Source organism: Tachypleus tridentatus, chromosome 4 (assembly GCF_004210375.1).
Source record: "Tachypleus tridentatus isolate NWPU-2018 chromosome 4, ASM421037v1, whole genome shotgun sequence".
Taxonomy (NCBI): Eukaryota; Metazoa; Arthropoda; class Merostomata; order Xiphosura; family Limulidae; genus Tachypleus; species Tachypleus tridentatus.
Window position 1 is genome coordinate 4,199,523 of NC_134828.1, and position 62,179 is coordinate 4,261,701.

The 62,179-nt window shown below is 33.7% G+C and overlaps 1 protein-coding gene and 1 pseudogene across 3 annotated transcripts; both read left to right on the plus strand.

The window, feature by feature from the left end:
• The first annotated feature begins 3,004 nt into the window (after window positions 1–3,004).
• Window positions 3,005–25,073, plus strand: LOC143248468 (beta-scruin-like). 2 transcript variants are annotated; one of them, XM_076496869.1, is made up of 5 exons: window positions 3,005–3,123; window positions 10,329–10,451; window positions 11,777–11,980; window positions 23,147–23,376; window positions 24,560–25,072. In XM_076496869.1, the coding sequence occupies exons 1-5, from the start codon at window positions 3,107–3,109 to the stop codon at window positions 24,739–24,741; spliced, it is 756 nt and encodes a 251-aa protein (XP_076352984.1). In that variant the 5' UTR covers window positions 3,005–3,106; the 3' UTR covers window positions 24,742–25,072. The 2 variants fall into 2 exon arrangements, with proteins under 2 accessions (XP_076352984.1, XP_076352983.1); XM_076496868.1 differs by having other exon boundaries at window positions 3,011–3,123; window positions 10,268–10,451; window positions 24,560–25,073.
• A 12,895-nt stretch (window positions 25,074–37,968) lies between these two features.
• Window positions 37,969–52,323, plus strand: LOC143248471 (small ribosomal subunit protein bS21m-like; annotated as a pseudogene). The gene is made up of 3 exons (XR_013026996.1): window positions 37,969–38,093; window positions 40,765–40,890; window positions 52,044–52,323. The product of XR_013026996.1 is annotated as a small ribosomal subunit protein bS21m-like (transcript).
• The last annotated feature ends 9,856 nt before the right edge of the window (window positions 52,324–62,179 follow it).

Consider the following 62,179-nt stretch of genomic DNA (forward strand, 5'->3'; position numbering starts at 1 on the left):
TTTTTCATATTGGATTTAGTAACTGATTAAGCAAGGTTTCTCATCCAGAGTTCTGTTCACATTATGGATGCTTCACCAACAAGTTTCTGTTGGATCTGCTCTCATCTTTGAATGACTTAGATTGATGCTTTCACCATACACATTAGAATTCTCAGCTCCTGTCCTTCTAGTCTCCTGTACCTCATCCTCTGGCTTTGGGCATAGACGCTCTCAACCAGGATTGGATGGGTCATGTTCCCTCCAATTTGTCTGTTATCCAAAGTTCTTGCACTGATTTGCTCACCCATCCTCTTAAATCTAAATGGTGGCACCACATTGGTTGGTTCAGTTTTGGTTTCTACTCCTTCAGTATCTTTAGGAGTGGGAATCTCTCTTGCATTAACCTTGGTTGAGCATTTTTCTTTAGGTAATCACCATTCTCTGACTTCATGCCTGGCTTTTATGCAGTCTGTTACATGATTGACCTCTAAGATGTTATCTTTATTAATGCTGGCCATTTGATATTCTTCTTCAGATGTTTACCAATGGAAATTGTTTACTTATTGTTATTGGTCTCTCAGACATGGTTTCAGTTCTTCTCATCCTACTGTGCTGCATGTTTCTCAGTTTTGGACATATTTATTCAACAAAAGTTTAATACCTTCATCCATTTCTCTGTATAAGGATGCTTTGTCAGCTGCTTTCTGTTTTTTTCTTTGGGTTATCTGACCTCAACATTCTTTGCTGGTTCCAAATTGGGATCTCACAGTGGTTTTCCGTGCCTTATCTTGTCCACCCTTCGAACCTTTGGTGTCATGTTTCCTATATCACCATTCTCATAAGACTTTTTTTTTTTGTGTTTGGTTAGAGAGACATCAATGTTCATATGAGCTTGTGACTTGTGTTCACAGGACTACTGACCACCCACTTATGCTCTTTTGTATCCAGACAGGTTCTTTCTACCCCAAACTTTGATGACTAAAGAAGAGGAGATATTTTTTTCTTCTTTTATTCATCCTTAGTTTGCCATTTATGTGATTGCTTGGATGTGGATCATCTTTTATGCCCAGTTTGGACTCTCTGATGTTATGCTGTGAACACTGTAGAGTTTTGGGGTTCACATTATTGTTTGTTTCTCCATTTAGATTATTTGGTGTAGTATGACTTATCTCCTGTCACTTCAACAGGTTTGGTTCATAATGTATACTCCAGGCTTTCACTGGAAGAATGGAGACTTTTATGGGTTTCATCTCATCAAGTGAGACATATCTAAATGCCTCTTGTGGCTTGGTTGTGTTGCTCACTGGAGGAGATTGCACTGACTGGTTTGGGGACCATGCTTAATACACTTATATCTCATTATTTACATGATTTGGCAATTGCCTCCTTTGATGGTTTTTGGCTTTTTCCCACATTGGCTAGATTATGAAAAAGTTGAGTGACTTGATTTCTTTTGTGTTTATTTCTATTCTTTTTCAGGAACCCTCTCATCAGTTTCATTTGGATCTGACTCACTAACAAGTGTTGAGTGGTTAGGTATATTTCTTTTTAAATCCACATTAAGTGTTAGCAGACCAATCAAAAGCATTTTGGTAGCAATGAGCTTTGTTAAGATGGGGTATTCCATAAGATCATCTTGTGGATATCTGTGTGATAAGCAGTTATATATCCTATTGGGCTGCCACTCACAGACTATAATGGATATATTGGGGTCTGTTTACTTTTCAAAATGTGGAACATGTTTCACTATTTCTAAAGCATCACTCCTTGATGCCTCACTCCCATTTCCTCTATGGGTGTTCTTATCTCTCCCAGTTGCTGGAGTTGTGACCAGAGGTTTATTCCTCCTGAGTACTTCTTGAACCTACTCAAAGAGAAGAGGGCAAAACTGGGTGCCTTCCTACCCACAACTCTGGATAGTTTTCCCAAATGTATTTTGGGAGTATGGAACAGCCTATGTGGGAGCCTTCTTGTGAATCTCATTGAGAGATGACGCTTTACTATGCAATTGAATTGAACAAGGCCTTTCAAGTAATAACGAGGAGGTTATATATGGATCTGGAATAGAGGACACATTCACATAGGTGGAGAAAATCACAAGATTTTATATGCTGTGGACAATATACTAAGATATGAAGGTTGAAGCAAGCAATGTAAGATTCATACCAATGGTTAGATGAACAGAAAAGAATAAATTTTTTCAGTATAAAGTTATAGTGTAAGAGAGGTAAATATTATTGAAAATACATTTTTGATATGGGAAAGTGTTAACGTTCACTTTTGGGGTTTTCATGTAAAAATTAATGTTAAAAATGATCTTTCAGTAATTATTAACAGAAGAAAATGAAAGAGTCGTGACAAAACCTTCATGTTACACTATAAACAAAACTCTTTATTTTATTTATAAAAAGGAATAAAAGTACAAGTGATCATTAGAATAAAAGGTTATTACAAAATAAAGACAGGAAATGTAAATAAATGAGAATAGTTTACCTGCAGTACACAGTGAAACAATGACAGGACTCCTCTTGGCTTTCTCAAAGAAATAAAGTACTTTTCACAAAAGTTAGAGCAAACTCGGTCTCATATTGCCAAAAATACATTCATAATACACATACTCTCTGTAGCTGACTAGTTAGAAAATGTGATGCACATCTGATGAAACTTATAAGGTATTCTTGATTCGCAAAGTTAATTAAGAGACTATGTAACAATCCATGAAACAGTAGAGACCTCATTCAGTTTTTGAATGTTCCAAATCTGAATTTAAGAATATACTAATATATTAATATACTCAAAAGTATAGTTTTCAGCTGGATGTGATATTAAATTTTTTATACACTGTCAGCAAATGTTTTCTAAAATAATATTGAAATTTTAAAACTTTTTTTAATATATTGAAACAAACAGATTACATATTTATGTAATCCCGATGTTTTGTTTTATCAACTTTGCATACACTCCTATCAAAATTCAAATTTGCAATTTTATCTGAATGTGAGAGTTATTCATCTGTTGTTTTCCTAGGTGATAGCATGTTACGATATTTGCCAATAGAGGACAAGTGGGAGCACTGTGGTTACTTACCAGAACCTCGATACTATCATATGGCTGTTTTGCTCAATAGATGTGTGTATGTGATAGGTGAGTCATGTCTCCAAACTAAATACATAGAAATTTGTCTGTATCTTCAATGTGTATTTGATTCAAATCAAGCAGGCGTACCATTGATTAACTGAAAGCTTGTTCTAGTTGAGTTTAAGCAAAACATGTGACTTAAAATATTCACTTACCTAATTTTCACAAGTGTGAGATGATCTCACATAATCTTTATCTTGCCACAATTTAGATTTTCTTATTGACAGCCATATAGTTAGCTTGGCTTGTTTTTCTTCTTCTGCAACTATCTGGCATGATAGTAAGTTGAGAAAAATGTTTTATAATAAATTGATTTATATACAATGGAACCTACTACATCCTTTTACAGGTCATTAGTATGTTTTCTTCAGATATGGTCTCATATGTCCTGGAGGTTAGGCTGCTTGACTCACAGTTTAAGGACTGCTGATTTGAATTCTGTCACTGAATATTTTTTGCCAACTTAAGCACAGGTGGTATTACAATGTGATGGTCAATCTCATTTATTTGTTGATAAAAAAAGTAGTCCAAGAGTTGGTGGTTGGTAATGTGGAATATCTGTCTCTAATTTAAGTCTATCACTTCTAAGTTAGGAGCAGCTAGCTCAGGTATAAATGGCTATAACATGTCGCCCTTGAATAGCTTTGCAAAAAATTCACCATAAACCAAACAAACTTTCCACATTATAAGATGATTTTCAGTTCATTACCATCTCTTCTTTTTTGTTCTTAGAACCCAGTGTCTTCAAAAGTGTGGTCAAATCATTAGTTATTATTTTACACTTACATTCATTGCCTCACACTTAGTTAATCTTCCATAAGCTTCTCCTCTGGACTTGGTTGTTCACAAGTCCGAATTGTGCTTGCTGCTACTGACTATCTTGTTTATTTGAGTTTTGTATTAAAACTCTTCCAGGAACTCTGGCAATCTTTATTTTGAGTAGTTATGAGCTGTCAAACAAATCCTCTCTGTTTTAGGAACAATAGCTTCACTTTATACGGCAATTCCATTGGACAGTACTTACTTAAGACATCTTCAGTAGGATTTGTTTTCTTTATGGAGTTTATTCTCAGACCTGTTGTCAATTGGAATTTCTTTATTTCTTTTGCTTTCCTTTAGCTGTAGCTTATTCTTGAGTTTTCTATTATAAGTTCTCTCCTTTTCTTCCACTTCCTTCACATCTCAATCTTTTTGCCAATTCCTTTTTCCAAAATTGGGATGATATGTTGAGTGACTATCATCATTCAAGTCTGTTGTCTTCTCGGATATCCAACTTATGTCATTCTGTTTGAGCTTTGGGCTCTTCAATATGATATTAATAGTTCCTATCCTTGTTACAACACTACTGTATTGTATCACTTCTAAACAATTCAACTGTGGTTGTCAAGATCTTGTTGCTCCATGCTGGCCTGTCGTTCCATGGTTTTTACTACTGTCATCTCTTTAAGAGATCATTCCATCCAGTTGTCAGATCTTATTGCTCCATGCTGGCCTGCCCTTCCATGGTTTTTACTACTGTCATCTCTTTAAGAGATCATTCCATCCAGTTGTCAGATCTTATTGCTCCATGCTGGCCTGCCCTTCCATGGTTTTTACTACTGTCATCTCTTTAAGAGATCATTCCATCCAGTTGTCAGATCATTGCTCCTTGCTGGCCTGCCCTTCCATGGTTTTACTACTGTCATCTCTTTAAGAGATCATTCCATCCAGTTGTCAGATCTTATTGCTCCATGCTGGCCTGCCCTTCCATGGCTTTTACTTACTCTGTCATCTCTTTAAGAGATCATTCCATCCAGTTGTCAGATTTTATTGCTCCATGCTGGCCTGCCCTTCCATGGTTTTACTACTGTCATCTCTTTAGAGATCATTCCATCCACTTGTCAGATCTTATTGCTCCTTGCTGGCCTGCCCTTCCATGGTTTTTACTACTGTCATCTCTTTAAGAGATCATTCCATCCAGTTGTCAAGATCTTATTGCTCCATGCTGGCCTGCCCTTCCATGGTTTTTACTACTGTCATCTCTTTAAGAGATCATTCCATCCAGTTGTCAAGATCTTATTGCTCCACGCTGGCCTGCTCTTCCATGGTTTTTACTACTGTCGTCTCTTTAGGAGATCATTTCATCCAGTTGTCAAGATCTTATTGCTCCATGCTGGCCTGCCCTTCCATGGTTTTTACTACTCTCATCTCTTTAAGAGATCATTCCATCCAGTTGTCAAGATCTTATTGCTCCACGCTGGCCTGCCCTTCCATGGTTTTTACTACTGTCATCTCTTTAAGAGGGATCCTATTCCTTTAATTATTTATTTTACATATTCCATAACAACATTTGTCATCCGTAGCTTCATTGCCTTGAATGTTGTTAGCAGTATGTTAGAAATTTGTAAAATTCAGTTTCTTGTCTTTTTTTCCAACTCTTCAACAACTTCTTTTCAGGCATCTCTTTATTATCAGGACTTTTCTGCTTGTAATGGTAAAAGAGATCTACTCTCAGCCACGTTTATGTGCATCTGCAGGCTCCACTTTTTTAAGTCTGTTTACAAACATTTTGATAACATTTTCTATAAGTGCCTAAACACTGAAATTACTGGCTCTAAGCCTGATCTTAAATATCTTGGCTTATCCTTTCAAACAACTTGCAACTTGTTCACTCTACCACCTTTCCCTGAAGATGTATTTTATTTTGCCACTTACTTCTTTGATATGATTGGACATTATTTTCATTAATACACTCTGAGGGCTATCTTCTTATATTCAAATATAACCTTCCTTATCATTCACTTGGGCTGTCAGAGATTACCATCACTATTTTTCTCCTATTGTATAACTACTCTGACTAAACTACTCTGACTTAACTCTCTCAGATTAACTTTCATTCAGGAATAATTGTTCCTGTATTATAAGAATGGAAACATAAGGTAGTTGACACTGATATTTACTTCATGAATCTTCATTCATATTGTAATGTAGACACTGTGTGGGCTTGTTGTTTAGAGTTCAACTTTAAATCCAGTTATAAATAATTTTATTTTAGTTCTAGGTGTACAGTTATTGAGTGGAGTACACAATAATGAATTGACTCACAGACTGATGTCAGAGGTCACATCAAATCATTAATACATTTCAAAAGTATTTTGGTAAGCTTTCACATCAAAGAATCAAACATCTTGTTCTGAGCAATCAAAGTGTCATTATCTGAATGTTGTATAATATTCATCAGGTTACCATAATCAATTATGAAATGTGCTCAGGTGTACCTTATATTACCAATTCTCCTTAACACTGTACATTTGACATGAATTTTATTGTTATACTGTTCGACTGAGAAAGAAAAGTAACAATTGTATTATACAGTTTGTTTTGTATTTTACAATTCTCCAAATATCACTCACTCAGTTGGATGGATTTTATTGACTCATTGTAATTCTTGGAACTGAAACCAAAACTAATTCAATAATCGATTGTGATCAAAGATGGTAAATTGGTAGCCTATTTGCGTGTGTTTCTTCTCATCTTCCTTCCAAGTAAACTTCCATCCAGAGTTGCTGGTTTTCTTTCTAATTTTTTTATAGAATTAACATAAACTTTCTCCTATCTTTCTCTTTGAGTTGCATCTGTCAATGTTGATAAGATAAACAGTTGGTTTCCCCATAGTCTGGAATGCATCCTAGTTTATACTTAACATATATATATTACTTTCCTTGAGTTGCATCTGTCAATGTTGATAAAATAAACAGTTGGTTTCCCCATAGTCTGAATGCATCCTAGTTTATACTTAACATATATATATTACTTTCCTTGAGTTGTATCTGTCAATGTTGATAAGATAAACAGTTGGTTTCCCCATAGTCTGGAATGCATCCTAGTTTATACTTAACATATATTTATTACTTTCCTTGAGTTGCATCTGTCAATGTTGATAAGATAAACAGTTGGTTTCCCCATAGTCTGGAATGCATCCTAGTTTATACTTAACATATATTTATTACTTTCCTTGAGTTGCATCTGTCAATGTTGATAAGATAAACAGTTGGTTTCCCCATAGTCTGGAATGCATCCTAGTTTATACTTAACATATATTTATTACTTTCCTTGAGTTGCATCTGTCAATGTTGATAAGATAAACAATTGGTTTCCCCATAGTCTGGAATGCATCCTAGTTTATACTTAACATATATTTATTACTTTCCTTGAGTTGCATCTGTCAATGTTGATAAGATAAACAGTTGGTTTCCCCATAGTCTGGAATGCATCCTAGTTTATACTTAACATATATATATTACTTTCCTTGAGTTGCATCTGTCAATGTTGATAAGATAAACAGTTGGTTTCCCATAGTCTGGAATGCATCCTAGTTTATACTTAACATATATTTATTACTTTCCTTGAGTTGCATCTGTCAATGTTGATAAGATAAACAGTTGGTTTCCCCATAGTCTGGAATGCATCCTAGTTTATACTTAACATATATATATTGCTTTCCTTGAGTTGCATCTGTCAATGTTGATAAGATAAACAGTTGGTTTCCCCATAGTCTGGAATGCATCCTAGTTTATACTTAACATATATATATATATATATATATATTACTTTCTTGGTCAAACATTGTTATATAACTTCTCTTATGTATTCTCATTAAATGTGCACAGTATTTCTTAATATCACACATATGGAATCTTATAAAATTTGTATTTCTCGCTTCACCAAAGCATTTGAAAATATTGTCAAATGCCCCAAATGGTTTGTGATTTAAAGTTGACATGGGAGTGAATCTCAGTAAATATTTGCTATGTTCATTTCATATCTGTATCTTCAGTTTAAATTTTCCACTTGTTTCTCCAGTCTTGATGGAATCTGTATTTGTTTTATTCTTTGTCTCTTTTACACTACACTCATTCTTAATTATTTTTAGGGTTTCTAGATTTGTTTTGAAAACAAACAATACTTGGTTTTGGTTTGGTTTGGTTTTTGGAATTTCGCACAAAGCTACTCGAGGGCTATCTGTGCTAGCCGTCCCTAATTTAGCAGTGTAAGACTAGAGGGAAGGCAGCTAGTCATCACCACCCACTGCCAACTTTGGGCTACTCTTACCAACGAATAGTGGGATTGACCGTATTATAACGCCCCCATGGCTGGGAGGGGCGAGCATGTTTGGTGTGACGGGATTCGAACCCAGCAGATCCTCAGATTGCATCACTTAACGCCAGCTAGACCATGCCACAGGCCCAACAAACAATACAAAACAAGAAAGACGAGATGGTTAAATAGAAAATCTGTATTGTCATTATTTGTTTCAGTCATGGCTCATTCATGTTCTTTAACTTCTGCATTTGTTCTAATTAACCCAAGTAATTTTATATCCTCCAATGATCCTGTTTTCGGGGTGTCTCACATTGAGAAATTATTTGATTATGTATTACAAAAACATCATGTTCTCTCTTTATGTGACACTTCATGTATGGATCATTTCAGCTGAGACTGTCACTTGTATCTATCTAACTGTCCTAGACAAAATTCCACCCTCTATGCTGTAGTTTAATGAGAGGTTGCTGCCTTTTGGAAATGGACAGAGAGTGCCATCTGTTGGCTGATGATGATTTGATGCATCCCTTCTCACCTCCATGAGCACTTCCTTGCATGGCACTAAAGATACCAGAAATGAGACTAACAGTATCACTAATGTGAGCACGTTCTAAAAATCACTAAAGACACCAACTGCTGGACTAACTTTATCACAAAATATTTCATCTTCAGCCAGGATGAGAATCATCATTTCATTCTTATTTATTTGTATGATGTTCTCACTACACTCACCTACAGTTGTGCAGCCCATTTCTTGGGTCTTTCTTCCTGAGCACATTATTTTGGACAGTTTTGTGAGTCATTAACTATTTTTATATTGATGAAGAGCAGCTACTACCTCTGAGAAATGCTCATTCATAATATATGTCTTGGCTGTTCTCCTGAGAATATTCCATTGCAGTAACAGGATATAGTCATAACCCACCTACTGACCCTCTTGTCTGAATTAAAGAAACCTTCTGTACAAGTATTCTTTCAGTCCTCAGTCTGTTTTATAAAACTAGTCTTCCTAGAATTATTTTGTGGTTCTGGAGTCTACTTCAACTCTACATGGCTGTATATTTCTTGTGTTCTAGACTATTATATTCCTGGTTTTAGTATGTAGTTTATTTTTATGTTCATTATTCCTACCTCCATTATGTGTAGCTGTTCTGGCCTTCTGTTCGGTAAGACTACCTGATTTAATAGTTAGATTTTTGAATTAAAATATATTACAAAGAGGTATTTACCTTTGAAATACCTTCCCTCCCATGACTGGGATTTTCAACAAAATCTAAGTGACAGCAGGAACATAAAGCTAATGCTTGAACAATAAGTCATTACATGTGGATGATGCATGTTCTGCAGTGCTTCAAGGCCATTTGGAAATGTTTAATTACATTTATTATTGACAGCATGAGTTCTAACTCAACTAATAACAGCTTTCAGAGGTATTGTTTGAAATCCATCTTATTTTAAAAATGTAATATTTAAACTCATGTGACCTAAAGTTGTTTAGGGACAGTTAGTGGGTCATTGTTAGATAACAGGTTATTTCAATGATCATATCTAGTACAGAAGTCAAATTAAATATATTGTAGTGGGATCATGTATATAGTATTTCACTACACATATAGATCACCTCATGAAAATACATAATATTGTTAGATCACCTAGCCAGTATTTCACTACACATAAGGATAGATCACCTCATGAAAATATCTAAATATAATAGAACTGTATATAGTATTTCACTACACATAAGGATAGATCACCTCATGAAAATATCTAAATATAATAGAACTGTATATAGTATTTCACTACACATAAGGATAGATCACCTCATGAAAATATCTAAATATAATAGAACTGTATATAGTATTTTACTACACATAAGGATAGATCACCTCATGAAAATATCTAAATATAATAGAACTGTATATCTACTGTGTTGAGTGTAGGAATTTGTTGAAAAATTATTTATAGACTAACAGTTCTTAAGTAGGTTTAAAACTATTACATTGTGGTAAAGTCTCATGAAGTGTCAATTTTACTATAAAGCTAATAGTAGTGGATAAATTATTTTTAGGTGGCTATGATCCACGAATAACAAAAAATGGAAAACTAGTAGCAAGTAAATCCTGTTTCAGATACAACCTGGAAAGTCAGAAGTGGCAAAGGATTTCTGACATGAACTATGCTCGGGTTTATCATGGAGCTGCAGCATTAGCAGGATTTATTTATGTTGTTGGAGGAAAAGATGAAAATGGAAGGTAAAAATGATAGCTGTAAATATATTTTATAGTTCGAGAAAAGAAAAACCGTACTGACCTTTAAGATAGACGTTTCACTATTTAAAAAATAGACATTTAGATTCTGTGCAAGTGAAAGCATATTTAAAAACACCCCATCAAACCATTATTAAGGTCAGTGGTTTGAGGATCACCAGTTCTGTTGAAGGCTGTTTTTGTTTTACGTGTGCTAGCCAGAGTTATCTAAAGTATATTGGATACAAGCATTGTAGTCCATTATTCAGCTACTGATATGTAAAGTTTTTAATTTATATTGTTGTAACGATTAGTGTTCATCTTCCTTTGTCATAAGTGAACACACTGTTGACTCATGTTAATGAATTGTGAGAACACACAGTGAAAGAGTCCTGGAATTTTAATGTCTTTGTGTGTTGAGTTGTATTTGTTAGAAAACTTTGTAGAATGGACAGCAGTTGCCTGTTGTTATGGAGACACAAGTATAGAGGACAATGTTTCAAAGTATCATCCTCTACACTTGTGTCTCCACAACAGGCAGTTGCCGTCCATTCTACAAAGTTTCATCATGAATACTCTATGTTAATTATGTTCCTAATCATTAAACAGTATGTGCTAATAACTGTTAAACTACACAACCCTGGAAGGATAATACCTACTGAATAAATAAGTTAAACTTTATTAACTAAGAATACTAGATTAGTAGAAACATAGGTAAAATTTGAAGGAAATCCTTCAAAGGTTGTCATGGTTTGTTACAGTTTTCTTTTCAGTCAGGTGCTTTAAGATTGTGGTCGACTCCATCACTTGGATATTTGCTTCAGCAGTGCACAGTTTTAAAGTAAATGGAAATGGAAGCTCATTTGTCATTAAAATGTTGAAATATAGTATCAGATAGAAGAGTGGGTCATTGTATATAAGTACTCAGTGTTACAAGTTACTCACTCTAACAATTAGCTGGTTAAAAACGATATCATTCTATATAAATAATAGAATAATTTCTTTATCACTAATTACCTAGTTAAAAAAGCATTTCTGTAGTTGAATTAAATGTCATTTAAAACATGAAGAGGAATTCTGATAGTGTGGTATCTAAGCCTATGTTAATTGCAGCCTTCAGTTTCTAATTGTGTTCACGAGCAGATATTTCTTAATCCAGAGAAGATTAATTTTTGTCAGTTAATGATGGAAACAATAAATAAAGATGTATTGTATTTATATGTTTAATTTTTTGTAATTGTTAATATGTATTTATACACTAGCCAGGTAATCCACAACATCAGTTGGTGTTGTACTAATTTATCCATGGATATTGTTTTCACTTTTTTTAGGCTAACTTCTTCTGTGGAATTGTTCAACCCAGGTCTTAACACGTGGGAACAGTTAAATGTTTGTCTCTGTTGTCCACGAATGGCTATGGGTACAGCAGTACATAAGAATGAGCTGTGGATTTCTGGTGGAATTATTCAACCATTTGGAGACAGATGTAGTTTTGCAGTCTCAAATGTTGATCGATTTGTCCCCAAACTAAATGCGTAAGCTGAAAGTATTTGATCATATTTTATCATACTGTTAGTTGTTAATTTTTTTTAACACAGTACATCAAACACAGAGAGTAGGAAGTGCATTGTCCATTACATGAAACAGAGAAGTGATAAACATATCAGGTATCAATGATGGATGAGTGAAGACAGAATTACTTTACTAATAATGTAAAGAATCAGAAGTGGTTGTCAATATTTAGTCACTGTGACCAGAGAACATGAGATGCTCACTACCTTAACATTTTTATAAATGAGATGAATATCATATACCGAAAATAATGGCCTTCTAAAAAATACATTCAAACAATTTCATTATCTATTATAAAGTGAAAATATTTATAATATATTGTTCCAAATTGTGATTGATGATTTAAAGTGGTTATAAATAAAACCTTCCCGTGTCGATTGAAATATTGCCTTAAAAAACAAGTAAAGAAAAACTTTCCAGAAAACGAACTAAATGTGGGGATGGCTAACGTAAATCTTTTAAACACAATGTAAACATGGTAGTAGGGATGGCTAATATAAATCTTTTAAACACAATGCAAACATGGTAGTAGGGATGGCTAATATAAATCTTCTAAATACAATGTAAACATGGTAGTAGGGATGGCTAATATAAATCTTTTAAACACAATGTAAACATGGTAATAGGGATGGCTAATATAAATCTTTTAAATTCAATGTAAACATGGTAGTAGGGATGGTTAATATAAATCTTTTAAATACAATGTAAACATGGTAGTAGGGATGGCTAATATAAATCTTTTAAATACAATGTAAACATGATAGTAGGGATGGCTAATATAAATCTTTTAAATACAATGTAAACATGGTAGTAGGGATGGCTAATATAAATCTTTTAAACACAATGTAAACATGGTAGTAGGGATGGCTAATATAAATCTTTTAAACACAATGTAAACATGGTAGTAGGGATGGCTAATATAAATCTTTTAAATACAATGTAAACATGGTAGTAGGGATGGCTAATATAAATCTTTTAAACACAATGTAAACATGATAGTAGGGATGGTTAATATAAATCTTTTAAATACAATGTAAACATGGTAGTAGGGATGCCTAATATAAATCTTTTAAATACAATGTAAACATGGTAGTAGGGATGGCTAATATAAATCTTTTAAACACAATGTAAACATGGTAGTAGGGATGGCTAATATAAATCTTTTAAAGACAATGTAAACATGGTAGTAGGGATGGCGAATATAAATCTTTTAAACACAATGTAAACATGGTAGTAGGGATGGCTAATATAAATCTTTTAAACACAATGTAAACATGGTAGTAGGGATGGCTAATATAAATCTTTTAAATACAATGTAAACATGATTGTAGGGATGGCTAATATAAATCTTTTAAATACAATGTAAACATGATAGTAGGGATGGCTAATATAAATCTTTTAAATACAATGTAAACATGATGGTAGGGATGGCTAATATAAATCTTTTAAACACAATGTAAACATGATAGTAGGGATGGCTAATATAAATCTTTTAAATACAATGTAAACATGATACTAGGGATGGATAATATAAATCTTAAATACAATATAAACATGATAGTAGGGATGGCTAATATAAATCTTTTAAATACAATGTAAACATGATAGTAGGGATGGTTAATATAAATCTTTTAAACACAATGTAAACATGATAGTAGGGATGGCTAATATAAATCTTTTAAATACAATGTAAACATGGTAGTAGGGATGGTTAATACAAATCTTTTAAACACAATGTGAACATGATAGTAGGGATGGCTAATATAAATATTTTAGAAACAATGTAAACATGGTACTAGGAATGGCTAACATCAATCTTTCAAAAAAATCTTTCTAGGTAGCCTCAGTTTAGAATAATTCTGCTGGTTACACTTTTATTTATATTAATTGAGAAATGCAGCAGGGAAGTAGATCACACAAGCACTAACACAAGGTATTTAAAGTAAATAATCTGACTCTCATACTAAGATAAGGACTTTAGTATGCTTTTAAAATATCATATGTTTACAATTAATGTATGATTGAAGTAAGAAAACCCTCAACTCATTTAATATAATACTATTCATGACAGGAACTCATCTGTTTTTTACTGTGTTATCTGATGTTAGGAATAATAGCAGTAAGATGTTCATGGAGAGTTTAGGGGAGAAACGTTTGGTGAAATCACATAGTAGTGGTCATGAGGGTTCTTCAGAGATATAAACATTCTACAACACTGTGTGTTATTATGTAGAACATCTTAACCATCAACTATTACTGAATGTAAATTGCACTATATTTGTCTGTTAACATTCTACAACACTGTGTGTCTGTGTTATTATGTACAACATCTTCATTATCAACTATTACTGACTATAAATTATACTATTGTTGTGTGTTAACATTCTACAACACTGTGTGTCTGTGTTATTATGTAGAACATCTTCACTATCAACCACTACTGAATGTAAATTATACTATTGTTGTGTGTTAACATTCTACAACACTGTGTGTCTGTGTTATTATGTAGAACATCTTCACTATCAACTATTACTGAGTATGAATTATACTATTGTTGTGTGTTAACATTCTACAACACTGTGTGTCTGTGTTATTATGTAGAACATCTTCACTATCAACTATTACTGAGTATAAATTATACTATTGTTGTGTGTTAACATTCTACAACACTGTGTGTCTGTGTTATTATGTAGAACATCTTCACTATCAACTATTACTGAGTATGAATTATACTATTTTTGTCTGTTAACATTCTACAACACTGTGTGTCTGTGTTATTATGTAGAACATCTTCACTATCAACCACTACTGAATATAAATTACACTATTTTTGTCTGTTAACATTCTACAACACTGTGTGTCTGTGTTATTATGTAGAACATCTTCACTATCAACCACTACTGAATGTAAATTATACTATTGTTGTGTGTTAACATTCTACAACACTGTGTGTCTGTGTTATTATGTAGAACATCTTCACTATCAACCACTACTGAATATAAATTATACTATTGTTGTGTGTTAACATTCTACAACACTGTGTGTCTGTGTTATTATGTAGAACATCTTCACTATCAACCACTACTGAATATAAATTATACTATTTTTGTCTGTTAACATTCTACAACACTGTGTGTCTGTGTTATTATGTAGAACATCTTCACTATCAACCACTACTGAATATAAATTATACTATTGTTGTGTGTTAACATTCTACAACACTGTGTGTCTGTGTTATTATGTAGAACATCTTCACTATCAACCACTACTGAATATAAATTATACTATTGTTGTGTGTTAACATTCTACAACACTGTGTGTCTGTGTTATTATGTACAACATCTTCATTATCAACTATTACTGACTATAAATTATACTATTGTTGTGTGTTAACATTCTACAACACTGTGTGTCTGTGTTATTATGTAGAACATCTTCACTATCAACCACTACTGAATGTAAATTATACTATTGTTGTGTGTTAACATTCTACAACACTGTGTGTCTGTGTTATTATGTAGAACATCTTCACTATCAACCACTACTGAATGTAAATTATACTATTTTTGTCTGTTAACATTCTACAACACTGTGTGTCTGTGTTATTATGTAGAACATCTTCACTATCAACCACTACTGAATATAAATTATACTATTTTTGTGTGTTAACATTCTACAACACTGTGTGTCTGTGTTATTATGTAGAACATCTTCACTATCAACTATTACTGAGTATAAATTATACTATTGTTGTGTGTTAACATTCTACAACACTGTGTGTCTGTGTTATTATGTAGAACATCTTCACTATCAACTATTACTGAGTATAAATTATACTATTGTTGTGTGTTAACATTCTACAACACTGTGTGTCTGTGCTATTATGTAGAACATCTTCACTATCAACCACTACTGAATGTAAATTATACTATTTTTGTCTGTTAACATTCTACAACACTGTGTGTCTGTGTTATTATGTAGAACTTCTTCACTATCAACCACTACTGAATATAAATTATACTATTTTGTCTGTTAACATTGTACAACACTGTACTGTGTGTCTGTGTTATTATGTAGAACATCTTCACTATTAACCACTAATGAATGTAAATTATACTATTGCTGTGTGTTAACATTCTACAACACTGTGTATCTGTGTTATTACGTAGAACATCTTCACTATCAACTATTACTGAGTATAAATTATACTATTGTTGTGTGTTAACATTCTACAACACTGTGTGTCTGTGTTATTATGTAAAACATCTTCACTATCAACCACTACTGAATATAAATTATACTATTGTTGTGTGTTAACATTCTACAACACTGTGTGTCTGTGTTATTATGTAGAACATCTTCACTATCAACTATTACTGAGTATGAATTATACTATTGTTGTGTGTTAACATTCTACAACACTGTGTGTCTGTGTTATTATGTAGAACATCTTCACTATCAACTATTACTGAGTATAAATTATACTATTGTTGTGTGTTAACATTCTACAACACTGTGTGTCTTTGTTATTATGTAGAACATCTTCACCATCAACCACTACTGAATATAAATTATACTATTGCTGTGTGTTAACATTCTACAACACTGTGTATCTGTGTTATTATGTAGAACATCTTCACTATCAACTATTACTGAGTATAAATTATACTATTGTTGTGTGTTAACATTCTACAACACTGTGTGTCTGTGTTATTATGTAGAACATCTTCACTATCAACCACTACTGAATATAAATTATACTATTGTTGTGTGTTAACATTCTACAACACTGTGTGTCTGTGTTATTATGTAGAACATCTTCACTATCAACCACTACTGAATATAAATTATACTATTGTTGTGTGTTAACGTTCTACAACACTGTGTGTCTGTGTTATTATGTAGAACATCTTCACTATCAACCACTACTGAATATAAATTATACTATTTTTGTGTGTTAACATTCTACAACACTGTGTGTCTTTGTTATTATGTAGAACATCTTAACCATCAACTATTACTGAGTATAAATTATACTATTTTTGTGTGTTAACGTTCTACAACACTGTGTGTCTGTGTTATGATGTAAAACATCTTCACTATGAACCACTACTGAATATAAATTATACTATTTTTGTGTGTTAACATTCTACAACACTGTGTGTCTTTGTTATTATGTAGAACATCTTCACCATCAACCACTACTGAATATAAATTATACTATTGCTGTGTGTTAACATTCTACAACACTGTGTGTCTGTGTTATTATGTAGAACATCTACACCATCAACCACTACTGAATATAAATTATACTATTGTTGTGTGTTAACATTTTACAACACTGTGTGTCTGTGTTATTATGTAGAACATCTTCACTATCAACCACTACTGAATATAAATTATACTATTTTTGTGTGTTAACATTTTACAACACTGTGTGTCTGTGTTATTATGTAGAACATCTTCACTATCAACCACTACTGAATATAAATTATACTATTGTTGTGTGTTAACATTCTACAACACTGTGTGTCTTTGTTATTATGTAGAACATCTTAACCATCAACTATTACTGAATATAAATTATACTATTTTTGTGTGTTAACATTCTACAACACTGTGTGTCTGTGTTATTATGTAGAACATCTTCACCATCAACCACTACTGAATATAAATTATACTATTGTTGTGTGTTAACATTTTACAACACTGTGTGTCTGTGTTATTATGTAGAACATCTTCACTATCAACCACTACTGAATATAAATTATACTATTCTTGTGTGTTAACATTCTACAACACTGTGTGTCTGTGTTATTATGTAGAACATCTTCACCATCAACCACTACTGAATATAAATTATACTATTGTTGTGTGTTAACATTCTACAACACTGTGTGTCTGTGTTATTATGTAGAACATCTTCACTATCAACCACTACTGAATATAAATTATACTATTGTTGTGTGTTAACATTCTACAACACTGTGTGTCTGTGTTATTATGTAGAACATCTTCACTATCAACCATTACTGAATATAAATTATACTATTGTTGTGTGTTAACATTCTACAACACTGTGTGTCTGTGTTATTATGTAGAACATCTTCACTATCAACCACTACTGAGTATAAATTATACTATTTTTGTGTGTTAACGTTCTACAACACTGTGTGTCTGTGTTATGATGTAAAACATCTTCACTATGAACCACTACTGAATATAAATTATACTATTTTTTTGTGTGTTAACATTCTACAACACTGTGTGTCTTCGTTATTATGTAGAACATCTTCACTATCAACCACTACTGAATATAAATTATCTTATTGTTGTGTGTTAACATTCTACAACACTTTGTGTCTGTGTTATGATGTAAAACATCTTCACTATGAACCACTACTGAATATAAATTATACTATTTTTGTGTGTTAACATTCTACAACACTGTGTGTCTGTGTTATTATGTAGAACATCTTCACTATCAACCACTACTGAATATAAATTATACTATTGTTGTGTGTTAACATTCTACAACACTGTGTGTCTGTGTTATTATGTACAACATCTTCATTATCAACCATTACTGAATATAAATTATACTTATTGTTGTGTGTTAACATTCTACAACACTGTGTGTCTGTGTTATTATGTAGAACATCTTCACTATCAACCACTACTGAATGTAAATTATACTATTGTTGTGTGTTAACATTCTACAACACTGTGTGTCTGTGTTATTATAACATTAGAACATCTTCTCTATCAACTACTACTGAATATAAATTATACTATTGTTGTGTGTTAACATTCTACAACACTGTGTGTCTGTGTTATTATGTAGAACATCTTCACTATCAACCACTACTGAATGTAAATTATACTATTTTTGTGTGTTAACATTCTACAACACTGTGTGTCTGTGTTATTATAACATTAGAACATCTTCTCTATCAACTACTACTTAATATAAATTATACTATTGTTGTGTGTTAACATTCTACAACACTGTGTGTCTGTGTTATTATGTAGAACATCTTCACTATCAACCACTACTGAATATAAATTATACTATTGTTGTGTGTTAACATTCTACAACACTGTGTGTCTGTGTTATTATGTAGAACATCTTCACTATCAACCACTACTGAATATAAATTATACTATTTTTGTGTGTTAACATTCTACAACACTGTGTGTCTGTGTTATTATGTAGAACATCTTCACTATCAACCACTACTGAATATAAATTATACTATTGTTGTGTGTTAACATTCTACAACACTGTGTGTCTGTGTTATTATGTAGAACATCTTCACTATCAACCACTACTGAATATAAATTATACTATTGTTGTGTGTTAACATTCTACAACACTGTGTGTCTGTGTTATTATAACATTAGAACATCTTCTCTATCAACCACTACTTAATATAAATTATACTATTGTTGTGTGTTAACATTCTACAACACTGTGTGTCTGTGTTATTATGTAGAACATCTTCACTATCAACCACTACTGAATGTAAATTATACTATTGTTGTGTGTTAACATTCTACAACACTGTATGTCTGTGTTATTATGTAGAACATCTTCACTATCAACCACTACTGAATATAAATTATACTATTTTTGTGTGTTAACATTCTACAACACTGTGTGTCTGTGTTATTATGTAGAACATCTTCACTATCAACCACTACTGAATATAAATTATACTATTGTTGTGTGTTAACATTCTACAACACTGTGTGTCTGTGTTATTATATAGAACATCTTCACTATCAACCACTACTGAATATAAATTATACTATTTTTGTGTGTTAACATTCTACAACACTGTGTGTCTGTGTTATTATGTAGAACATCTTCACTATGAACCACTACTGAATATAAATTATACTATTTTTTGTCTGTTAACATTCTACAACACTGTGTGTCTGTGTTATTATGTAGAATATCTTCACTATGAACCACTACTGAATATAAATTATACTATTTTTGTGTGTTAACATTCTACAACACTGTGTGTCTGTGTTATTATGTAGAACATCTTCACTATCAACCACTACTGAATATAAATTATACTATTGTTGTGTGTTAACATTTTACAACACTGTGTGTCTGTGTTATTATGTAGAACATCTTCACTATCAACCACTACTGAATATAAATTATACTATTGTTGTGTGTTAACATTTTACAACACTGTGTGTCTGTGTTATTATGTAGAACATCTTCACTATCAACTATTACTGAGTATGAATTATACTATTGTTGTGTATTAACATTCTGCAACACTGTGTGTCTGTGTTATTATGTAGAACATCTTCACTATCAACCACTACTGAATGTAAATTATCCTATTGTTGTGTGTTAACATTCTACAACACTGTGTGTCTGTGTTATTATGTAGAACATCTTCACTATCAACTATTACTGAGTATGAATTATACTATTGTTGTGTGTTAACATTCTACAACACTGTGTGTCTGTGTTATTATGTAGAACATCTTCATTATCAACCACTACTGAATGTAAATTATACTATTTTTATGTGTTAACATTCTACAACACTTTGTGTCTGTGGTTATACATATGAATGAAATAGGTGTGATCCATATTATCTTGTTTACATTGTTTTTAAAATGGTTATATTAACCATCCCTATACTAACTTGTTTTTTAAAGTTTTTATTTATAGTTATTCTCAGAGTACCATGTAATAACAAACATTTATATGAATACAGTCATAGTTATTTTTGTACTTGTGTCATAGTAAGTTATATACACATTTGTATGAGTTAACATGGTTTCCTTTTTGTACCTTAAAATAAATAATGTACACACTTACATAAATAAACCATTAGCTGTTTTCTATAACATACAATATACAGGTCTGTATGGGTTAACATGGCTTCCTTCGTATACATGGTAATAAATAATGTATATTTGTAAACTGTAGTTATAGAGGAAGTATTTGTTTACCAATAGTTTATAAATTATTTGTTTTAGAAAAAGAAAGTTGAACAAGTATTATTATTTAATTTTTGTGGTTGAACATGATTATAACATGACTTTGTTTCACAAACACTTTGTAGTTTTATAAAAGTGTTAATTTCTGTCTCTGATTACTGACTTTAGAGATGTTGCTTCTATGATTGTTTGCAGAAGGTTAGATTTATTTATAAACATTTTCTTTACCAACAAAAATATATGTCATTGTGGTATCAAAAGAATTATATGTGTCTTACTTTAATAGGTAAGATGTGTCTTTATTACTTATGATCAGTGCACGTTCTAAGGAATAGAACAAATGAGACAAGTGTTTAAAATGGTACAAGTGAAACAAATGTTTGACATATCATATATTTTAAATATGCTTTGTGAATAGAACAATAAGTTGTGACTGTTCAAAATATTTTGAAATTATTATTGTTGTTTGTTTTCAGGCAAGAAGGGCTATCCGAGCTTTGTTCACCATTGGTATTAAAACCTGGTTTGTATCTGTAGACATACTGCTGCACCACTAGGGGACAACTGATATGGTTTGTAATTGAATACAAAGCTACACAAAGAGCTATCTGTTCTTCTGTTCACCATCGGTATCAAGACACATTTTCTGGTGTTGTAAGTTTGCAGACATCTACTGTGTCACTTTGAGGAAAGATTATCATAAGAATTTCTAAGCATCTTGCCAGACATGTGACATGATAGAATCCCTATCTCTCCAGCCTGACATGAACAGGTGGTTAGGGACTTGTAATCTGAGGGTTGTGGGTTTGAATTCCAGTCACATTATACATGTCCTTTCAACTCTGGGGGCATTATAATGTGATGGTCACTTGCACTATTCATTGGTAAAAGAGTGGTCCAAGAGTTAGTTATGGGTGGTGATGACCAGCTGCCTTCCTTTCAGTCTTATACTGCTTAATTAGGGAAGGCTAGTGCAGATAGCCCTCATGTAGCTTTATGCAAAATTTAAAAAACCAAACCAACCTTATCTTTCCAAACATGTTTTCTCTTTCAGTTTTGGCAGTGTTATAATATGATGGTCAATTCCACTATTCATTGTTAAAAGAATATTCCAAGATGACCAGTTGTTTTCCATCTAGTCCTTCCCTGCTAACTCAGAGACAGCTAGTACAGATAGCCTTTGTAGTTTTACACAAAATTCAAAACAAATCCAAACTCATCTGCTTTATCCAAGATCCTATTGTCTGATAGTTGCTACAACAGAATATTCTTGTAATACTGTAATATTTCTAAGCCATTCAGTGTTGTTGTTTCTTGTTACTAACCAAAATACTTAGGCTGACCTTTTCTTCAGCTCTGGCTACTGTAAGCAACAAGGATATACACTTTAAGTAAAAACTATCTTTATGTTTGTTTCTTTCAACCAACAAATTGTACTTCCAGGTTTTAGTTAGATTGTACATTTCTCAGATACTGTTTGTAAGTAATATATTCTAAGTTTTAGTGACTAGAACAGAATGTTTCTTTATTATTTTAATAAAGTTTAATAGTGACGTAACCTGAAGGAGTTAGGCACTCCTTTCTTCAGTGTTTCTATCTTTCCTTGTAGACTGGATTGCCACTAAATGAGACTGCTTGCTCTAACTATTCTGAAGAAACGGTAAAGTACACATATTTTTACACAAATAGACAACAGGAACTTTTGGCTGTTTTGTTTTCTTAAGAAAAGAAACTGTTTCTGTCTTTCACATGTGTATTTTCATTAAAATAGGAAATAAAAAGGTTTTTGTAAAGCAGATATGTTTCTAAGGAAGTAAATGTAACTTTTAGTTTCATAGTCCTAAAATAACCATTTCTGTGTAGCTGGTTGTTTCACAGTCCTAAAATAACCATTTCTGTAAAATAACCATTTCTGTAAAATAACCATTTCTGTAAAATAACCATTTCTGTGTAGCTGGTTGTTTCATAGTCCTAAAATAACCATTTCTGTAAAATAACCATTTCTGTAAAATAACCATTTCTGTAAAATAACCATTTCTGTGTAGCTGGTTGTTTCACAGTCCTAAAATAACCATTTCTGTAAAATAACCATTTCTGTAAAATAACCATTTCTGTAAAATAACCATTTCTGTAAAATAACCATTTCTGTGTAGCTGGTTATCCGATGTGGCTCATCTTCCTTCACCAAGATGTTTTACATCCATGCTTCAATCCAGAGGTCACCTACATGTTATTGGTGGTGGTATCCAGCACTCTCAAGATATTGGTAATCTTTATCTGTGTAGCACAGTCAGTGTCCTAATGTATGTAGATGAGACTGACCGGTGGATTAGCTGTGTGCCTCTACCATCTCCACGACATGGTGTTGGAGCTTCGACTATTGGTCAGTTGAAGTGACTCTAGTTATTCAATAGCTTAGCCTGGTAAAATAACTCTGTTTATTAATTACAATAGCTTTTCATCTTTTAAATTTTGTGATGACATATGAGGATACTGTTAAGAAATAGGAATTACATTTTCTACAGTTTTCATGTTCTTTAGTGTATTTTGTAACATAAGGATGTACTCAAATAATTTTACCAGGATCTACGAACAGAATAAATAACAGCATATTCTAATAATTTTGGTGATCAATTTTGTTTTACAAGTAAAAATTATTTAACATATTGAAAAAGTGAAAATTAAGGTTACACCATATAAAGAGCATTCAGTACATACTCTGATGTACTGAAATTCTAATATGACATCTTAGAACGTCCAGATATGAAGTATCTCAACCGACATGTTGTAACACTCATTGTTTTATTATAATTCTTTATACAGGAGAAGTTAACAATAACAGTGTTCCAGGTGGTTTAACGTTCATTGTTTTATTGTAACTGTTCCAACAGGAGGTGTTAACAATAACAGTGTTTCAGGTGGTTTAACGTTCATTGTTTTATTATAACTGTTCCAACAGGAGGTGTTAACAATAACAGTGTTCCAGGTGGTTTAACGTTCATTGTTTTATTGTAACTGTTCCAACAGGAGGTGTTAACAATAACAGTGTTCCAGGTGGTTTAACGTTCATTGTTTTATTGTAACTGTTCCAACAGGAGGTGTTAACAATAACAGTGTTCCAGGTGGTTTTCATTGTTTTATTGTAACTGTTCCAACAGGAGGTGTTAACAATAACAGTGTTCCAGGTGGTTTAACGTTCATTGTTTTATTGTAACTGTTCCAACAGGAGGTGTTAACAATAACAGTGTTACAGGTGGTTTAACGTTCATTGTTTTATTATAACTGTTCCAACAGGACGTGTTAACAATAACAGTGTTACAGTTGGAGTAACATTCAATGTTTTATTGTAACTCTTTATACAATAGCAATTAACAATAACAGTGTTCCAGGTGGTTCAACGTTCATTGTTTTATTGTTACTGTTCATATAAGAAGTGTTAACAATAACAGTGTTCCAGGTGGTTCAACGTTCATTGTTTTATTGTTACTGTTCATATAAGAAGTGTTAACAATAACAGTGTTCCAGGTGGTGTACCGTTCATTATTTTATTGTTGGTGTTCCAACAGGAGGTGTTATTTTTGTATGTGGAGGCTTAACTACCGATGGAATAGGTGGACTGTCTGAAGTGATGGTGAAAGGTTTTAACATGGACAAATGGGATGGATGTAAAGAATTACCATACCCACTATGTGGTCTTGCTGTGTTATCAATACCAAAACTACGGAGAAAATTGGCTCTCTATGATTAATAAAAATTGTTAAAAACTCATAAATGACTTACAGTCAAAATGATCTATTATACAAGCAAAATAATGCCTTTAATAAAATAAATTCAGTTAAAATAATGGTAAGAAGTTTTGAAAGTGTTTGTTTATAAAAGTGTAGACATTTTGTTTATTATTGAAACGTACCATCTTTTCTCTAAATTAAAAAATCAGTTGTGAGTTTATGTAGGATAATATTTAGAATATGGTTGTCACAACTGTGAAATCAGTTATGTTTTCAGTATGTTTGAAAAATAAAGAAAAACCTTTTTTTATGAAATTTATAAATAAAATTATTTATTTATGACAAGTCTGATTTATTCTTTGGATTATTATTATTTTTTGGAGTAATTTAAATATGCCACAATCAATGTCTTTAGAACTTAAAAGATTGTATCATGTATTACCTTTGTTGTGATTTATAAAATATTTGATTTCTTTACTTATTAAATCATTAAGTTGATGACATACATTATTGTTTTCTTGAACTGTTACTATATTGTAATTACATAAGTGAGAAATACAGTAAACTACACTACATATAAATCTGTCAGTTTCCTTGTTGGTCATCTTGTCTCGTGTATTTACAACTTCTCTGGTGTTTTTGTTGTTGATACTTTACCTCCTATTGTGACGTATTTTATATTTTTAAAATGAAAAGCTTTTACACATATGTTCATTTATGTGCCTTAAAATATCCAGTCCCTGTTGTCAATTTAGATTCATGAGAATAACAAACAATGACGTATTATGTTAAAACATTGTGCAGTCTCAAGTTTTTAAATAAAGACATAAACTGTCTGTAAGTACTTCCGAAAAAGGCTAGAATATGGAAGTTGCAAAGTCTACAGAAAAGTATTGCTAAACAAACATGGAATTTGAGAAAACAACCATGTTTTATTTGCTTCTAATCCATTATGTCAGTTCCTTACTGAAATGAATAGCTGTTTCATTATTTGTGTTTCATATATCTTGTAGTTTACAACAGGGTATGAAACGCTTATGTCAAAGGTGTTTTCAGTGTTTAGAAAGCAATAAGCATGTAAATGCAATGAAATACAATATTTCTCGTTTATTAATTTGTACAAGAAAAGGTTTTAAGGGTGAATTCTGTTTAGATATCGATTTATTAAAACACCTGGAATTATTTGACAAAAGCCATTAGAAATTATTTATTCTTACAAGTGGTAAATGTTTTATGATATGAAATATCACTTCGTGATGAACACAGATCTTTCATTATAAAATAAAGAGTTGCCAAACAAGATTAGAGAAAGATCAACCATAAAAATAAAAAATAGATTATTTTGTAGTCCACGTTGAAGCAAAACTATTGTCTGTGAACAGAAAAACTCACTTTTTTCTTGTGTTAAAAATGTGTAATTCACAAAGATAAAACGTGTTGTTCATAACAACTGACAGTTTTATGATGATATATGCAGTCTAAAAATATTCCTAAAATTTGATAGAAAATTTAAACACGTATAACTGCAGTTGGTGGTTCTTTTCTCACAATCAAAGGCAGTGCATGGCCTCTTATGCCAGTTAACTGCACCATTAACTGAACTGAAAGGGTTACACAGTTAATGTTCACTTGTGTGTGATTTTTCTTAGCAAATTTAACTTTCACATTCTGTTCTTTTCATAAATAAGGCTGTTAGTTAAACTTTATATTGAGACTAACTGATATTTAATATCCAATTATTTTATGCACCCAGAATTGAGCTAGGGTTACTCTGCTCACTGCCAAATTCGTCTAGCAATTACTAACAAGGCACTTTTATTTCCTTTAACAATTCAATTTGCTGTTTACTGATCTTTTGTTATATCAAAAGTAGAATAAGTTATAAAATTATTATATACTTTGTTATTAACTCAAAAGTGTGTTTAAATAATTAAGTCAAAGGATAATAAAACATTTATACTTACAGCACCACACTGCCCGAAACGTTTGTGGTTCGAAAACTAGGCTTAGCATAAGACCTTACCTCAAAAACAGGTGTAAAGAAAAGTTATCTCATTTAATGGTTAGGTATTTAAATAACCCTTTATAATATCCATAAAACAAGAAAATTTATGTATAATAGGTTAAGGTTTTTTATTTATAAATATCAGTTGAACTGGAAGCACATTTAACCTGAAACAAGAAAACTGCAAGAAGATAATGAAGTATTGGTTTATATGTACCTTTAGGTAGGTACCATTTTGTCCATTCACTCTCTCTCTCTCTAGTTTAGAAAATTAAACTGCTTAGCTTATCAACATTTTTAAAAATATTTTAAATACATTCATTAGGCTATTTTTATAGATTCTCAGGTGGGAAAGTTATAATTAAGTTTATAGACTACAGTGTTAAAATTCACAGTTCAGTTCCTTGTAGTGGACAGAGTGCTGATAGTTAATTTTACACCATTGTGTTAAAAACTAACAAATAAGCACATATAGGAAATCTTGTGCTTTACTTACTTTTTGCATATGCTTGTTACATATTGTCATCGTAAACATCCCAGTTAGGTATTTATTAGACATTTCACATAGAATATTGTAATTTCTTGGTTCTCTAGGGATATTACTTTAACTCTAAAACTTGCCTGAAGATTAAACTTTCCTGACTATCATTGGAGATACAGCTCGGCATGACCAGATGGGTTAAGGTGTTTGACTCGTAATTCGAGGGTCACGGGTTCGAATCCCCATTGCATCAAACATGCTCGCCCTTTCAGCTGTGGGGGTGTTATAATGTGATGGTCAATCCCACTATTCATTGGTAAAAGAGTAGCCCAAGAGCTGGCAGTGGGTGGTGATGACTAGCTGCCTTCCCTCTAGTCTTACACTGCTAAATTATGGAAGGCTAGTGCAGATAGCCCTAATATAGCTTTGTGTGAAATTAAAAACAAAAAAATCATTAGAGACAACACATTGTTTGTAACACTAACGCTCTGAGAAACATTGGTCCATTAGGTTCACCTTTAGCCTTATAATGTTTTTCAAAACATCTTCCAACATCAGATGTATTCATATTTCTTAATTTTTGTTCTGAATAAAGATAAATTTTATAGTGATCAACGTTGTCGTCATTTTCATTTCTGTAATTTAGTTGAAAAATGTTTTCTGTTAAAATCTCTTGCAATGTGTGTGGTATTGATGTACTTGGTTATATTGTAACAAAGAATTACTTTGTAATATTGCTGGCTGAACTTCCTGTGATATAGCAGACCTACGTGATTCACTCCGTGAAAAGCAGTTCACCTGAAATTTCCAACGAGCGAGTAGGAAGGAGAAACTTTTGGAATCGTGACCACAGTATAATTGTGGAATTCTATGTCTTCTGTTTCCGTTGACTTAACTCTCATGTTACCACATTTATAAAAAGGACTCCTTACTTAAGGAAGGACATTTTCCACAAGTGGAATTATTCACCACAGAGAGGGAAATGTCGGTAAGTAAAGATAGATGATTGTATGGGAGAGTTGTCACCTCAGAAGTCCTCTCCTGGTTGTTGAACGTTTGAAGATCCATGACTGCTACCTCCCATATCATGTGTATGTACAGGACCTTCAACTAGTGTAATCTAACACCAGCTTTGATCAAGAACAGTCAAAATGTACTGAAGCCATTATTTATGGGCTAAAAGTCCACCTAAATAGAAAGTATTTCATTAGGTGAGAAAACTGGCAAATCGTGGAGCTGTCATGAGCCTCTCAGAGTTTGGAGGTATCCTGTTAAATTGACTATTGATCATGTCAGGTGTTATTCATTGTTTTACCACACTAAACCAATGACTGATTATTCATCAGAGCATGTGGAACACCCCAGGTGTTTAAGGCACTTTACTCATAATCTGAGGGTCACAGGTTCGAATCCCCATAACACCAAACATGCTCGTCCCTTCAGCCTTGGGGACATTATAATATGATGGTCAATCACTCTTTTCATTGGTAAAAGAGTAGCCCAAGAGGTGGCAGTGGGTGGTGATGACTAGCTGCCTTCCCTCAATTCTTACACTGCTAAATTAGGGACAGCTAGCGCATATAGCCCTTGAGTAGCTTTACGAAAAATTCAAAAGAAAGAAACAAAATTACAGAAAAGCCTCTCATGCACTGGCTTTACCAGAAGTCAACAGTCAAGACCAATAAGGATACCGTCTCATGCCATTTCAACTTAGTCAATGAGGAGGAAAGGATTTGAAAGTACTTATCAGGCTGTCAAGATAAATCAGATGAGAAAATTCAAGAGACAGATGGAAAATTGTTCCAACAGTCAGTCAAGCCAACTACTATGACTTCTTGATTAACACAGGCTTGACAATCATTATGTTCCAACAGTCAGTCAAGCCAACTACTATGACTTCTTGATTAACACAGGCTTGACAATCATTATGTTCCAACAGTCAGTCAAGCCAACTACTATGACTTCTTGGTTATCACAGGCTTGACAATCATTATGTTCCAACAGTCAGTCAAGCCAACTACTATCACTTCTTGATTAACACAGGCTTGACAATCATTATGTTCCAACAGTCAGTCAAGCCAACTACTATGACTTCTTGATTATCACAGGCTTGACAATCATTATGTTCCAACAGTCAGTCAAGCCAACTACTATGACTTCTTGGTTATCACAGGCTTGACAATCATTATGTTCCAACAGTCAGTCAAGCCAACTACTATGACTTCTTGGTTATCACAGGCTTGACAATCATTAAGCCATGTCACTGACAACTTAAAGGGTTCTGTGACCTTTTCTGTTTTGAGTTATTGAACAGACTTTCATTACGAGATAGCTACCATATATTGAATAATAGCTACTCAGTTGCCACAAAGTAACTAGGTGGATATATGATTGAATATTCAGTGGTTGAAAGGGTATTTCGACCACAACATTCCCTGAAACAGGGTGAATTTTTTAAATGAGATATTTCAATAAAATTGCTCAGTTGATCTAACTAAGTGACAAGAACCCTGCAGAGCATGCTGCCTGGGCCCCATGAGTCTTACCTATACACCTGACGAACGTATTACTTCTCCATATGCAGTGAATGTGAATCAATATGTACATACACGAAATAAATAATTGGAATTTAGAAAACTGTAAGCAGGGATTATATAAAAAAAGGAAACAAGGCTGGAGACATTATTTACTTAAACTACAAACCCTTATTTTGGTTCCATGCTCTTCAAGGCTGGAGACACTGTAGACCTTACTTACTTAAACTACAAACCCTTATTTTGGTTCCATGCTGTTGACTAGGATTATGTAAATTCAGTCAAAATAGAAATTTGTGGTTTGAATAAATAATGCCTACAATATTTCTTGCCTTATTGACTATTTTCAGGCTGTTACATTCCCAGTTGTGTATTTATCTTGTTTGCTGGCTATTTTATGTTCCAATATGAGCAAAAGATTACTTGATGTGGTAGCTAACTTTATACACTGTAATGATAATAAACACAACTTGTGATAGCGTGTTAAGGCGTGCGACTCGTAATCTGAGGGTCGCGGGTTCACATCCCCATCGCGCCAAATATGCTCGCCCTTTCAGCTGTGGGGGCGTTATAATGTTTGGTCAAGCCCACTATTCGTTGATAAAATAGTAGCCCAAGAGTTGGCGGTGGGTGGTGATGACTAGCTGCCTTTACTCTAGTCTTACACTGCTAAATTAGGGACGGCTAGCACAGATAGCCCTCGAGTTGCTTTATGCGAAATTCAAAACAAAACAAACAAAGCTAGCTGATACTGTTCATGATAATTTACTATAGCTATTGACTATTTGATCACATTAGTTTCAGGTGTAAAATGTTAAGCTGCAGCTGGAACTAGACATGGAGATTTGTTTGAGAATACAGTGTGAACTTTTCTAGTGTCAGTGTTACTAAATTCTCTATATAACGCACAGCAATGGGTAAATATATGCCTACACTAAAACACAACCCTCACTAAGTGCGTATGATATTTTATTTGAAAAGGCTGTTTTTCCACTGATAAAATGTTATCACATTTATTGCACACATTCACATCATAAACTTCAATATTACATGTATTATTTTTTTTACTTCTTCATTTCATACATAATATAGGGTTGGTTCCCTAAAGACACGTATTGTAAAGTGTAGAGAACATTGAGTATCTACATGTTACAGTAATCTAATGTTAATCTATCAGGTCATCCCTTAAGTAATTTTTTATTTTAGGGTCAGAGAAAGAGAAATGATTTCAAACTATTTTAATGTTATTTAATCAATAATGTATGTTCTATTATTATTAATTACTTCCTGCCAACGATTCACAAACTTCTGAATGGCACTTCTATAAAATTCTTGGGGTTTAGAGGAAAAGAATGTGAGAGGGTAGTGTTGCTGTCTTCATGTGTTCCGAGCTTTTTTCCATCAAGGTAGTTCAGCAAACTTCGGAATAGATGATAATCAGATGTGTCAAGGTCTGGAGAATATGGAGGATGTGGAAGTTTTTCCCAGTCTAGCTCTTCAATCTTTGTAGATGTGATCCTTGTTATGTGGGTCCGTGCATTATATTGGTGTAACACAACACCTTTATGAGTCATTAAAACAGGCCTTTTTTCTTTCAGTGCAACATTCAAGCACTCTAACTGATGACAGTAGAAGTCTGATGTAATCGTTACATTGAATGAAAGCAACTCAAAGTGAGTTACACCAGCAATATCCCACCAAATGCTTAAAAAGACTTTCCTTGGATGGGGGTCCATTTTGGGCTGTACTTTAGCAAGTGTACCTGCACTGAGCCATTGTCTGCAGTGCTTAACATTTTTATAATATGTCCATTTTTCATCTACAGTCACAAAAAAGTAAGTTACGTTCACGAGAATGCAGAGAAGTGCAAATGTCCATTTGCTTTAAGATTGGCTTCTGTCAAATCATGGGTGACCCATTTTTTCAAGTTTTGACACTTTTTCAAGCTATTGCAGATGACGGTAAATTGTTGAATGGATTGAATTAAGCTTCTGTGCTAGTTCTTTAACTGTTACAGCACATTCTTAATCAAGTACAGCCAGCAGCAAGTTATCATTAAACTTGACAGGACGACCTGAATCTGGTGCATCACTTAAGCTGTAGTCACCTGATCTGAACTTCTGAAACCACCTTCAACATTTACTTTCAATGAGAGACTCCGAACCATAAACACCTTGAATGTTCCGTGTAGTTTCTACCGCACTATTGCCTTTTTTAAACTCACAAAACATTATATACCTAATGTGCTCCTCAGACACATCCATCTTCATAATGGTTATTTGATTAATGATCTGGAAAAAGTGTATTGGGTTAGTTTCTTCTATTTGTTTGAATATTTTTATACATGTCCTACTACATATTTTTGTCATTAAATTCTTCTATAAACACAGAAATTATGATGCACTTTGTGTATGAAATGGTCCGGCATGGCCAGGTGGTTAAGAAACTCGACTTGTAATCAGAGGGTCGTGGGTTCGAATCCCCGTCACACCAAACATGCTCGCCCTTTCAGCCGTGGGGGCGTTATAATGTGACAGTCGATCCCACTATTCGTTGGTAAAAGAGTAACCCAAGAGTTGGCGATGGGTGGTGATGACTAGCTGTCTTACACTGCTAAATTAGGGACGGCTACGGAGTAGCCTTGCGCGAAATTCAAAACGAATCAAATTATCTGAAGGAAAAATACACAATTATTTTTTATTAACACTGTGAAAAGGTTTCCAATTTTGACAATGAAATATTTAGTAGATAGGGAATTTTCAAGGAAGGTAAAGGAGAAACAAAGTGTGTGTGTTTTTCGTATAGCAAAGCCACAAAAAGCTATCTGCTCAGCCAACCGAGGGGAATCGAACCCCTGATTTTAGCGTTGTAAATCAGGAGACATACCGCTGTACTAGAGGGGGGGAGCAAATAAAGAAACTCATACTATGTCTGAGAGAAAATACAGTTTTCTTTCTATATTTCAGTAAGAGTGATATAAGATATTTCAACTCGATGAAATCAAAATATTTTTGTAAATTGGTGAAATTGTTAGCAGTAAGTGTATAGCTTGCACATCATTTCAAATGAAAATGGCGATCTTAAACTTGCATTTAGTTATCACTGGATATTTTTAGCCAAGCAGCTGTAAACATTATATAAGCACACAGTTTATTAAATATTTCTCTTAACTTTTTTTTCAGTCCAATGTGCTGTTATTATGAGCACAGATGGCCCTCGAATAGCTTTGCGCGAAATTAAAAAACAAACAGTTATTATGTGCGAAGATATGGTACAAACAACACAAACAATACCATATCTTCGCACATAATAACTGTTTTTTTAATTTCGCGCAAAGCTATTCGAGGGCCATCTGTGCTCATAATAACAGCACATTGGACTGAAAAAACGTTAAGAGAAATATTTAAAAAACACAAACAATACATAGAAACCAACAAAACAACTATTATCTATGATAAAACAAAGAAGACAATTAAGAATACTATTTATAGCAACAAGAGAACAAGAAATAAAATCACAAATTAACAACATTAGAAATAAAATTAGAGCAGAAATTAAACAACTTAAAATGGGACAACTTCTGCTCTCAACTAAATGAACAACCTGACCCTAGCAAGTTCTGGCTACACTTGAAAAGATTCACAAATGAACCCGCCACAAGAAAACACCAAACACTGGAATATAACAACACCTTAGCACATACCAACAAAGAAAAAGCAGAAACCTTCAAACATCAATTACAAAACACATTTAAAACACACAATGATACCGACATGAACAACTACTACTACAATAAAATAAACAACCACGTAACAAATAACATAGAATTATATAAACCACACTTTCCAGTCAATATTAAAACCAGCAACACTAACAAAACAAATGACCACAATACCCAACTATTCACCAAAACAATCAAACTAAATTAACTTGAACAAGCAATCAAAAAATACAAAACACAAAGCACTAGGAAATGATGGAATACAAGTAATACGTCTCAAAAAAGGCACTCCAAAATTATTTGACCACCTATTAACCCTATTTAACTTCTCTCTATACTCTGGATATATCCCAGTTTCTTGGAAGCAAGCTAACATTTTAATGTTCAACAAAGATGGAAAACCAGCCAATAAACCAAACAGTTATCGACCGATCAGCCTGACCAGCTGTGTAGGCAAAATTCTTGAAAGAATAATAAGCAATAGACTCTCCACATTTTTGGAGATTAATTCAAAATTACCAGAAGAAAAAAAACGGATTTAGAAAATATAGACAAATAACAGATCACTTAATTAGGTTAACTGAAACAATAATAAACAGCTTTAATAATAAAGAATGCATTGTCGTCTGCTTCCTCGATATCGAGAAAGCATTCGACACTGTATGGCACAACGGTCTTCGGTTCCGTATGTATGAAATGGGACTACCGCGTGGAATTATTCGCTGGTTATCAAACTTTTTGGCCTGGCATGGCCAAGCGCGTAAGGCGTGCGACTCGTAATCCGAGGGTCGCGGGTTCGAGCCCGCGTCGCGCTAAACATGCTCGCCCTTTCAGCCGTGGGGGCGTTATAATGTGACGGTCAATCTCACTATTCGTTGGTAAAAGAGTAGCCCAAGAGTTGGCGGTGGGTGGTGATGACTAGCTGCCTTCCCTCTAGTCTTACAGTGCTAAATTAGGGACGGCTAGCACAGATAGCCCTCGAGTAGCTTTGTGCGAAATTCCAAAACAAACAATCAAACTTTTTGGAAAATAGAAAATGTAGAATAAACGTAGATGGAACTTTCTCGGAGTTCTTCACTCCAGAAGCTGGAGTCCCTCAAGGAGGGGTAGTTAGCTCTATTATCTTCATCATGTATGTAAGTAATATGCCATTAAAAGATCCAAACCATGGAATCGCGTCTCAGTTCGCTGATGATGTAGCAATTTGGAAAAGTGCCCCTACACCAGAAATAGAAGCCGCCAGCTTACAACCACAACTAAATAGATTATGTGAATATTGTGGAAAATATAGAATCAAAATAAATATAGCGAAGACGCAACTAGTAATATTTTCAAAATCTACGAAATATCAAAAAGTTCAACCCCAAATCTATATGAATGGGGAACGCTTCCAGACTGCTACATCTGCAAAATTTTTAGGACTAACATATGATTCAAAACTTACATGAATAAAATATGTAAATAACATAAAAAGTAATATTTGGCAAAGAATAAACTATGCTAGGAGTTAAACTGGTAAAAACAACGGAACAACACCAGAAAACATCATTAAAATACACAAGTCATACATTGGACCTGTAATAGACTATGCAGCTCCTGCATGGATCAGTGTAAGTGTAAATCAAATTCAAACCAAACTCCAAACTTTACAGAATACAATAATTACATCAGCATACAGGGTACCTAAAACCACTTCATCAAAATTCATGCGTAATTACTCAAATACACAAACAATACCAGATAGACTCCTACAGAGTACAATAAAATATTTTGATAAAAATTGGCGAAAAAATGAGTTGTTATGCGAACCAGACAAGTGTTGCATATATGATGAAGAGAGACCTAAACACCTTTCCTCGTTAAATCTATACATTAGATCTTTAAGGCAAAATCATTTAAAATAATAATAGTAGTATTAGAATATAGATAAAATAAAACAGGCCACCTACGTTCTAAACTTATTAAATAATAATAATAGTAATAATAATAATAAAAAAATCAAGAACAGTTTGAATGGACATTGCCCTTAAAAGGTCCAGACTAAATTTATGACATCACTCCAGCCATTCTGTATTTAAATCGAAATGTATATCAATCTGTCCAGTCCAACAAAGTTATGGAAGGAGGAAGAGGTCGAGTGTACCTGACCCTCCCGGGTATACACATAAATATACCCAAACACCAGAGAGACTAGACTAGACTTCGAAGATATGGTGCTTTTAATTTATAAGAAACTTATAACTTGTACCAGGAAAAACGTTGCGAGATAGAAAAAGAGTGAGAACGTATACTTTAGTGAATTCTTCTGGTAATAAGAAAATGGTGGCAATTTTACAGCATTTATTCTGAGTCAACTCATATGTATGGAAACCATTGTCCGCAGTTAGAACTCTCTTGCCTTTATACCGAACTATGGGTCTTTCGATGTGATAACCAAATGGTTGTTAAAAGAATGTAAGTGGATTGGAGCGTAAAATATGTAGAGTATTATTTATTAGGAATTACAAAGCAGAAGACCATAGGTATTGGTCAAGCAGAAGCCCAGTGAAGCCTTGGGAACTTAGAAGTTCTCCAGTGATCTGAATACTTTTTGTATGAGTGACATATTGGTTGAGTATACATAAAAAGTGTCGCGTGGTCAATGCATAGTTTCATTAATCTTGCTCTAAAAGCAGTTTTTACAGCTTACACCTCGAGCAGAGCTTTTAACTAATAAGAATTCATCTGACCTTATATTTTCAATGCGAAATTTTCCTATATAAAATCAAATTTTGCTCTTTCTAGGTATTTATTTTTCAAATAGCTTGTGTTCAGCCATTTTACTTATCGCTAACTTCCTTGTCAGTAGTTTTTATCAGAACCAGTTTTAACATGTGTGAAGCCAAAAACAAGTTCTACCCAAAACAGACGTTATAGATAATCTTTATTTTAAATAAACATAATAAATTGACTAACTGGTAGCATATAGACATAATCATAAATTAACTGTTTGGTAACAAATGAACATAATTGAACTCTTTACTAACAAGTAAATATAAATAAGCTCTTTAGTAACAAATGAGGGCCTGGCATGGCCTAGCGCGTAAGGCGTGCGACTCGTAATCCGAGTGTCGCGGGTTCGCGCCCCCATCGCGTCAAACATGCTCGCCCTCCCAGCCGTGGGGCGTTATTACGTGACGATCAATCCCACTATTCGTTGGTAAAAGAGTAGCCCAAGAGTTGGCGGTGGGTGGTGATGACTAGCTGCCTTCCCTCTAGTCTTACACTGCTAAATTAGGGACGGCTAGCACAGATAGCCCACGAGTAGCTTTGTGCGAAATTCCAAAACAAACAAACAAACAAGTAACAAATGATAATCTATAGAAAGAAAATTATATCAGAATAAAACATTGTACAAAATCGTATTTTTGTATTTCATGAAACAAAGACTCAGCATTATTTGTTATGAATGTATGTAACTCCTGAAGCGCATTATAGATTTCTTTAAGCTAATTGCTACCACCTTGTACTGCATCAAAGCACGCTTCCCACTTCATTTCTCTGAGAAGTCTCACAATGAAACCTTACACACGTCGTCTTAAAATTGATAATCATTCCACAGATTCAGAAAATATAACATACGTTTTATACGTGGACTCAAGATTTTTAGTTCAAATATGCACTTTTTCTACCCGCTTCTGCTAGCGTCAGTATTGGTTCCACGACTAATAATTAACTTATTATCATCATGGTTAGTAACCTATATGATCATCTAAGGGCAAAAGAGCAAAATTTTTACTTTACAAATTACCAAATAACTTTAATTTATACCATTTATTTGCTAACTTCTTTCGTCTTCAGGAAAGTCCTGAAAACAATTGGATTAGGTCGGAATGTAATGACAGCGTAAATTAGTGGATTGTACTTACACTGACATGTACAGGATTCAGATTAGACATTTATTTTATTTTCAGTATTTATAATTTATAATTGGAACTCAGATGACCTTATTGGCTACTATCTGTTCGTCAACTCATATTGTTGACACAACTTTACCGTTAGTACTTAAGATGTTATATAGTTTTAAGAATGCGATTATCTTCAAATATATATTAGGTTGAGGAATAATTCGTGAGCGTATTTAAATAATTTCATTCAAGCATTACATGCAAGACTATACAATACTTCAATGCATGAACACATTACACCCAAAACATTTATTATGATACTTTATTTCATGTAATACCTGGGTATATAGTATGCATTGTTTTAAACGAAATTGCAAGAAATTAAATGCGAAAAGCAGATGGTGTCGAAAATGCTCGATTTCGTCCACTTGACAGTCAATTTAATGAGCTGAAAATGAAAGCAAAAATTAAAGACATGAAAATCAAACACACCATCTATTAGAGCAAAATATTATCTACCAAATGACATGAAATATTTTACGAAAGCGTTTCATTTATGAATATATTTGTTTAACTTGAAAAAAAACGCTCACGAATTATTCCTCAACCAATATTATTATGATTGTGTATTTTTGTATTAGCTTCTTTAAGCGGCAGAGGGTGTCTTCAGTAAAATCACTACTACACTTAAAAAAGGCAGCATCTTTTTTATGCAGTGGTTTTTCTCATTCTTCGGGAATAATAGTAAGTGTAGAATTATATGTGCTTTTAGAAGAAAAAAATACATATAAGTTATAAGGAGAATATATACTCTGTTGTTTTTTTAGCATTCTTTTTTGTTGATTTCATAGAGTTAAGAATAACAGTCATGTTCTATTTCTTACTTAAAACTAAAAGTTACATTTAAGATCCACTGAATAGTCCAAGGCTGTGAAAAGTAAAGACCGTTATGGTATGAGTCACAGTGGATGGATTTAAAAGTCACACATTTGTCTTTGGATGTGGTAGCTTGGATAAACATATCACCCAAACAGTTACAGAAACTACAAAGAATGCAAAATTCAGTTTTAACTTTAGCCTACAAAGTACCACGTAGCACTTCATCCACAAGTATGCGAACATAGAAACAATATCTGAAAGACATGCATAATGCACTAAATTATTTTAATAAGAATTGATATAAAAATGACTTAATGTGTGATCTCGACAGATACTACGTGCATGATGAACATAGTCTTAAATACCTCTCTCCTATAAATATGTCTTTAAGAAATATCAAACAAGCTGGCCACCACACACTAGACACTTAAAACTAGTTTTATTTTATCATCATTATTATTATTAGTAGTAGTAGTAGTATTTCATATATATGGAAAAAGAAAGGAAAAGAAAAAAAAACAATAAAAGGGGAAAAAAAACCTTTTCACGACTATACATGGACGCTTTTCTGAAATGGGCCTGAGTACGGTGTCATACTCTGGCCCAAAGTTATGCCAAATACCACACCCAAAGTATAGACCACCATCAAAGTATGGGATGGAGAAAGAGGTCTTGTGCACCTGCCCCTCCTGGGTATTCCACATAATTACCCAAATACTAACACAGAGAAAGCTCAAATGAGGTAGCTCTTAGTACTGAACGTGACTGTAGTCTGTGGAAAGGCTTCTAGATAAATACGAATAATTAATTCATCCCAGGTTTAATAAAGGTTTTATCCTAAAAAAAAATTAAGTATAGTTAATTTTTTTTTATTTATTTATTTATAAGAAACAAATCTTTGACCAAATATCATGTACAGAAATGGACAAGAAAGCTGTTCCAACTTGTTCTAATAGCAGTATGGGAATTTTCAAATTACAATTATGTAATGTAATGTAATAATTCACATGATTTTTTTTTGTAACATTGTGAGACATTTATTTTGTAATATAGAAAGATAATCATGATATTAAGTTTATTGTTTTAAATTTAGTAACTGAGAAAAATTAAGTTTATTGTCCAAAGAAATAAGAGAAGTTTCTCATATTTATATGTATTGGTGTTTCACATAAAACGAAATCTTAACTAACATTTTTCATAAACCCACACATTTCCATCAGTATATAGATGTTTTTTTTAGTAATTATCCTGAACATATAAAACTAAATGTTTTTTTGAATCTTACAAGTGGATTATATCGTTTGGTTTTGAGTGAAGAAACAAGAGGAAATAGATCACTAGAACTAAACAATATTTTACTTCACTCACTTCCAGAGAAAGTTATATCAAGAAGTTTTGAAATTACTAAGAATAAATTTTTGATAAAAAAACATCTAACTTAACAGCTTAATGAAACTAAGGAGAATGTTGTATATTTTGTTGTGACTTATTGTTCAGTTATGAATGTTCATATTTCACTTGTTAATACACAATTAAAACAAATAGTAGATTAACAAGTGACATGTGTATTTACAAATAATAAAATTATTTTATCATGCAGACAACCAAGACATTTCTGTGGATTATTGAATAAACTTTAAAAACAATTTTTGTTTAAAGAAGGTATCCTTAGGTGTAACTGTGATTTATTTAGTTTAGGTTATACAAAACTTATCAAAACAATAATCAAATGTTATTTTTTATTAATAATTCATTTATTTGCAAATCTAAAAAATGTAATATATCTTTTAAAATGTGTATGTGTTGGTGACACAAATAATTTAACATCCAAGATATTCCATGTTAAATAGATAAATTCCATGTTTGATGTCTTGAAAATGCACACTATATGTGAGCAATCATGTTAGAGTGTATTTTGTAAAAATTTAATATTGTAAAAGCCATATTTTCATGTTTTCCCTTTTTGTGAATGCAATTTTAAACATAAACAATTATTCTTAGAAAAATATTTTATAAATATTTTTTGGTGCCAATTTAAACAGACAGAAGAAAGAGGGCCAAAGTAACTCGATGTGTAAAGACAGTAGAAACTGTAAAACTGTTGCTAAGTTATTAAATGTATGAAATTATGGAATAAATAAATGGTATTTCTTTAGTAACTACAACAAGATTTTAATTTAAATTGAATGGTTGTATTTATTTTTGATATTTTTAATATATTTATACATGTAATGCATTACATGTGTGTACACATTTTGACAACCTGTATTTAACTCAGATAATTATGTTTGGTTGAAAAACGGTATTTCAGTATGTTTGTTAAAAATTATTGGTGAAATTATATTTTGAAGAGTGGCCTTTGAAGTCATGAAACTGGTAGAAGAAATAAGTAAAGGAGAGAAAAACAGAATTATCTGGTATTCCAAGGTTTTGTTTATTTTTATGAAATTCTAGGTTTAATGAACTTATCGGTTTCGTAACTATAACAGCTTTTACAAAGAAACATATTACACAGTTTCTCTTTATCATTTCTTAGGTACACAACTTTTTTATTTGTACTTCGTTATTTAAAAAACTTCCGTATGAGGCATGCAAGATTTATTGCCAGAACGGTATTGGTTCAGAACGGTCAAGTAGAAGAAGCCTTTAGAGCACTGAATCGGTAAGTCCATTGGTTAACAAAAATCAATAGCAGCACTAGGTATGGAATACTGTGTTAGTTTATATCAGTGTGTCATTTTAAGTAAATGACTGTGGTTGTGTTTGACAAGTTATGATTTACTGTCATATTTTTATTCATTATCTAATTGAAAATATCTTATGTGTGTATTAATTGAGAAGTGGTATTCAGACAGCATCTAAAGAGGTATCAGTTGAAAGATTTTATTAATTATTGGCACAAGTTAGTGCATGACATAGTCTCAACTGAAGAGTTATTCATATTAACTAATGCAAAATAACTTTCTGGTTACAGAATGTATCAGTTGACATGTAGTAGTAACACTTAAGGTTGTCCTGTTTTATCGACCAGTGTTCTACACTGTAAGATGTGTAACACTTAAGGTTGTTCTATGTTATTGACGAAAGTGTTTCACACACTAATCATCAGTTGTTTAGGAACTGTTACATTGTGGTATTCTGGACAGTGCACAAGATGATTTACACAAAGGCAAGTAACTGAAACTATAGTTATTAATATAAGATGAAAATAACTTGAATATTTGTTTGGTAATGCGAGAGTGAAAGCAGGAACAATACAATGTTCAGTACTTTGTATTAAAATGATTTTGGAACCTTGAAACATTATTACATTCCATGTAGTCATGGTCTATCTAAATAACATGTACCTTGATAATAGCCCTACAGTGTAGTTTGTCGAAACCAAACACACTTTCCTAATATCTTACCATAACCCAGATAGAGTATGATGATGACTGTTTTTTACAGCCCATTTCAACAATCTGATCACACAGAAGGTGAAAGGCATTTCATCTGGTAACTTCACCAGTACTTGTTTCTATAAAATGTTGTGAATATACATTATACTCTAGGTGCTTGAGATGTGAAATGGTTGAATGAGTGGTACAACTGGAAACTTTATCTTGGGGTATCCATACCCTACATACCTCATTTCCAGCCAGAGACCCTTCTTGGTCCCCTTAGTGTGAATCCCTGTACGTGGTGAGGGGACCTCCCAGGGAAGGTTCTGTTCTTTCAGTTTACCTCCTCTGGCATCTGAAAATCCACCCATGTTTGCTGTGCATGGTGACCAGTGAAGAGGAGGAGAGGACCCTGGTGGTTGAGGGGTCCAACCCTAACACACCACTTTGACCTTGAATTCCTGTAGACGGGCAGCCTTGGGGTGGCCCCCCTTGAGTCAGTCGGCTGATCCACTCGGGCTAGAGTCAACTAAGTACCAGTGTTGGATGTTCTCAACAAGTATCGTGGACATTATATATGATGCTGGTGTTTGGGTATAGTGCTCACAAAACCCTGACATTGCTACAGTGTCCTTGTTTCACATTGTGGTGCATCTTCTCGTAAGGCTCCATGGTGGGTGGGGTCAGTGGGCACTGAAATTTCCCTTTTTTTATTATGGATTCTCTTAATAAAAACTTTAAAATAGTGAGAAAATAGTCCATAGGTAAACGACTATGTCTTAGAGATTCTGAGCAGCAATCTCCAACATCTGTAACACCTGTACCTCATTTTCTTATACATCCTCTTTAGACAAATCTTCAGGGGAAATGTCTCCCTTTTTCATTTAGAAGAGACTAGAGGGACTTGCTGGCTCTCCAAAGTCAGTAAAGAAGCTTCAATATGGTGACATTGGTGGAAATACATCTCAACACAGTTACATTCAAAGGCAGTTGGAGATACACCTATTGAGGTTACACCTCATGCTACTTTGAATTCATCATGAGGAGTTATTGTTGAGAGAGATTTGAAGAACATCCCTGAGTCAGAGATTTTTGCAAGTTTCTCCACTCAAGGAGTTTCTGCAGTGACGGCGTATCTCCAATCCCAAAGATGGAATTACAAAACCTACCAATGTCCTCATTCTGACATTCACAACACCACGACCACTTGCCACCATCAAGGCAGATTATCTTAATTTCAGGATATGGCCATACATTCCAAACCCTCTGATGTTTCCAGTGACAGCGGTTTGGTCACTTGGTTTGCTTGTTGCAGTGGCAAGGACCACAATGCCTAAGAGTGTGAAACAGACCCTCATTGCATCAATTGCAATGGCTCTCACCCATCTGACTTTTGTTCTTGCTCTAAATGGTTGGAGGAAAAGAGGTGCAGCATTTGAAAACGATTCATAACATTACTTATCCTGAGGCTCGAAAGTTGCTGTCCATCACCTCATCTCGGATGTATGCTACTGCACTTCATTCCACAGCTACTGTGGGAGTACAGACAGAACTCTTTGTGCTTCCAAAAGAATAGTTCTCAAAACAAATAAAGTCTTTAGACCTCCATAGTTAAAAAAGTTGATGAATCAACTTCAATACCCATCTCTGTCCCTTACATACGTTCCAGCAAATCCCAAGATCCACATCCTTTGGTTCCGGGTACAGGCATTTCCTTGGGTACCTCTTCTTCTCCCACATCAAGATGCAAAATCATCATTTCTTCACGTTCTCAGTCACCAGAATCCTCTTCCAACAGCAAAGACCTGATAAATAGATCTCCCTCGAGTAAGGACAGTAAGGAAAAAAGACATGTTTGTAAACAGAAGGGTTCTTAACCCAATTCACCTACACATAAATAAAAATAGCTACTTTGATACAATGGAACTGTCGAGGTTTACGTTCTCATCTGAATGACATTAAAACACTGATTGCTTCCTACCATCCTGTATGTCTTTCCTTTCAGGAAACATTTCTGAAACCTTCCAATACAGTCACCTTTCAGCATTTTTCTTTGTACAGAAATGACAGGCTGTATGATGGACAAATGCATGGAGGGGTGGCACTGTTGGTTGATCATCATGTGCCTACCCTGTCTTTGCCACTCGACACACCCTTGGAGGCCATAGCCATCCATGTTTCCTTGGGTCATACCATCACTGTTTTCTCTTTCTACCTGTCACCAGGAGAGACATATGATCAATCATACCTTGATGCTCTCATTGAACAGTAGCTGTCTCCCTGTGGGACTTTAATGGACATCATCCCCTCTGGAGAAGTGCTGTTATTGATAGGAGGGGTTGCTCTGTAGAGGGTATGCTTTCTGATCACAACCTTTCTCTTTTCAATATTGGTTCTTATTTCCATGCACCTAGTCAGTCCTTTACTGCTATTGATCTCTCAATTTGCTCCCCTTCATTATTCTTCCATTTTTCATGGAGGGTTGACAATAATCCACGAGGCAGTGATAATTTTCCAATCATTTTGAGAGAAACTGGCCGTGGTTGATGCCACCCACACGCATGCTCCAGTGGATGCTGGATCAGGCAAACTGGACCTTTTCACTGCTCGTGAGAACTTGATCCTGCCATCATCTGTAAGCCATCAATAGATGACTGTGTGGCAGTAGTAACTGACTGTATTACACAAGCAGCTGCTCAGTGTATTTCTAAAACCTCAACATGTTTTCCACTATATCCTTGTCTGTAGTGGAATCCTGCTTTCCACATGGCACGGAAAGCTCAAAAACGGGCCTGGGATACTTTCCAAAGGTATCCCACACTCTCGAACTGCATGGCTTTCCAGCAGGCCCATTCATGTGCTTGGTGGGTAAAACATCAAATCCAGAAGGAATCCTGGATTAAGTTCACAACTGGCATATCTTCTAACACTAGTTCCAAAATCATATGGGACAAGATTCAAAAGGTCAGTGGGCAGTATAATTCTGTCCCCCTCTCGATCTTGCTCTCTGATGGCCAGAAAGTAGCTGATACCGAGAATATTACCGATACTATAGGTGAAAGCTTTTGCCGGGTCTCTAGCACTTCTGCTTTTTCCTCCACGTTCTTAGCCATCAAGACTCAGGCAGAGTGATCACCTCTTTCCTTTAGCTAATTGTCTCTATGACTATAATTGTCCTTTTACACTGGTGGAACTCAAACTGGTCCTTCATCAGTTTGGCAGTACATTGGTTGGACCTGATGATGTACACTATGACATGTTGCATCATCTCTCTCCTGCTTCTTTTGCTATTTTTCTGATTGTTTTTAACTGGATCTGGCAGGAGAATGTTTTTCCTGATGCCTGGCATCAGGTTATTGTCCTACTTTTCTCTCAGCCTGGGAAGGATCCCAAGATTCTTTCAAACTACCATCCAATTGCTTTGATGAACTGTCTCTCTAAGACCTAAGAGAGGGTGGTTAATGCTCATCTTGTTTGGTACTTCAAATCAAACAACCTCCTCTCATCCACCCAGTGTGGGCTCTGAGGACAGCTCTCCATCGTGGACCACCTGATTGGACTTGAAACATCAATCAGAGAAGCCTTTCTCAAACAACAACATCTTGTATGAATATTCTTTGATATTGAGAAGACTTATGATACAACATGGAGGTATGGCATTTTGCGAGACCACCATATCTATGAGTTATGTGGCCATTTTTATTAAAATATTTTTATTGGACAGGAGATTCATGTGGATTTGACACTTTGCTGTTCTTTTCTACAGGAACTTGAAGACCCTCAGGGCTGTGTTCTGAGTGTCACGCTTTTCAGTATAAAAATTAATGCCATCACTAAACAACTCCCTCTCACTGTTGCAAATGGGCTTTCCGCACTTCCCTGGTTCAGATCTTATGTTTGTAACTTCTTTACTATATGCTTTGAAACTTCATTTTTACAGGAGCATCACACCTGGGGTTGTGTTTACCTTCCTCGGTGGGCCATACTGTTTCAGAACAGATGGTTTGCCATTGCTCCTTTTGGCCTTCGTATTAAGGTGCAGTTGGATGAATTGGGTCTGTCCTTGGATAACATTGGTGTATCCACTGGTCAGCCCATTCTACCATGGCTTATTACAATTGTCAAATGTGATTTTTCTTTAAGTCATCTGAGAAAAGCAGACACTCCTGATTGGAAATACTGTCTGTTATTTGCAGAACATCTTTTGAACCATCCTTCCATTTCTATTTATACAGATGGTTTGAAATCAGGTGACTGTGTGGGCCCTGCAATGGTTTGTTGTGGTTTGGTGTTTGGGTACAGAATCCTCTTTACAGCTTCTGTGTTCACTGCTGAACAGTACGCCATTTCTCTTGCCCTGGATCACATAGAAGCTAAGCAGTACTCAAACTGCACTATTTATACTGACTCGCTTAGTTTTCTACTGGCCCTGGAATTGCTTCACGTTAGTTTGCACACTGTTCATGCTGATATTCAAAACCGACTGGCCTATTTCTCTTTAACATCTACTTCTATCCAGTTTTTCTGGATACTGGGTCACATTGGTATTCTCAGGAACGTGCTCGCCAACACCACAGCTAAATCTATCTGCTCTGGCACTATCACCACTGTGCCTGTTCCATACATGGATAATGGTCCTGTATTCAAGGCTCGGATCCATGCCAGCTGGCAGTTGACTTGGAGTGAGCAACGAGAAAACAAGCTTTTCCAACTAAAACCCTATATTGGACTTTGGTCGTCTTGCTTCCATAAGGATTGGAAAGAGGATGTTGTTCTTACTAGATTGTGCATTGGTCACAGTTTAACTCATTGTTTTCTTTTATCTGGAACTGATGCACCAGTGTGTTGTCTGTGTAACACTCAGGTCACAATAAGCCACATTTTACTTTCTTGCCGTCTTTACGACTTTCAATGACAGCACCATTTTAAATATTCTGTCTCAAGGTTTGTCCATAATATTAGACAGTGTTATTGGTGATCTTTTTAATGCCATTTCAGTTTTTAATTTATACACACACATTAGATCTTTTTCTTAATGTGATTCCCTTTGAGGAATCACAGTCCATTTAGTTCAATTTGAAATTAAGAAAATGGCCATAAGATCATAATACTCTAAACCAGAACTGGAAAGGCCAACTTCATGTGACTAATGCTGCTGTTTAAACCACCCTTTATTCATCCTGGCAAGTTATTATTAAAATTTTGCTACAAGTCCTTAAAACTTTTATTACTTTGCTTTTGGAAAATGGCCGTAATGTCAAATAACCTGAAACCAGGACTAGAAAGGCCAACTTCAGGTGACTGACTGTGGTTTTGTACTTACCTGTTAGTCTTCCTGGTGAGTTATGATTATTACAGTTACACAACAGAAAGTCCTTTACAACTTGTATTAACTGTAGTTTTTCTGTTGATGTTGTAGACTAAATGTAAATATTGGTTTTAATGCTATTTATGTGTTTTTAATTAGTTTTGTTTAACCTGAATTTCCTTTTGTGAATTTTACTAAATTTACTTTAATTTTAACTTTTACCAGATGTTTGGCACAGATAGCCTAGCTGCTTTGTGTCATAAAACACTAAATCAACCCTTCTTGGTAATGTTGTGTTCCACTGTCTATGTCAGATAATGCTTTGTTTTCCACCGACCTTTTGGATTCTCATTTTCACAAGATACCACACTCACTGTGGCTACGGTGCAACATGTTGCAGTTCTCTTCTGGATAGTCCTGCCTCCCAGGTTGGGTGCAAGGTGTTGCAGTTCTCTTTCTGGATAGTCCTGCCTCCCCAGGTTGGGTGCAGTTCTCTTCTGATAGTTGCAGTGCAATGTGTTCTCTTCTGGATAGTCCTGCCTCCCCAGGTTGGGTGCAACATGTTGCAGTTCTCTTTCTGGATAGTCCTGCCTCCCAGGTTGGGTGCAAGGTGTTGCAGTTCTCTTCTGGATAGTCCTGCCTCCCAGGTTGGGTGCAATGTGTTGCAGTTCTCTTCTGGATAGTCCTGCCTCCCCAGGTTGGGTGTAATAGGTTGCAGTTCTCTTTCTGGATAGTCCTGCCTCCCAGGTAGGGTGCAACATGTTGCAGTTCTCTTTCTGGATAGTCCTGCCTCCCCAGGTTGGGTGCAATGTGTTGCAGTTCTCTTTCTGGATAGTCCTGCCTCCCCAGGTTGGGTGCAATGTGTTGCAGTTCTCTTCTGGATAGTCCTGCCTCCCCAGGTTGGGTGCAATGTGTTGCAGTCTCTTCTGGATTTCTGGATAGTCCTGCCTCCCAGGTTGGGTGCAATGTGTTGCAGTTCTCTTCTGGATAGTCCTGCCTCCCAGGTAGGGTGCAACATGTTGCAGTTCTCTTTCTGGATAGTCCTGCCTCCCCAGGTTGGGTGCAACATGTTGCAGTTCTCTTTCTGGATAGTCCTGCCTCCCCAGGTTGGGTGCAACATGTTGCAGTTCTCTTCTGATAGTCCTGCCTCCCCAGGTTGGGTGCAACATGTTGCAGTTCTCTTTCTGGATAGTCCTGCCTCCCCAGGTTGGGTGCAACATGTTGCAGTTCTCTTTCTGGATAGTCCTGCCTCCCCAGGTTGGGTGCAATGTGTTGCAGTTCTCTTTCTGGATAGTCCTGCCTCCCCAGGTTGGGTGCAACATGTTGCAGTTCTCTTCTGGATAGTCCTACCTCCCCACGCTGATCAACATTGTTTCTTAGTGTCATTAAGCAATGGAGCAATCTTAAATCCCCAATCTTAACTAATGTTTGTAATCTGAATGTATGAATACTTGGTACCTTTCTCAAAGACGATTGATTTTGGTGTTATATTGCCTTCACTTTTACATCACATAGCATTTTATTGTTCTGCATATTTCAAACATTGTATTGTATTCAATCTTGTAGATTATGGCCCACTGAACAACTGACCAATCTAGTTAAATAAAACACTAATAATTCATATTTTTTATAGCTGACCATACACAACGTGAGATGTTGTTATGTGGAATACCTCTAGTCTCTGTAATAGTATAGAATAACCACAGTCAATATAGTACAACTATCCCATTACACAGTAGATTACTTCAAGTGGATCACGACTATCTGGGAATACCTGTGTTACACGAATGATATAGAACAGCTACCAATAGAAAAAAGACAGTTTAGTACTAGTGTCTGTGTTACAAGTAATGGTATAGAACAGCTACCAATATAAAAAGATAGTTTAGTACTAGTGTCTGTGTTACAAGTAATGGTATAGAACAGCTACCAATATAAAAGATAGTTTAGTACTAGTGTCTGTGTTACAAGTAATGGTATAGAACAGCTACCAATATAAAAGATAGTTTAGTACTAGTGTCTGTGTTACAAGTAATGGTATAGAACAGCTACCAATATAAAAGATAGTTTAGTACTAGTGTCTGTGTTACACCTAGTGGTATATAAAAGATAGTTTAGTACTAGTGTCTGTGTTAACCTAGTGGTATATAAAAGATAGTTTAGTATTAGTGTCTGTGTTACAAGTAATGGTATAGAACAGCTACCAATATAAAAGATAGTTTAGTACTAGTGTCTGTGATACACCCAGTGGTATATAAAAGATAGTTTAGTACTAGTGTATGTGTTACATGTAATGGTATAGAACAGCTACCAATATAAAAAAAGATAGTTTAGTACTAGTGTCTGTGTTTCAAGTAATGGTATAGAACAGCTACCAATATAAAAGATAGTTTAGTACTAGTGTCTGTGTTACAAGTAATGGTATAGAACAGCTACCAATATAAAAGATAGTTTAGTACTAGTGTCTGTGTTACAAGTAATGGTATAGAACAGCCACCAATATAAAAGATAGTTTTAGTGTCTGTGTTAAGTAATGGTATAGAACAGCTACCAATATAAAAGATAGTTTAGTACTAGTGTCTGTGTTACAAGTAATGGTATAGAACAGCTACCAATATAAAAGATAGTTTAATACTAGTGTCTGTGTTACAAGTAATGGTATAGAACAGCTACCAATATAAAAGATAGTTTAGTACTAGTGTCTGTGTTACAAGTAATGGTATAGAACAGCTACCAATATAAAAGATAGTTTAGTACTAGTGTCTGTGTTACAAGTAATGGTATAGAACAGCTACCAATATAAAAGATAGTTTAGTACTAGTGTCTGTGTTACACGTAATGGTATAGAACAGCTACCAATATAAAAGATAGTTTAGTACTAGTGTCTGTGTTACATGTAATGGTATAGAACAGCTACCAATATAAAAGATAGTTTAGTACTAGTGTCTGTGTTACAAGTAATGGTATAGAACAGCTACCAATATAAAAGATAGTTTAGTACTAGTGTCTGTGTTACAAGTAATGGTATAGAACAGCTACCAATATAAAAGATAGTTTAGTACTAGTGTCTGTGTTACAAGTAATGGTATAGAACAGCTACCAATATAAAAGATAGTTTAGTACTAGTGTCTGTGTTACAAGTAATGGTATAGAACAGCTACCAATATAAAAGATAGTTTAGTACTAGTGTCTGTGTTACAAGTAATGGTATAGAACAGCTACCAATATAAAAGATAGTTTAGTACTAGTGTCTGTGTTACGTGTAATGGTATAGAACAGCTACCAATATAAAAAGATAGTTTAATACTAGTGTCTGTGTTACATGTAATGGTATAGAACAGCTACCAATATAAAAGATAGTTTAGTACTAGTGTCCGTGTTACATGTAATGGTATAGAACAGCTACCAATATAAAAGATAGTTTTATACTAGTGTCTGTGTTACAAGTAATGGTATAGAACAGCCACCAATATAAAAGATAGTTTAGTACTAGTGTCTGTGTTACAAGTAATGGTATAGAACAGCTACCAACATATAAAAGATAGTTTACAGTGTCTGTACAAGTAATGGTATAGAACAGCTACCAATATAAAAGATAGTTTAGTACTAGTGTCTGTGTTTCAAGTAATGGTATAGAACAGCTACCAATATAAAAGATAGTTTAGTACTAGTGTCTGTGTTTCATGTAATGGTATAGAACAGCTACCAATATAAAAGATAGTTTAGTACTAGTGTCTGTGTCTGTTCACATGTAATGGTATAGAACAGCTACCAGTATAAAAGATAGTTTAGTACTAGTGTCTGTGTTACAAGTAATGGTATAGAACATATACCAATATAAAAGATAGTTTAGTACTAGTGTCTGTGTTAACCCTAGTGTTATATAAAAGACAGTTTAGTACTAGTGTCTGTGTTTCAAGTAATGGTATAGAACAGCCACCAATATAAAAGATAGTTTAGTACTAGTGTCTGTGTTTCAAGTAGTGGTTAGTATAAAAGATAGTTTAGTCTAGTGTCTGTGTTACATGTAATGGTATAGAACAGCTACCAATATAAAAGATAGTTTAGTACTAGTGTCGTGTTACAAGTAATGGTATAGAACAGCTACCAATATAAAAGACTAGTGTTGTGTACCTAGTGTTATATAAAAGTACTAGTGTCCTGTTACTATATAAAAGATAGTTTAGTACAGTGTCCTAGTAATGGTATAGAACAGCTACCAATATAAAAGATAGTTTAGTTTAGTGTCTGTGTTACAAGTAATGGTATAGAACAGCTACCAGTATAAAAGATAGTTTGTAGTGTCTTACAAGTAATGGTATAGAACAGCTACCAATATAAAAGATAGTTTAGTACTAGTGTCTGTGTTACAAGTTAGCTACCCTAGTGTTACCTATATATAAAAGACAGTTTAGTACTAGTGTCTGTGTTACAAGTAATGGTATAGAACAGCTACCAATATAAAAGATAGTTTAGTACTCGTGTCTGTGTTACAAGTAATGGTATAGAACAGCTACCAATATAAAAGATAGTTTAATACTAGTCTCTGTGTTACATGTAATGGTATATAAAAGATAGTTTAATACTAGTGTCTGTCTTGCTTCTCAAAGTTATAACTAAGGTTAGTACACAATGTTACTATGTTTGAAATTAGAACTTAAACATTTTCTTTCTACATACCATGGAGGACAATAAGACTCACGGTACTAAATAGTTTGTTTGGAATAAGCTTGTAGAATAAAATATGTTACACAAAACATGTACATTTGTTTGCTGGCACCCAGATTACTTGTTGAAGTAGGGTTTTAATCTATTGGTAATTTTCATGATGTAGCAGATGATTGTGGCTTTGCTCCTACACAACTCAATATTTCACTATAAAAGTTTAACTGATACAGCACATATAGCTTCACATGTAACAGTCACAAATGGTTGGTGTCCATTGTTTTTCAATAATGCTTATTTTACTTTGGTGCATGATTCAGCCATTGTGTGGTTTTATATTTAATTTAAACTATCAGATTTTTACTTGTTCATACGTAAGTTTTGATCTGTAGTTACATTAGATTTCAATTTGTTTTGTACGAGTTTCCTGAAATTTGTCGTAACAAATTTTGTTTCTTACAGAATTCTTGGACAAGAAGGTGTCTTTGAAGACTATAGACTGAAACCGTTATTATGAAAACCTTTTCAAAAGCGGCGTAGAGTAAATTTTGAAATTTGTAAATCAATTTACAATGAAGATATGGAACGTAGGATAAAGTTTACAATGAGAAAAAACAGAGAAGATCCTTGGGTGGGAAGATAGAAGTGGAACACCCATAGTAAACTGTCGGTACCAGATATGTATTGTATTTACAAACTTAATTTGAGGAACACTTGTATTCCATCTAGCTTACAGAGAGAAGATTTGAATGTAAATTTACAAACTGAAAAGGAAATCAACCAATTAGGACTAGTTGTCTACCAATAAATATCCACAACACTCAGCTGTCAGTTACAGAACCCACCTACTTCTTGTGAAGTTGATAAGTGTGTGTACAACATGTAGAAAATAGGTGTTTATTAATGGATGTATAGAGGAAGAGAAATGTTACAGTTAATATTCCAGTTACTGGTCCTTCAAGTTTTCAAACTGACATTCATGTAGATCCAATAAGAAAATATGAAGGAGGGCATTATTATCTGAGAGAATACTGTAAACATTATAAATCTAGAAAACCTGACCTTAGTTTGATATGATGGTCCAATATGTCATTTGCCTAAAACATGCACACTTATTCACTATGCATTACGTTAACCACAAACTTTCTTCTTAAGTAACTCCCTTTAAACTTTGTAAAACAGGTGAGGGAAGCATGTTATTACATTAACTGCTGGAAAATTTCTATGACCAAGATAATATATAATATTCATGGTAATGTCACATTTGTTTAGTTTTCCTACATGGTACAAATTATGGTTCACTAATATTTGCCTGTTTTACTAAAAATTCCCAAATGTACTGATTAAGAGATATTTCATCCTTGGTAGCCACTTTATAGTAGAGTTTATCACTACTATATTTTAGTGAGGTCCAGCTTTGTATAAGCCATATTTTTAAACTAAGAAAATTGTAATTACAAGTTATCTTTGTGAGCTGTGTCACCTTTCTTAGTTTTCAAAACTATAAATAATTTTATGTATACAGTTTGCTGAAAAAGTTAGTTTGTATCTTTTAATACAAAGTGTTGAAAACTAAGTTATTAACAACTTTTAAGTATCATTTCTACTTGTTAGAAGTCCAGTCAAAGAACCACAACTTCCTTGTTTAAACTACCAGCAATAATTTATTGATGTATAGATTTAGTGAAGCTCTTATTATGAATGTTTAAATCTAGATTCTCAAAACAAACACTGATATAAACATTTTCTTGACCCTGTCACTACAGGTCATATGTCAAAGGCCATAACATTTGTTGACTTGCATTCAAAATGTTATTGAACAACTATTTTATGAATTTGTCAAACTGTAGATTATAATTCAGATTCAGATGTCATCTTGTTCTTACAAAATGTTTCAAGGAGGTAGGTTCTGTCTTTAGTCTTAATTTCATATTTATATAGAGAAATGTAGTGAAATCTTATTTCACATGCAAAATTTAAGTTGAAGCAGCAACAATGAACTGGGGTCATAATAACGAGGTAACTAGTTGTTAGATAATATATTATGACTGACATGTACTGACTACTCTCCATTATAACACACCCACGACAATGGTAGTGGATATGGTAATACGAGTGAATGTTCGTGAGGCATAAATGGAACTTTAGAATAAATAGCTTATCTTTTAACATTTATTATACTAAATGTGTAGTCATTCTGGAAAGAAACATAAGTTATTTCTTATGGTTGTTACAATAATAGGATTCCTATTGTTAGGGTACATAAAACAAATCTTAGAATTGTATTAAGGAGGTTTTAAAGATTACAGAAATGAATTGTGGGAATGAAGAATAGTTTAATCGCTTCATACGGTCTAGTAATGAAACATTTCATATTTCCATAAATAAATATTGTGTGTACAAGACTTGTAATGTTCACTAAATTATGTAGATATACACACTGCACTACACGTTATAGAATGAATATTTAACATGCAAGTGTGTATATTTCATACTGAGGCTGTTGGATAAAATGTCAGTTCATGATGAGGTGGAGAACTCTAGTTTTTGGATATTGTAAGCATGGTGTTCCTGGAGTTTCATGTAATTAATTAAACTTTACAATAGTATTTAACAAACTCCCACATTAAAGGGAAAACACAGCACCTACATACATTACACATTTATTCCAGAGAAAGGACAAAGGCACTTCTCTAAAGAGTATCTGCTACGTGGTTATATTTTAGACTACATAGATTTCTCTATAAAGATATATATATATATATGCATTATCTACACTCAAAATATCAAGTTAAAACCTGATTCAACATCTTTGGTAGTTACATCCTTACACATTAAAACTATACACTTTATATCAGTACCACATGGAGGACTTTATAAACCCACGCACCTTCATAAAATATTTGGTTTACACATTAACTGTGAGTTTATCATTTGGAATCTGTTCCAGGTTAAGTATGAATTAAAAGATAAAGTCAACTTCCCTTCTAATCATTTAGATAACACGTTTCAATTATGACTTATTATAAATATACATTTTACTTATTTTTTTAAAAGAGTACATCAGACTAACATGTAAAGTGATTAAATAAAAACTCCATACATTCTGGATGGATGTGTTAATTACCTGGAGGTTACCAACAGAATACTACCTTGAACTGTCTTGGGGGGTAGTGAACATATGTCCACACTATCTGAAACTTTTCTTAACTACCACTACATATTAATATTAAAAAATAACTAACATTTCAAGCAAGCAATTTATCTTTACAAACTTAAAAAGCCTTAATTGAATACCATTAAATCACTCATTTATTATAAACCATAGGTATTTGTGTGCGTAAACATTTTTATCACTTAAGTTCTCTCTAACTGCAATGTTTGAAGTAAAATTTCACACATCTGATAAAATTAACATGTTCTTTACTTTGGTAAAAATGAAACTACTGTTCTGAAACAATTTCATCATTAGTCAAAAAAACTTGTAGTGAAAATGTATGAATAATGTTTTCATAAGGATCACAGTAATCATAAGTTAAATAAATACAACATTTATTACATTAATTTGATTTGTTAAGACACCTAAATGTATTTCACAGACAGAGCCTAATTTACTTTGTTTTTTAAAGCTTGAAAATCTTACAGCCATCATGACAGAACAGGCTGTGCTTACAAAATCATAAACCCAACAGTTTAAAAATGAATTGTACTATTTATACATGTAAAGTCGTACCTCTTGGTTAAAGTGTTAAGTATCATAAAGACATACTTATATGTAGAATTAATGAAATAAAAACAGGTTGGTACATTAACAAAGGTGAAATGCATCTTTCTTTTCATTCTATATAGTGATACACTAACAGAATATCCACAATTAAACAGAATAATTCACCTTCAACTAAACTAAAATGTGACATTTCTGTAGCATTCATAGACTCAAAACACCAACAATGATAACAGTTAAATTATTCTTGTGTTGAACAATCTAACTTTCCTTTATAGTGCTTATTGTGGGTTTCCTCACACACCGACTTCTTCGCTATTAGTGTTACTGGGTAGTTCTCTTATTGCTAATTTGAAGCACTAAAATGACCGTTACTTGAATGATTTTTTTATTACATGTAAAACACGTCTGTACAGTTAGTCAACCTCTGTTATCAGATGTAAATACCTTCAAGCACTTCTGTACATTACAATATGTTAAACTGTTTGATCATACCATGATTGTAAAATACTATATTCTTATTTTCATTATAAAAGCATTTTCAGTTCAACTATAAATTATCCTGTAATTGAATTACTGTTGGAAAAAGAAACCTAGAACCAATATTTACATAAATACAATACTACTATTTACAAACCATGCACGGAAATACAGACAGTTCTAGTTTTAAATCTTGCTTTAATCATAATGTATTCCAGCAGTGAGTAAATGGACATAAGTTCAAATGTCATCTCCCACTAGCTAAACTGTAAACTCTCCCCATGAATTTGTTGCTGGAAAACCTATTAAATGTTTGAATCCTTGTGTAGATTTGGCCAGTTATAAGAATGAAGGACTAATAATTTGGTATTAAGACTTTTCTAATGGTTTCACTGATAAAACAAAAGTTTGTGACATTTATGAGATGAAGAGCTTATATCAGTAGAGGCAGTATGTTACCTTTCATATAAATAACACATCTATCGTACTTTACCACTTGAGTTGAAACTTTGAAGGCTATTTAGAGTGAAAGACAAGTTTAATCAGTTCTCTATGTAAAACAAACTGGTGTAGGGAAGATCACCTAACTATCGTGTTGTAACATAAATCATTTTCAGCTATAAGGAGAATCTCTGGCCACGTGCCAATGTTCCATTCAGGATAGTGGGTTACAAAATTATCACCACCATAATGCAGCAGCTGGAACACTTTTAGGGTGACAAAAAGACTGTAGCCTAACAAATACAGCTCCACCTGAAAAGACAGTTTATAAAGTTTGATTTCAATGTTTATTTATCAAAAAAAATATTCCATGAATTTGTACAAAAAACCAAACAATCATTAATTTGTTACTAATTTAAATAGATTTAAGTAATATGAACAATTCCTATTAATTAGTTTCTAAAAATATTCAGTGATTTAAAGTAGTAAATTACTTTAAGTACCAATAAACTTTCAGAAAAATGTGGACCATGTGTCCAGTCTTAAGAGCTAAAGGCCTAACAACTACAGTAGCAGTATTAATAAGGCACATTAAATTTGTGCTTTGATATAACGGAAGAGCAAAAATACTTTATAGGCTTATGTTCTATACACAGTGCACATTACTCAATAAATAGTGAGTGAAACTGTTAATAATGTAAAAACTTAGAACAGAAAAACCTTGATTCATAATTGTTGTTAATGGTTTTTACTGAAGATAAACACTAAGAGAAGGGATGGCTGTTTAGTAAATTTATTTAACCTAATCTTAACAAATACTACTTAAGCCTTTAGCATAGTTGTAAAAAACAAATTTTCAGAAAATGTAAATAATACACATCTTAAAAGGCATTATTCTATGGATTTCAACATGCTGACTCTAGGATTCTGAAAAGGGATCTGGTGGAACAGGGAACCTTTTGTTCAACAAAATACACTATACATTAAATGTTCATTTTTGTATTAACACTGATAAGTAATGTGTAAACCATTCGGTTACTTCCAGGTTCAACACCAAACATTCTTGAAGCTTACAACAGAAGAAAGAACTCAGTAGTTGATGTGCTCATGTCTTTTTATGATGTAATAAATTAGAATTTGTGTAAATTAACAAATAACGTTCTAGCAATATGTACACAAGGATTTTCTTGTTCTATTGATAAAATTACATACAGCTATACTTGTTAAAAATACAAAACTTGTACACACGTATACTAACCATGCTACAAGTACAACAAAAAGAAAAAGTTTATGTAGTGCTGAGTAAGGTGAGTTTCAAGCCTTATGTAGGCGTGTGTCAAAAAACACAAACAAGTTTACAATTAAATATAACACGTAGCTTGTGTGATAAAACTAAAATTATCCAGTGTTACACCATTACTGTCAATTTTACCTCTCTTATATGTTTAGTTTGCTTAAGGGCATTTAAATGGTTTAGCATCAGATCCTTTGAGTTCTCGAGGTTTCCCTTGCAAACAATAACCAGATGAATACTGGGAGGTTTTCCTGGGACTGGTATCTAGGGTATAGTTCTATAGCTGAAACCAACATAAGAAGTTTCACAGCTTCCATTAAGTGGAGGTCCAGAGTGGGATTGCTGTTTAGCTTGGTCACCAGGAAATCCTCTACATCAGTGGTGGTTATGGCTACTTCCTTCTCCTGAAAACACAAGGAACCATCTCTCAAAATTAAAATATAATCAGTTTTAATTTAAATCAGAGAACAACAATACAGTTTCCGTTGTTTTTTTTAACAAATATGAAAACTTCAACTGCATTGGTTCTATAACTTTAAGAATAGTACCAATGAACAAATATATGTACACTTTAAACAATAACATAAAATATAAAAGAACATTACATATCTTTATAGAAAAGGGTAAAGAAATATTCATATCTACCACCAAACAGTAGTTAGTAACAGTTCAACTTGATCAAGGATATGTACAGCATCATAGTATAGGCAAGTGGAATAAATAGAAACAAACAACTGTATTATATGGAACACCTGCCACACAGTGTACAGACAAATAGAAACAAACAACTGTAGTGTACGGAACACCTGCCACACAGTGTACAGACAAATAGAAACAAACAACTGTAGTGTACGGAACACCTGCCACACAGTGTACAGACAAATAGAAACAAACAACTGTAGTGTACGGAACACCTGCCACACAGTGTACAGACAAATAGAAACAAACAACTGTAGTGTACGGAACTCCTGCCACACAGTGTACAGACAAATAGAAACAAACAACTGTAGTGTACGGAACACCTGCCACACAGTGTACAGACAAATAGAAACAAACAAACTGTAGTTGTCTGGAACACCTACCACAGTTGTACAGACAAATAGAAACAAACAACTGTAGTGTAATGGAACACCTGCCACACAGGGTGTACAGACAAATAGAAACAAACAACTGTAGTGTGTAATGGAACACCTGCCACACGGTGTACAGACAAATAGAAACAAATAACTGTAGTGTAATGGAACACCTGCCACACAGTGTACAGACAAATAGAAACAAACAACTGTAGTACACGGGAACACCACCACACACCACGGTGTACAGACAAATAGAAACAAACAAACTGTAGTGTATGGAACACCTGCCACACAGTGTACAGACAAATAGAAACAAACAAACTGTAGTGTCTGGAACACCTGCCCACACAGGTGATACAGACAAATAGAAAACAAACAACTGTAGTGCACGGAACACCTGCCACACACAGTGTACAGACAAATTAAAACAAAACAACTGTAGTGCACACCGGAACTGCCACCACGGTGCTTTGGACAAATAGAAACAAACAACTGTAATTACCCCACTGGAACACCTACCCACACAGTGTACAGACAAATAGAAACAAACAACTGTGGTCTGAACACCTGCCACACACAGCGTACAGACAAATAAAACAAACAACTGTAGTGCCGGAACACCTGCCACACATTGTACAGACAAATAAAACAAACAACTGTAGTGTACAGAATACCTGCCACACAGTGTACTGACAAATAGAAACAAACAACTGGTGCAGGTTACCTGCCACCACGATGTACAGACAAATAGAAACAAACAACTGTAGTGCACGGAACACCACCAGTGTACAGACAAATAGAAACAAACAACTGGTGTTACGGACACCTGCCACACACACAGTGTACAGACAAATAGAAACAAACAACTGTAGTGCACGGAACACCTGCCACACAGTGTACAGACAAATAGAAACAAACAACTGTAAATTGGAACAACTGCCACTAATAAAACAGACAAATAGAAACAAACAACTGTGGCTGCATATGGAACACCTGCCACACAGTGTACAGACAAATAGAAACAAACAAACTGTAGTGCACGGAACACCTGCCACACAGCTGTACAGACAAATAGAAACAAACAACTGTAGTGTACGGAACACCTGCCACACAGTGTACAGACAAATTAGAAACAAACAACTGTAGTAGACAGGAACACCTGCCACACAGTGTACAGACACAAATAGAAACAAACAACTGTAGTGTGCACGGAACACCTGCCACACGGTTATTTAGACAAATAGAAACAAACAACTGTAGTGCACGGAACACCACACAGTGTACAGACAAATGTACTAAATAAAACAATATTTAGCTATTGTTAACAGATCAAAACCACACAGTGTACAGACAAATGTACCTAAATAAAAACAATATTTAGCTATTGTTAACTAATCAAAGCCACACAGTGTACAGACAAATGTAATAAATAAAAACAATATTTAGCTATTGTTAACGAATCAAAGCCACACAGTGTACAGACAAATGTAATAAATAAAAACAATATTTAGCTATTGTTAACGAATCAAAGCCACACAATGTACAGACAAATGTAATAAATAAAAACAATATTTAGCTATTGTTAACGAATCAAAGCCACACAATGTACAGACAAATGTAATAAATAAAACCAATAGCTAGCTATTGCTACATTAATCCCAAAGCCACACAGTGTACAGAGACAAATGTAATAAAAGAAAACAATATTTAGCTATTGTTAATCTAATCAAAGCCACACAGTGTACAGACAAATGTAATAAAGAAAAACAATATTTAGCTATTGTTAAGCGAATCAAAGCCACACAGTGTACAGACAAATGTAATAAAAAAAACAATATTTAATTATTGTTAATAAATCAAAGCCACACAGGTTAAGTTACCAAAATATTTTTCAATCACTTACAGTTTCCTCCAACATTTGTAAACAAGTCTGGAAGCCTTGAAGACAGTTTGTTTTTCTGTATGGAAGTTCCTCACTGAAGTTCCATAGTTTTAACCAAGGGCAGGAATCAGAAAGCCACCTCTCAACTTCTATGAATTAGTAATTATGTATTAATGTAATTTATAATTATGATGCCAGAGTTTACATCAAAATATTTTACCGATAAACATATTGGCTATATTTGAATATCTTTTTCTAACTACTTTGTATGGAGGATTGAATCACTATCGAAACACACATGGAAATGTGGCCAATAGTTCTTTAGACCAATATTAATAGAGACAAACTCTGACAACTGTAATATCTATTCTTATACAGCTTACTGTGATATGACACTGGAGAGTACACGTCTTTATATTTGTGGGATTCTTGCTAACATTGTAACGATACATTGTTTTGTTACACACATACAATACAGGTCTCCAAAATAACACCACAAACTTTTAGACTACCATTTACAACTTCCTATCATCAGCTTCATATTGTAGCTACACATCTAAATATTATTCTACAACTGGTACAATGCAGTGTAGATACATTATGAATTTAATGTTGTACTTTCATTATATAAATGTTAACAGTGAGATACTTATTACAGTTGTGTGATAGAAACAGTGGACAATATTTAAATTTGTTTTCAAACATGAAAAGAGAAGTTAAATATTGTGAAAACTTCATAGTGAAATCAAACAGGTAATTTTATTACACATTTCTTACTGAGATAAGAGAATAGTTATAACCTGATACACAGTAGATGCACCTCCATAATGCTGAAGCACTGGAAGACCCTGAGATAAAGCTTGGAATAATGATGCTCTTAGAGCACAGTATTCATCTCTTCTGACCAATCGTAGCTTGTTCCACCCATAGGAAGAAATTATCTGGATATAACCCTGCAGAAGTTTAAATGACTAACTTCAATATATTCAAATTATGCACACACAATAAAATTTAAACAAATCATTTTGCATTGTACCACATAACACGTTTTCAAAAACATTCATATGCTCCTATTAACTACAAAATATTCTTCTAATATATGTATCTTGTATGTTAAAAACAAAAGTTTCCAAAGATATAAAATAGTTCCAAGTGTTTTCACTTCTGAGACATTAGTTTTTTCTAAATATTAAAATATCCCTAATTTAAAAAACAAATGTTTATTCTGTATGTACTCAAGAGTTGATCGTTAACCATCCGTATTAAAACTGACATCACTGACAACTGAAACACATTTTGTGTGTGAAGAAAACAGAAACAAAATATGAAAATAGGAACACAGATTTGATTACTTTATATATTTTGTTTAATTTGACAACATTGTAGTTTTTATTTGTTACATATATAATTTAAATTATTTACCATTTGAGTGCAATATTTTAAGCATGAACAAATAGATACTTTTCACAGAAATTAGCACAACATCAGTTGCATCAAATGTCAGCTTTTACCAAATCATCTACATACCCTAATCAGTTGTATCAGGGTGTCAGCTTTTACCCAATTAACTACATACTAATCAGTTGTATCAAGTGTCAGCTTTTACCCAATTAACTACATACTAATCAGTTGTATCAAGTGTCAGCTTTTACCCAATTAACTACCCACTCTTTCATTAAATAAATAGAAACAGGAATTCAT

What these genes read in the sequence shown, in the direction of transcription:
- LOC143248468 (XM_076496868.1), top strand. Translation starts at nt 3,015, where the DNA reads ATGTTACGATATTTGCCAATAGAGGACAAGTGGGAGCACTGTGGTTAC. An exon ending in TAGATGTGTGTATGTGATAG is followed by an intron (nt 3,124 to 10,267) that starts GTGAGTCATGTC and finishes AATTATTTTTAG; the next exon opens with GTGGCTATGATCCACGAATA. An exon ending in TGTTGGAGCTTCGACTATTG is followed by an intron (nt 23,377 to 24,559) that starts GTCAGTTGAAGT and finishes GTGTTCCAACAG; the next exon opens with GAGGTGTTATTTTTGTATGT.